Source organism: Triticum urartu, chromosome 1A (assembly GCF_056163025.1).
Source record: "Triticum urartu cultivar PI428250 chromosome 1A, HENAU_Tu73, whole genome shotgun sequence".
Classification (NCBI taxonomy): domain Eukaryota; kingdom Viridiplantae; phylum Streptophyta; class Magnoliopsida; order Poales; family Poaceae; genus Triticum; species Triticum urartu.
Window position 1 is genome coordinate 220364156 of NC_141873.1, and position 72089 is coordinate 220436244.

Here is a 72089-nt window from a genome sequence, read left to right on the forward strand (position 1 = left end):
CCATGACATGTTTGCTATGATTCCTTCTAGTACGTTGCATCTTCGCACTACTAGCTTGCTTGCCTTGATTCATATGATTGCTTCCTTTGTCGCATCACCCATGTTCCATTTTTACTTGCTTTCTTGGGTTGATGACGTATATATTCATGCCTCTCACATGATATATTTTGTTCATTTTCGCTTGCCTCCAATTGTTGCATCTATGATTATTGATCTTGGAGACTTGGAGACTTTACTTGTGATACATGCTTGCTTGATTGCGCCTATTCTATTTGGTTGTTCTCGCATCATATGCCTCCATACTATGAAATGCTCCCTTGTCCTTTCTTATGATGAGCATGATGCATCCACTTGTTGGGTATTTTACCACACGAATGATAGGTTTTGCATCTCCGATGACCTCATTTGTTTTTCCGAGTGTTTGTCATGTTCTTTCATTTTGAAGGATTCACAAGGCGGTACCGTCATGAGACAATTTGGTCATGTGAAGGCATACACGATGTGCAACACCAACATTTGCGAGAATCTCCTAAAGGTGAACTCCTTCCCTTTGAGCCATCCTCAATTACGCATATTGGATGGGTCACTCTTTCATTGTTGTCTTCTTCTTGTTGTCTACATGATACATCTCATGAACGGAGGAGCGACATGGGAGATTGGCTCTATGGACCTTCAAGTTGAGGAGTGCTCGGACTTAGTGGATTCACCATCGGACCACCACTTGTACCACAACATTGAGCTATGGTACAACACCACCCATAACAAATTTGCATCCTATGCATGGATTGACTCACATTATGATTGCCTTGCTGCATATATTTCCATGCCATCCATGATATATGAGCTTGTGAATTTCCTGAGCAAATTTGTTGTGATCTTTCTTGATGGCATATTCATACATCATGATCATATTGCCCACCATCAATTGCATGATCACATAGTCACATTGAGCACCAATTACCATGTTCATGCTTTTGATACACCATCTCTCTATGACATCATTTTGCACCGTGGTTGCATTTATCATTTTCACAACACAATTGTGTGCATAATGAATGTTTTTGCTCCCATGAATGCTTTGCATACCATTCCATCTCTTTTGGATAAGCTTCATGCACCTTGTTATGCTTAATCTTGTTGCACGGACTCATTCTTACATGATGGACACTTTGTGTGCTCTAACCATTGTATTTCTGAGTGTCGTTTGTGTTTGCTCTTTTTGCATGTATACCACTCCGGCGACAAATGGAGTACTTGGATTGCGCATCGTCTTCCACTCCATCCAACTACAAGTCCGTTCACAACAACCGTTTCCATGGTGATGAGGTTTTCGATCCGAGGTCGGATCTTTCCCAAGGGAGGGGAGATGATGCGGAGCATCCTACGATCATCCCCATGTACACTTCGACTACACCCCAAGCCCCAAGAGGACATACGATGAGACCTCGACCATACGCCATTGGACACAAGGTGAACTCACTCCCCTTGGAACCGTCACTTTCCACATATGAGACATGGCTACTACCTCATGCATGGACCTTGCATATACTCAGGTACAACCGAGACGACCATGGAGGATCCAAGGACCAAGGCCAAGCATGGAAGAGGAGAAGGAAGAAGAAGCAAGGACAAGCTTCTGGAAAGCCCGGAACTTCCGGCCTCCGCCCGGAACTTCTAGCCCCTGGACCTTCCGACCTTCCCGGAACCGCCGGCCCCGGAGTCCAGACCAGCCCCGAGCGCGCCAACTCTCTGGATAGCCTGGAACCCGGCCGGAACCTGCCCAGAACTTCCAGAGCCCGGAACTTCCGGCCCCACCCGGAACTTTCGGCCTGCCTGCGTGCAAAGACTCGGGCCAAGGGCCCATGTATCCCCCCTCTCACTTACCCCTTCGTGGGCTAGCACTATATATACTCCCCCACCTCCTCCTAGTTAGGGTTAGCGTTGTGATAGGTCATTTGAGAGATAGAGCTACGCTCATCCATATCGGATCTACTCCTTGAGAGAGACCGCGGCCCCTCTTCGGAGAAGATCCACCTTGGATTCAAGCCCCCTTTCTAAGGGAAGATCCCCCCATGGATTCAAGACCTCCTCACGGAGAAGAACCGGTTACCTCTTGTATCGTCCGTTGTTGACTTTGGATCTTGTATCTCCCTTTGTGTTCATCGGTCTAGCGCATGTGTGATCATTCTTGTTGGTTTGAGTATCCTCTTGTGTTCCCCTCATGATTTTACCCTCGTTTCCCTCCTCATGTTCTTCGTGTTCATCGCGGGATTCGCTCCTTTCATGAAAGATCGGGCTATAGGGTTCCTACCCTACATCACAATGGCTAGTCTCGATGGGTAAGCAATGCAAAGGAGTAAGGCTATGATGGCTATCAATGTAATGGCAAGAGTGATATGTCCAATACCAAGATGAGGTTATCGGTCTTGCTTCCGGTTAGGTGTCAAAATGGTGGCACAAATACCAAGTCGTAGTCGAGGTGGTCGTTGTTGATGACGCGTCCGTGGCGAAAATGAGCGGCGGTGATGTCGATGTCGAACCGTAACTAGATAGCCGAAACACAAAAGGATACGGTACCGCAACTCAAATTCTCAAAACCAAGTGCGACCAAAAGCGTCGGAGTAGGTAGCGGGTAAGTGGCAGTGTGGGTTGGAATATTGGAAATGTTTGCGGAGGTCGGTGGTGGTGTAGCGGATGATGTGGTGGAAGCCTAAACAAAAATTTGAGCGAAATCAGTTTTTAGAGTAGCGGTCGTCCGGAAATGGATGGATGTCCGGTCACCGGACGTCCGGTGGGGTCAGAAATCCGCTAATTTCAGCTCGGTTTAGAGGTTTCGGTCGTCCGGTAATGTCGGACGTCCGGTGGTTCCTGCGGCTCCGGACATCCGGTGGGTCGGGGTCAAAATTGATATGATTAAATGGATTTTGGATGGATGTCGAGGTGGAGATGGTGGGGGAAAGGCTTGATCCACTTGCAACACAACAAATTCACGGATCAAAACCAACAAAACATCATCAAAACTCACAAAACAAAAGAAAAATTTTGGGGGCTATTTTTGTGGGGATTTTCGGATTAGGACGAGAAACAACAAAATCAAGCTAGAAAACAAAGAGGGGGCTCCGAAATTGTGATCAACCTTGCTATGATACCAAGATGATGTAGGTAAGAGACCCTAATCGCCCGATCTTTCACAAAAGGAGCGGATCCCGGGGAAAATACGAAGAACACGGGGAAGAACAGAGGGAAAACACAAGAGGAAATCACTAAACCGACACGAATAAGTCACACATGGGCTAGATCCTCGAGTACATAGGTAGAGATACACGAATCCACAAACAACCAAGGACGATACACGGTAACCGGTTCTTCTCCGTGAGGAGGTCTTGAATCCACAAGGGGAACTTCCCGTAAAGGGGCCTTGAATCCGCTTGGGGGATCTTCTCCAGTGGAGGCTCGAATCTCCGAGGAGAAGGTAACCAAGTGGATGAGCAAAGCTCTCTCACAACTATGAGCTAAACATTTGCTAACCCTAGAAAGGAGGTGGGAGAGGTGTATTTATAGTCTAAGTGCAAATGGGGGCGAACGTAGGGGTACATAGGCCTCGGGCCCGAATCTGGACGCAGCCAGGTGCCGGACGTCTGCTAGTGGCCGGTCGTCCGGTGTCTCAGGAGCGGCCGGTCGTCTGGTGTCCTCCGGACGTCCGCTGGTTCTGCTCTGTGATGGGGGTGCCGGATGTCCGGAAACGTCGGACTTCCGCTGATGTTGGTTCAGATGCAGGTGCGCCGGTCGTCCGGTCCGGACCGGACCTCCTCTCATTTGCTTCAGGAGCCGGGGCACCGGTCGTCCGGTCTGGACCGGACGTCCGCTCGCTGGGGCTCGGCTGACGCTTCAGGCACCGGATGTCCGGTCCCGGCCGGTCATCCGGTGGCTGGGACTTTTCCTTCGGCCTTCCTTCCTCTCCGTCTTCTCGTCCATCTTCCTCTTCTTCTTGTCCCTGCTCCTTAGCTTCTCTATGGTACCTGAGTATGCACAAAGTGTCCATATGAGGTAGTAGCCATGCTTCATGTGCATCAAAGTGGAATTGTGAGAGGAGAGATGTCACCTCGGTTTCAAGAGCTCTTTCATGTGATCGAGTCATGGGTCCACTAGGCACTTGATGAGACGATGGTAGGTCCACGGGGATGACCTTGGGATGCTCCGCATCAGACAGATAATATATATTCAAAAAATGGACAGAGGAAGGAGACAAACATAGAGTCCGGCGCTAGGCGTAGAATCTTCGGAGCCTGGCTGTGTTCCATGGGTTCGGCTCAAGTCGATTATTCGATGCATCCCGCAGACGGTACACTCCACCGGTCAGAACTTGGTCAATAATGAAGGGACCTTCCCATTTGGGCTCGAGCTTGGACTTTTTCTTCTCCGGCAGGCATAGAACTAATTCGCCAATGTTATAAGTTTTGGCCCGTACTTCTCTGCTTTGGTATCTGCAGCCTGTTGTTGATAAAATGCGGAACGGGCTTTTGCCACGTCGCGCTCCTCCTCCAGGGTGTCCAGACTATCCTTCCGATCGAGCTCGGCTTCTCTTTCTTCGTACATGCGCACTCAAGGTGAGTCATGAATTATGTCGCAGGGCAGGACTGCCTCTGCGCCGTACACCATAAAGAAGGGTGTATATCCGGTACTACGATTCGGCGTGGTCCGCAGCCCCCAGAGTACAGAGTCGAGCTCCTCTACCCAGTGCATGTTAGACTCCGTTAAGGACCGCACTAATATGGGTTTAATACCGCTCATGATAAGACCATTTGCTCGCTCAACTTGGCCGTTGGTTTGTGGGTGATAGACGGAAGCATAATCGAGCTTGATGCCCATGTTGCTGCACCAGAGTTTTACCTCGTCGGCCGTGAAATTCGTGCCGTTGTCAGTGATGATGCTGTGAGGGACGCCATAATGGTGTACGACCCTGGATATGAAGTCTATCACTGGTCCGGATTCGGCTGTCTTAATAGGTTTGGCTTCTATCCATTTGGTGAATTTATCCACCATGAGCAGTAAGTATTATTTTATGGGTTCCCCCTTTAAGGGTTCCAACCATGTCAAGCGCCCAGACCGCGAAAGGCCAGGTAAAGGGGATTGTTTGGAGGGCGGTGGGTGGCATATGGCTTTGATTTGCAAAAATCTGGCAACTGGCGCAGCATTGGACCAAGTCCTGTGCGTCTGCCCGGGCCGTCGGCCAATAAAAACCTGTACGGAAGGCCTTGCTTACAAGGGCCCGGGCTGCGGCGTGGTGGCCGCCAAGTCCGGCGTGAATTTCTGCCAAAATCTTCCGCCCTTCCTTTTTGGAGATGCACCTTTGAAGGACTCCGGTAGTGCTTTTCTTATATAGCTCTCCCTCGTGGAACCTGTAGGCTTTAGATCGCCGCACTATGCAGCGTGCCTCATTTTGGTCCTCGGGAAGTTCCTGCCTAGTTAGATAGGCTAGGAATGGTTCTATCCACGGGGCGATAACGGCCATTATTACGTGGGTTGAAGGTGCTATTTCAGTGGCAGAGCCTCCAATTATTTCAGAGTGTTCGGTATCAGGTGTTTTGGCCGGGTCCAGACTATTGTTACCGGTGTCCCCTTCTCATACCACCGATGGCTTAAACAACCTCTCCAAAAAGATGTTGGGGGGAACCGCGTCGCTTTTTGCGCTGATGCGGGCGAGGATATCCGCCGCCTGATTGTTTTCCCGAGCCACATGGTGAAATTTGAGCCCCTCGAACCAAGCTGACATCTTTAGGACAACGTTTCGATAGGCCGCCATTTTCGGATCCTTGGCATCAAACTCTCCATTTATTTGGGATATTGCGAGGTTTGAATCCCCACGCACCTCCAAGCGTTGAATGCCCATGGAGACTGCCATCCGAAGACCATGCAACAGAGCTTCGTATTCGGCTGCGTTGCTGGAGTCTTTATACAATATTTGCAGTACGTACTGAACGGTATCTCTGGTTGGGGACGTCAGGACAACGCCAGCCCCAAGACCAGCCAGCATTTTAGAACCGTCGAAGTGCATGATCCAATTGGAGTATGCGTCGTACTCTTTAGGGAGTTCCGCTTCTGTCCATTCGGCGACAAAGTCGGCCAATACTTGCGATTTAATGGCTCGCCGAGGTTTGTATGTTATGTCGAACGGGAGGAGCTCAATGGCCCATTTCGTAATCCGGCCCGTAGCGTCGCGGTTGTTTATAATATCGTTAAGTGGCACTTCCGAGGCTACTGTAATCGAACACTCTTGAAAGTAGTGTCGCAGCTTCCGGGATGCCATGAATACCGCATAGGCTATCTTTTGATAATGTGGGTACCGTGATTTGCATGGAGTGAGGACAGTGGATACATAGTATACCGGCTTTTGAAGAGGGAATTTATGTCCGTCACCTTCTCGTTCGGCGACGAGCACTGCGCTTACAACTTGATGAGTTGCCGCAATGTACAACAGCATTGGTTCGCCGATGTTTGGCGCGGCCAGGATTGGGTTGGTTGCCAGTATGGCTTTTATTTCTTCCAATCCGGCTGTGGCAGCGTCCGTCCACTCGAAGTGTTCGGTGCGCCGAAGGAGGCGATAAAGGGGTAATGCCTTTTCTCCTAAACGGGAGATAAAGCGGCTTAGAGCCGCCACACATCCAGTAAGGTTTCTGGATTTGTTTGAGGTCCGTTGGGATAGCCAACTATGACAGAGCTCGGATTTTGGCCGGATTAGCTTCAATCCCTCTACTGGAGACAATGAAGCCCAGGAGCTTTCCTGCTGGTACGCCGAAAACGCATTTTCCGGATTGAGCTTGATGTCGTATGTTCGGAGGTTGTCGAATGTGAGCCTCAAGTCATCTATCAGAGAGTCGACATGTTTGGTTTTAACGACCACATCATCTACGTATGCCTCTACTGTTTTGCCGATGTGTTTCTCCAGACATGTCAGGATCATGCGCTGATATGTTGTGATAGAGGCAAAGGTGTCCCGTTGTTTCGATGATATGGTGGCTATCGTTTCTGTGGGAGTCGACCTTGACGATCCGACTACGAACGTGCGAGACATCGCTCCTTAGCAATCGCTAAGCCAACTTCCGAGGAGTTATTGACCATGCCGGAGCACGATCAACCTGACCACGAGGGTCTGTTTCCTGCAAGCAAACGAAGAAGAAGCAAGAAACTGAGATTGCAATCTGGATATTGCGAATATAAGATGAAAGCTTTATTGATCAAGGTGGGGTTCTGTGACGTCTTGGTCTGGTCGTTGGACACAAACGAAGTACGAGAAGTTGCAGCTATGGCGAACTTTTAATCTAAACAAAACCCAAAGTCTAAATGATGCCCTAAGGGCTGTATATATGGAGGAGAGAGGAGGAATTTCGTAGCCCTTGGTGGAGGGGTCCGAAACCAACCCTAACTCTTGTTTCCCCACACATACGAACTCTAAAAACAGCCTATACTTAAGTACTTCAAAAATACATGGGCCTGGCCCAATAATAAGGTGACGCAGCACCTAGAATAGCCTCTGGACGAAATTTATGAAGTGGCATCTTGTATATTTCGTCCCATGCTTCATGCACTCATTATGGTGGCTTCAGAGTCCTGGAATCATCACTTGTAACTCCGTTCTTGTTCCACTTGCGCATGCCATCATCTCCATGCTTGAACTTGCTCCAAGGTTCATCTTTCTTGTGCAAGCTAGGCCCTTCATTTGTAAGCAACACAAATGTATCCAATTTAGGCAGCATCATATTCTCATGAACATTAGAATCGTTACCAAGAAACGAAAGTACCTGATAATTCAATTGGCGTGCGCGAGCTCTAGTAATTGGTCCAGTATGTATAGCAGCAGGGGCTGTGGGTGTAACAATGGTATTGATGTCATCATCATCTTCCCCTTCTTGAAATGAACTCGTCCTCGACGAAAGTTCATCGTCCTCACCCAAATAAGGCCTCAAATCTGCAATGTTAAAAGTGGGACTAACCCCAAAATCTGCAGGCAGCTCAAGTTTATATGCATTATCATTTATTTTCTCTAACACCTTAAAAGGACCATCAACACGTGGCATTAGCTTTGATTTGCGCAAATTAGGAAATCTATCCTTACGCAAATGTAACCAAACAAGATCTCCAGGTGCAAACACAACATGTTTTCTACCCTTATGATAGAGGCTAAGGTGTCCCAATGTTTCGATGAGATGGTGGCTATCGTTTTCTGTGGGAGTCGACCTTGACGATCCGACTACGAACGTGCGAGACGTCGCGCCTTAGCAATCGCTAAACCAACTTCCGAGGGTTATTGACCACGCCGGAGCATGATCAACCTGACCACGAGGGTCTGTTTCCTACGAGCAAACGAAGAACAAGCAAGAAACTGAGATTGCAATCGGGATATTGCGAATATAAGATGAACGCTTTATTGATCAAGGTGGGGTTCTGTGACGTCTTGGTCTGGTCGTTGGACACAAACGAAGTACGCGAAGTTGCAGCTATGGCGAACTTTTAATCTAAACAAAACCCAAAGTCTAAACGACGCCCTAAGGGCTGTATATATGGAGGAAGAGGGGGGGAATTTCGTGGCCCTTGAGGGTGGGGTCCGAAACCAACCCTAACTCTTGTTTCCCCACACATACGGACTCTAAAAATAGCCTATACTTAAGTATTTCGAAATTACATGCGCCTGGCCCATTAGTAAGGTGACGCAGCACCTAGAATAGCCTATGGACGAATATTATGAAGTGGCACCTTGTATATTTCGTCCAAGGCTTCATGCACTCCTTATGGCGGCTTCAAAGTCCTGAAATCATCACTTGTAACTCCGTTCTTGATCCCCTTGCACATGCCATCAACTCCATGCGTGTTCTTGCTCCAATGTTCATCCTTCTCCAAGCTAGGCCCTTCATTTGTAAGCAAAACAAATGTATCCAATTTAGGCAGCATCATAATCTCATGAACATTAGAATCATTACCAAGAAACGAAAGTACCTGGTAATTTAATTGGCGTGCGCGAGCTCTAGTAATTGGTCCAGTATATGTAACAGTAGGGGCTGTGGCTATAACAATGGTATTGATGTCCTCATCATCCTCCCCTTCTTGAAATGAAGTCGTCCTCGACGGAAGCGCATCTTCCTCACCCAAATAAGGCTTCAAATCTGCAATGTTAAAAGTGGGACTAACCCCAAAATCTACAGGTAGCTCAAGTTTATATGCATTATCATTTATTTTCTCTAACACCTTAAAAGGACCATCAGCACATGGCATTAGCTTTGATTTGCGCAGATTAGGAAAACTATCTTTACGCAAATGTAACCAAACAAGATCTCCAGGCGCAAACACAACATGTTTTCTACCCTTATCTCCAGCAAGTTTATATTTAGCATTCATACGCTCAATGTTTTCCTTAGTTAACTCATGCATTTTTAAAATCAATTCAGAACGTTCTTTAGCATCAAAATTAACCTTCTCTGAAGATGGAAGAGGCAACAAATCAATAGGTGCACGAGGTAGGAAACCATACACAATTTCAAAAGGGCACATCTTAGTAGTAGAATGCAATGAGCGATTATAAGCAAATTCAATATGAGGCAAGCATTCTTCCCACATTTTCTTGTTATTCTTCAAAACAGCCCTAAGCATAGTAGACAATGTTCTATTGACTACTTCAGTTTGTCCATCAGTTTGGGGGTGACAAGTAATACTAAAAAGCAGCTTAGTCCCCAACTTAGCCCATAAACATCTCCAAAAGTGGCTAAGCAATTTAGTATCACGATCTGAAACAATAGTATTTGGCACACCATGTAAGTGAATAATTTCACGAAAGAACAAATCAGCAACATTAACAGCATCATCGCTTTAATGACATGGTATAAAGTGTGCCATTTTCGAGAACCTATCCACGACAATAAATATGCTATCCCTCCCCTTCTTTGTTCGAGGTAAACCTAAAACAAAGTCCATAGATATATCCTCCCAAGGAACACTAGGTACTGGCAAAGGCATATATAAACCATGAGGATTGAGTCGTGACTTAGCTCTTTGACATGTAGTGCAGCGAGCAACAAAACGCTCAACATCCCGTCTCATCTTTGGCCAAAAGAAATGTGTAGCAAGTATATCCTCCGTCTTCTTGACGCCAAAGTGTCCCATTAATCCTCCTCCATGCGCCTCCTGCAACAACAAAAGACGAACGGAGCTAGCTGGAATGCATAGCTTGTTAGCACGAAACACAAATCCATCGTTAAGAACGAACTTGTTCCAAGTTCTCCCTTCCTTACAATTCTGGAATACATCTTTAAATTCAGCATCTTGAACATATTGATCTTTGATGGTCTCCAAACCAAATATTTTAAAGTCAAGTTGTGAAAGCATAGTATAACGACGAGACAAGGCATCAGCAATAACATTTTCTTTACCCTTCTTGTGTTTAATGACTTAAGGGAAAGTCTCAATGAATTCAACCCATTTAGCATGTCTACGGTTCAGTTTTGCTTGACTTTTAATGTGTTTCAAAGATTCATGATCAGAATGTATAACAAATTCCTTGGACATTAGAATCATTACCAAGAAACGAAAGTACCTGGTAATTTAATTGGCGTGCGCGAGCTCTAGTAATTGGTCCAGTATATGTAACAGTAGGGGCTGTGGATGTAACAATGGTATTGATGTCCTCATCAAGTTTCTTGCTTGTTCTACGTTTGCTTGCAGGAAACAGACCCTCGTGGTCAGGTTGATCGTGCTCCGGCGTGGTCAATAACCCTCGGAAGTTGGTTTAGCGATTGCTAAGGCGCGACGTCTCACACGTTCGTAGTCGGATCGTCAAGGTCGACTCCCACAGAAAACGATAGCCACCATCTCATCGAAACATCGGGACACCTTAGCCTCTATCAAGTGGTATCAGATTTCCAGGTTGCTCGGTGAAATTTTTACAGTTTTTCGTAGATTAGATCGAGTCTGTTCTTCATACCTACAGTCCACGAAAAAAAGCCACACAAAAAAAAATAGGGTTAGTTCATCATATCCGAACCAATCTGAGCCTTTGCATAATCTTTTTAGGGTTTTTGCTTTGTTGAATTTGCGGTTGCATCGTCGTGTCAAGTTGCTGGTCTTAGAGTCTAGTCTTTTAGAGTTTCGAGTTCTGGTCATAAGTTGTCACGCCGCCGCTGCACCATCATCATCGCCCATCTACCACTTTTACCATATACCACCACTGCTGCCATATACCACAACCATATATCCACCACCAATCCGAGTTCTTCTCATATTAGGTTTGTTCTTGAGATCAATCTAATTTCCGATTCGTGTTTCCTTGCCTGCGTAGGTCTCGGAAAAAAAAGAGTCTAGAGACCCCGGGCAGTTTTTAGGCCAAAATTTTCACGTGCAAATTTTTTTCCCTATCCTATTTTTAGGCTTTTCTGAGTCTTTTGAGCCACGTGCCATCATAGTGATTTTTTGTCGCACTTTTTCGTCGTCGCTGCCCTGATTTCCGAAAAAAAAAGTGAAAAAAATTTTTCGTGCCCATCCTATCAGTTTGACGAGGGAGGAGTTTGAGACACTCGCCATTATATTGATTTTTCGCAAAAAAAATGAGCGCAAAAAAAAGAGCGAAAAAAAAGTTCCAGAGTGTGCTTTTCCCTTATTTACGTGCAGCGCCGTGATTTTGTTAGTGTTCTAGGCTCGCGTCTCTAGCACGGTCTAGCCTAGGACCAGCACAGTACCGTCGTTGAGCGTTTATTCAAATTTGCATCTCTGAATTGATTATTGCTGACCCTTTTTGCTACCATACTATAAGCCTTCCCGGCTCCACATACATCTACGTCGTGCGTTTGACTCTCCCTGGCAATCGCTCTATCCAAGCTTTTGAGAGTTTTGACTACAACGGTTGCCGATCACCGCCTGCTGCTAGGTAAGAACTGGTAAGAATTTGAGATTTGCTTGACGGATTTGTGACACCCGCCACCACCACCACTTGTTAGTAGTCTGTAGGATCATATTCTTGTGTGTTTCTATTGCTGCTAACCATGCCAGGATCACAAGCCGACGAGACTGACTGGGAGAACTTGACGAACAAGGAGCTTCATGATACGTTTCAGCAAATGATGAATGGACAGGTGCAAGATGTGATAAACAGATTTGAAGAGGCCATGGATGATAGAGGCAAAGGTGTCCCGATGTTTCGATGAGATGGTGGCTATCGTTTTCTGTGGGAGTCGACCTTGACGATCCGACTACGAACGTGCGAGACGTCGCGCCTTAGCAATCGCTAAACCAACTTCCGAGGGGTTATTGACCACGTCGGAGCACGATCAACCTGACCACGAGGGCCTGTTTTCCTGCGAGCAAACGAAGAACAAGCAAGAAGCTGAGATTGCAATCTGGATATTGCGAATATAAGATGAAAGCTTTATTGATCAAGGTGGGGTTCTGTGACGTCTTGGTCTGGTCGTTGGACACAAACGAAGTACGCGAAGTTGCAGCTATGGCGAACTTTTAATCTAAACAAAACCCAAGTCTAAACGACGCCCTAAGGGCTGTATATATGGAGGAAGAGAGGGGAATTTCGTGGCCCTTGAGGGTGGGGTCCGAAACCAACCCTAACTCTTGTTTCCCCACACATACGGACTCTAAAAATAGCCTATACTTAAGTATTTCGAAATTACATGGGCCTGGCCCATTAATAAGGTGACGCAGCACCTAGAATAGCCTATGGACGAATATTATGAAGTGGCATCTTGTATATTTCGTCCAAGGCTTCATGCACTCCTTATGGCGGCTTCAAAGTCCTGAAATCATCACTTGTAACTCCGCTCTTGATCCCCTTGCGCATGCCATCAACTCCATTCGTGTTCTTGCTCCAATGTTCATCCTTCTCCAAGCTAGGACCTTCATTTGTAAGCAAAACAAATGTATCCAATTTAGGCAGCATCATAATCTCATGAACATTAGAATCACTACCAAGAAACGAAAGTACCTGGTAATTTAATTGGCGTGCGCGAGCTCTAGTAATTGGTCCAGTATATGTAACAGTAGGGGCTGTGGGTGTAACAATGGTATTGATGTCCTCATCATCCTCCCCTTCTTGAAATGAAGTCGTCCTCGACGGAAGCTCATCTTCCTCACCCAAATAAGGCTTCAAATCTGCAATGTTAAAAGTGGGACTAACCCCAAAATCTGCAGGTAGCTCAAGTTTATATGCATTATCATTTATTTTCTCTAAAACCTTAAAAGGACCATCAGCACGTGGCATTAGCTTTGATTTGCGCAGATTAGGAAATCTATCTTTACGCAAATGTAACCAAACAAGATCTCCAGGTGCAAACACAACATGTTTTCTACCCTTATCTCCAGCAAGTTTATATTTAGCATTCATACGCTCAATGTTTTCCTTAGTTAACTCATGCATTTTTAAAATCAATTCAGAACGTTCTTTAGCATCAAAATTAACCTTCTCCGAAGATGGAAGAGGCAACAAATCAATAGGTGCACGAGGTAGGAAACCATACACAATTTCAAAAGGGCACATCTTAGTAGTAGAATGCAATGAACGATTATAAGCAAATTCAATATGAGGCAAGCATTCTTCCCACATTTTCTTGTTATTCTTCAAAACAGCCCTAAGCATAGTAGACAATGTTCTATTGACTACTTCAGTTTGTCCATCAGTTTGGGGGTGACAAGTAGTACTAAAAAGCAGCTTAGTCCCCAACTTAGCCCATAAACATCTCCAAAAGTGGCTAAGAAATTTAGTATCACGATCTGAAACAATAGTATTTGGCACACCATGTAAGCGAATAATTTCACGAAAGAACAAATCAGCAACATTAACAGCATCATCGCTTTTATGACATGGTATAAAGTGTGCCATTTTCGAAAACCTATCCACGACAACAAATATGCTATCCCTCCCCTTCTTTGTTCGAGGTAAACCTAAAACAAAGTCCATAGATATATCCTCCCAAGGAACACTAGGTACAGGCAAAGGCATATATAAACCATGAGGATTGAGTCGTGACTTAGCTCTTTGACAGGTAGTGCAGCGAGCAACAAAACGCTCAACATCCCGTCTCATCTTTGGCCAAAAGAAATGTGTAGCAAGTATATCCTCCGTCTTCTTGACGCCAAAATGTCCCATTAATCCTCCTCCATGTGCCTCCTGCAATAACAAAAGACGAACGGAGCTAGCTGGAATGCATAGCTTGTTAGCACGAAACACAAATCCATCGTTAAGAACGAACTTGTTCCAAGTTTTCCCTTCCTTACAATTCTGCAATACATCTTTAAATTCAGCATCATTAACATATTGATCCTTGATGGTCTCCAAACCAAATATTTTAAAGTCAAGTTGTGAAAGCATAGTATAACGACGAGACAAGGCATCAGCAATAACATTTTCTTTACCCTTCTTGTGTTTAATGACATAAGGGAAAGTCTCAATGAATTCAACCCATTTAGCATGTCTACGGTTCAGTTTTGCTTGACTTTTAATGTGTTTCAAAGATTCATGATCAGAATGTATAACAAATTCCTTGGGCCATAAATAATGTTGCCATGTTTCTAAGGTCCGAACAAGAGCATATAATTCTTTATCATAAGTAGAATAGTTCAGACTAGGCCCACTCAATTTTTCAGAAAAGTATGCAACAGGTTTTCCATCTTGTAATAACACACCTCCTAATCCAATTCCACTAGCATCACATTCAAGCTCAAAAGTCTTATTGAAATTAGGAAGTTGGAGTAAAGGAGCATGTGTTAACTTATCTTTCAATACCGTGAAGGCTTCTTCCTGTGCGGTACCCCAAACAAAAGGTACATCCTTCTTTGTAAGCTCGTTGAGAGGTGCAGCAATGGTGCTGAAATCTCTCACAAAACGCCTATAGAAACCAGCGAGGCCAAGGAAACTCCTCACTTGTGTGACCGTTTTGGGCTGCGGCCAACTCTCAATAGCTTCAATCTTGGCTTTATCAACTTCAATTCCCTGTGGAGTAACAACATAGCCAAGAAAAGATACTCGGTCGGTGCAAAAGGTGCACTTTCCAAGGTTACCAAACAAACGTGCATCACGTAGAGCAATAAAAACAGCACGTAAATGTTCCAAATGGTCCTCCAAAGATTTGCTATAAATCAATATGTCATCAAAGTAAACTACCACAAAACGTCCAATGAAGGCACGTAAAACTTCGTTCATTAACCTCATGAAAGTACTAGGTGCATTAGTTAACCCAAAAGGCATGACTAACCACTCATATAATCCAAACTTAGTTTTAAATGCTGTTTTCCATTCATCTCCCAATTTCATACGAATTTGATGGTAACCACTACGCAAATCAACTTTGGAGAATATTGTAGAGCCACTCAATTCATCAAGCATATCATCTAGCCTAGGAATAGGATGACGATAACGAATAGTAATATTATTAATGCCTCTACAATCAACGCACATACGCGACGTACCATCCTTTTTCGGCACTAAAATGATAGGAACAGCACAAGGACTAAGGGATTCGCGTATATAACCTTTGTCGAGCAGTTCTTGTACTTGACGCATAATCTCCTTCGTCTCCTCTGGATTGGTACGGTATGGTGCACGGTTGGGTAATGATGCACTGGGAATTAAGTCAATTTGATGCTCAATCCCGCGAATAGGTGGTAATCCCGGTGGCACGTCTTGTGGAAAGACGTCGGCGAACTCCTGCAAAATGTTAGTGACAGCAGGAGGCAAAGAGGAAGGCGCGTCCTCGAATGAAAATAATGCCTCTTTGCACACAAAAGCATAGCAAACAGATTTGCTAAAATCTAGATCATCAATATCAGATTTGGTGGCAAGTAAACATGCACTTTTCAATTTAATTTCAGAAGCAACACTAGATTGTTTATTATTATTAGGCTGCATTTGTTGCTCAAATTCTTTTGCCACAATCTGATTTTCACTCTTAGTTTTCTCCTGTTTTGCTTTATTAGCTCTATTAATATCATCTTTCAAAATGGAATCAGGAGTCATAGGAAGCAAAGTAATATTTTTATCCTTATGAACAAGAGTATACTGATTGTTTCTACCATGGTGAATAGAATTTTTATCAAATTGCCAGGGTCTACCAAGTAATAAGGAACATGCTTGCATAGGTACCACATCACAATCAACATAATCAGCATATGTAGAGATACTAAAATGCACACGAACAGTACGTGTTACCTTAACCTTGCCGCTGTTGTTGAACCATTGGATGTAGTAAGGATGTGGATGTGGTCTTGTGGTGAGAGATAGCTTCTCCACCATCTCGATGCTAGCCAAGTTGTTGCAACTCCCTCCATCTATGATCACGCGAACAGAACGTTCCTTCACAACTCCCTTTGTATGGAACAAATTATGCCTCTGATTTTGCTCAGCTTGTGTAACCTGCACACTCAAAACACGTTGAGCAACTAAACATTCATACCTGTCAGCATCTTCAGGAGCCATGTATTGCGTCTCATGATCAGAATCGTCTCCACCGTGTTCGTCACGTGTAATAAGAGCCAAAGTCTCCTCATCATAGTCACTAGCGGACTCATACCCACCATCCTCAGTAACAATCATCACACGCTTAGATGGGCATTCTCTCGCATAATGACCTCCACCCTTGCAACGTCGACAAATAATATCATGTGTCTGCCCTGTTGATGCCATGGATGAAGAAGAGCTCTTTGCAGGCCCAGAAGGTGTGCTCTTGGCAGATAGTGGTGATTGTGCCTGCTTTATTGTATCACGGTTGGAGGTGGCAGCCGACGGAGGCGCCGGTGAAGCAGAACGTGTGGAAGTAGATGATGCACGTGGTGTCCATGAAGAAGGTCGACCTGCAGAAAAGTTAGTCCGCGCCAATGCCTGTCGATCCTGCACTTCACGTTCAGCTTTACAAGCAAGATGGAATAAACGAGTGATATTAGTATACTCCTTATACTCTAGAATCGTCTGAATCTCTCTATTTAATCCACCCATAAAACGTGCAAGCATAGCTTCATTCTCCTCAACAATACCACATCTAATCATGCCAGTTTGTAATTCCTGATAATATCCTTCTACAGAATTTTTTCCCTGTCTTAAGCGCTGCAATTTTTGAAGTAATTCACGTTGATAATATGGTGGAACCCAACGAGTACGCATAGCAGTTTTCAAAGCAGCCCAAGTAGCAGGAATGGGATATAATCTACAATGCTCAGACCACCAAACACATGCAAAACTAGTGAAGGCACAAACAGCAGCAGGAACACGTCTCTCCTCGGGATATTGTAAACATGTAAATCGTTGTTCAGTTTCTAACTCCCAAGTAAGATATATATCAGGAACATATCTACCCTCAAATGGTGGAATATTCAATTTTAGTTTAGGGAGATGGTCATGATCTCGTACCTGAGGGTGAGCCCTACCATTGCCATTATTTGCATGTGGACGACCTGAAGGTTGCTGTGCTGGTGGTGGCACGTAGTTCTGATTTTGATCAACCTCATCCTCGTAATCGCCAGCAAAATCACCCTCCTCCGCATCAGCAGCAGGAGCCACAGAAGTAGCAACAGCAGCACCAACAGTTTGGCCAGGTGCAAGAGGGAGACGGCTCGCTCGGCGGAGGGCTGTTTCACGATGTGTAGGTAGTCGTCGTTGTTGTTGTTGTAGAGGTGCGTTAGGTGCAGCCGGTGGTGGTGGTGGAAGACGCGCGAGCAATTCATTAAACCTGTCATCGAGCTTTGTTTCGAACGTCTTCTCCATGTCATCTATCTTCTCCATGGCCTCTTCAAATCTGTTTAGCACATCCTGCACCTGTCCATTCATCATTTGCTGAAATTTATCATGCAACTCCTGATTCGTCATGTTCTCCCAGTCAGTCTCGTCGGCTTGTGATCCTGCCATGGTTAGCAACAATAGAAAACACACAAGAATATGATCCTACAGAATACTAACAAGAGGTGGTGGTGGCGGGTGTCACAAATCCGTCAAGCAAATCTCAAATTCTTACCAGTTCTTACCCAGCAGCAGGCGGTGATCGGCAACCGTTGTAGTCAAAACTCTCAAAGGCTTGGATAGAGCGATTGCCAGGGAGAGTCAAACGCACGACGTAGAGGTATGTGGAGCTGGGAAGGCTTATAGTATGGTAGCAAAAAGGGTCAGCAATAATCAATTCAGAGATGCAAAGTTGAATAAACGCTCAACGACGGTACTGTGCTGGTCCTAGGCTAGACCGTGCTAGAGACGCGAGCCTAGAACACTAACAAAATCACGGCGCTGCACGTAAATAAGGGAAAAGCACACTCTGGAACTTTTTTTTTCGCTTTTTTTTTTTTTTGCGCTCCTTTTTTTTTTGCGCTCCTCTTTTTTTTTTTTTTTGCGAAAAATTACTATAACGGCGAGTGTCTCAAAACTCTTCCCTCGTCAAACTGATAGTATGGGCACGAAAAAAAAATTTCCACTTTTTTTTTCGGAAATCAGGGCAGCGACGACGAAAAAGTGCGACAAAAAATCACTATGATGGCACGTGGCTCAAAAGACTCAGAAAAGCCTAAAAATAGGATAGGGAAAAAAAAATTTTGCCCGAGAAAATTTTGGCCTAAAAACTGCCCGGGGGTCTCCAGACTTTTTTTTTTTTCCGAGACCTACGCAGGCAAGGAAACACGAATCGGAATTGAGATTGACCTCAAGAACAAACCTAATATGAGAAGAACTCGGATTGGTGGTGGATATATGGTTGTGGTATATGGCAGCGGTGGTGGTATATGGTAGCGGTGGTGGTATATGAATACAGATTGGTGGTGGTATATGGATACGGATTGGTGGTGGTATATGGATATGGATTCAAAGCGGTGGCGGATAAGCAAAAGTGGTAGATGGGCGATGATGATGGCGGCGTGACAACTTATGACCAGAACTCGAAACTCTAAAAGACTAGACTCTAAGACCAGCAACTTGACACGACGATGCAACCGCAAATTCAACAAAGCAAAAACCCTAAAAAGATTATGCAAAGGCTCAGATTGGTTCGGATATGATGAACTAACCCTAATTTTTTTTTGTGGCTTTTTCGTGGACTGTAGGTATGAAGAACAGACTCAATCTAATCTACGAAAAACTGTAAAATCTCACCGAGCAACCTGGAAATCTGATACCACTTGATAGAGGCAAAGGTGTCCCGATGTTTCGATGAGATGGTGGCTATCGTTTTCTGTGGGAGTCGACCTTGACGATCCGACTACGAACGTGCGAGACGTCGCGCCTTAGCAATCGCTAAACCAACTTCCGAGGGGTTATTGACCACGCCGGAGCACGATCAACCTGACCACGAGGGCCTGTTTTCCTGCGAGCAAACGAAGAACAAGCAAGAAGCTGAGATTGCAATCTGGATATTGCGAATATAAGATGAAAGCTTTATTGATCAAGGTGGGGTTCTGTGACGTCTTGGTCTGGTCGTTGGACACAAACGAAGTACGCGAAGTTGCAGCTATGGCGAACTTTTAATCTAAACAAAACCCAAGTCTAAACGACGCCCTAAGGGCTGTATATATGGAGGAAGAGAGGGGAATTTCGTGGCCCTTGAGGGTGGGGTCCGAAACCAACCCTAACTCTTGTTTCCCCACACATACGAACTCTAAAAATAGCCTATACTTAAGTATTTCGAAATTACATGGGCCTGGCCCATTAATAAGGTGACGCAGCACCTAGAATAGCCTATGGACGAATATTATGAAGTGGCATCTTGTATATTTCGTCCAAGGCTTCATGCACTCCTTATGGCGGCTTCAAAGTCCTGAAATCATCACTTGTAACTCCGCTCTTGATCCCCTTGCGCATGCCATCAACTCCATTCGTGTTCTTGCTCCAATGTTCATCCTTCTCCAAGCTAGGACCTTCATTTGTAAGCAAAACAAATGTATCCAATTTAGGCAGCATCATAATCTCATGAACATTAGAATCACTACCAAGAAACGAAAGTACCTGGTAATTTAATTGGCGTGCGCGAGCTCTATTGGTCCAGTATATGTAACAGTAGGGGCTGTGGGTGTAACAATGGTATTGATGTCCTCATCAATGGAGAAGATAGATGGCATGGAGAAGACGTTTGAAACAAAGCTCGATAACAAGTTTGCTGAATTGCTTTCGCGTTTTCCACCACCACCACCGGCTGCTCCTGCCGCACCTCTGCAACAACAGCAACAACACCGACTACCTCCACGTCGGGAAACAGCCCTCCGCCGAGCGAGCCGTCTCCCTCTTGCACCTGGCCAAACTGTTGGTGCTGCTGTTGCTACTTCTGTGGCTCCTGCTGCTGATGTGGAGGAGGATGCTTATGTGGGAGATTATGAGGATGAGGTTGATCAAAATCAGAACTACGTGCCACCAACAGCACAGCAACCACCAGGTCGTCCACATGCAAATAATGGCAATGGTAGGGCTCACCCTCAGGTACGAGATCATGACCATCTCCCTAAACTAAAATTGAATATTCCACCATTTGAGGGTAGATATGTTCCTGATATATATCTTACTTGGGAGTTAGAAACTGAACAACGATTTACATGTTTACAATATCCCGAGGAGAGACGTGTTCCTGCTGCTGTTTGTGCTTTCACTAGTTTTGCATGTGTTTGGTGGTCTGAGCATTGTAGATTATATCCTATTCCGGCTACTTGGGCTGCTTTGAAAACTGCTATGCGTACTCGTTGGGTTCCACCATATTATCAACGTGAATTACTTCAAAAATTGCAGCGCTTAAGACAGGGAAAAAATTCTGTAGAAGAATATTATCAGGAATTACAAACTGGCATGATTAGATGTGGTATTGTTGAGGAGAATGAAGCTATGCTTGCACGTTTTATGGGTGGATTAAATAGAGAGATTCAGACGATTCTAGAGTATAAGGAGTATACTAATATCACTCGTTTATTCCATCTTGCTTGTAAAGCTGAACGTGAAGTGCAGGATCGACAGGCATTGGCGCGGACTAACTTTTCTGCAGGTCGACCTTCATCATGGACACCACGTGCATCATCTACTTCCACATGTTCTGCTACACCGGCGCCTCCGTCGGCTACCACCTCCAACCGTGATACAATAAAGCAGGCACAATCACCACTATCTGCCAAGAGCACACCTTCTGGGCCTGCAAAGAGCTCTTCTTCATCCATGGCATCAACAGGGCAAACACATGATATTATTTGTCGACGTTGCAAGGGTGGAGGTCATTATGCGAGAGAATGCCCATCTAAGCGTGTGATGATTGTTACTGAGGATGGTGGGTATGAGTCCGCTAGTGACTATGATGAGGAGACTTTGGCTCTTATTACACGTGACGAACACGGTGGAGACAATTCTTATCATGAGACGCAATACATGGCTCCTGAAGATGCTGACAGGTATGACTGTTTAGTTGCTCAACGTGTTTTGAGTGTGCAGGTTACACAAGCTGAGCAAAATCAGAGGCATAATTTGTTCCATACAAAGGGAGTTGTGAAGGAACGTTCTGTTCGCATGATCATAGATGGAGGGAGCTGCAATAACTTGGCTAGCATGGAGATGGTGGAGAAGCTATCTCTCACCACAAGACCACATCCACATCCTTACTACATCCAATGGTTCAACAACAGCGGCAAGGTTAAGGTAACACGTACTGTTCGTGTGCATTTTAGTATCTCTACATATGCTGATTATGTTGATTGTGATGTGGTACCTATGCAAGCATGTTCCTTATTACTTGGTAGACCATGGCAATTTGATAAAAATTCTGTACACCATGGTAGAAACAATCAGTATACTCTTGTTCATAACGATAAAAATATTACTTTGCTTCCTATGACTCCTGATTCCATTTTGAAAGATGATATTAATAGAGCTAATAAAGCAAAACAGGAGACAAATTAGAGTGAAAATCAGATTGTGGCAAAAGAATTTGAGGACCAAATGAAGCCTAATAATAAACCATCTACTGTTGTTTCTGAAATTAAATTGAAAAGTGCATGTTTACTTGCCACCAAATTTGATATTGATGAGCTAGATTTCAGCAAATCTGTTTGCTATGCTTTTGTGTGCAAAGAGGCATTATTTTCATTCGAGGACGTGCCTTCCTCTTTGCCCCCTGTTGTCACTAACATTTTGCAGGAGTTCGCTGACGTCTTTCCACAACACGTGCCACCGGGATTACCACCTATTCGAGGGATTGAGCATCAAATTGACTTAATTCCCGGTGCTTCGCTGCCCAACCGTGCACCATACCGTACCAATCTAGAGGAGACGAAGGAGATTATGCGTCAAGTACAACAACTGCTCGACAAAGGTTATATACGCGAATCCCTTAGTCCTTGTGCTGTTCCTATCATTTTAGTGCCGAAAAAGGATGGTACGTCGCGTATGTGCGTTGATTGTAGAGGCATTAATAATATTACTATTCGTTATCGTCATCCTATTCCTAGGCTAGATGATATGCTGGATGAATTGAGTGGCTCTACAATATTCTCCAAAGTTGATTTGCGTAGTGGATACCATCAAATTCGTATGAAATTGGGTGATGAATGGAAAACAGCATTTAAAACTAAGTTTGGATTATATGAGTGGTTAGTCATGCCTTTTGGGTTAACTAATGCACCTAGTACTTTCATGAGGTTAATGAACGAAATTTTACGTGCTTTCATTGGACGATTTGTGGTAGTTTACTTTGATGACATATTGATTTATAGCAAATCTTTGGAGGAACATTTGGAACATTTACGTGCTATTTTTATCGCTCTACGTGATGCACGTTTGTTTGGAAACCTTGGAAAGTGCACCTTTTGCACCGACCGAGTATCTTTTCTTGGCTATGTTGTTACTCCACAGGGAATTGAAGTTGATAAAGCCAAGATTGAAGCTATTGAGAGTTGGCCGCAGCCCAAAACGGTCACACAAGTGAGGAGTTTCCTTGGCCTCGCTGGTTTCTATAGGCGTTTTGTGAGAGATTTCAGCACCATTGCTGCACCTCTCAACGAGCTTACAAAGAAGGATGTGCCTTTTGTTTGGGGTACCGCACAGGAAGAAGCCTTCACGGTATTGAAAGATAAGTTGACACATGCTCCTTTACTCCAACTTCCTAATTTCAATAAGACTTTTGAGCTTGAATGTGATGCTAGTCGAATTGGATTAGGAGGTGTGTTATTACAAGATGGAAAACCTGTTGCATACTTTTCTGAAAAATTGAGTGGGCCTAGTCTGAACTATTCTACTTATGATAAAGAATTATATGCTCTTGTTCGGACCTTAGAAACATGGCAACATTATTTATGGCCCAAGGAATTTGTTATACATTCTGATCATGAATCTTTGAAACACATTAAAAGTCAAGCAAAACTGAACTGTAGACATGCTAAATGGGTTGAATTCATTGAGACTTTCCCTTATGTCATTAAACACAAGAAGGGTAAAGAAAATGTTATTGCTGATGCCTTGTCTCGTCGTTATACTATGCTTTCACAACTTGACTTTAAAATATTTGGTTTGGAGACCATCAAAGATCAATATGTTCATGATGCTGAATTTAAAGATGTATTGCAGAATTGTAAGGAAGGGAGAACTTGGAACAAGTTCGTTCTTAACGATGGATTTGTGTTTCGTGCTAACAAGCTATGCATTCCAGCTAGCTCCGTTCGTCTTTTGTTGTTGCAGGAGGCGCATGGAGGAGGATTAATGGGACACTTTGGCGTCAAGAAGACGGAGGATATACTTGCTTCTTTTCTTCCTATCCCTGTTTTTTTATTTTTAGTTTTCTCTAGGCTAAGAAGAGAGCCCGGCTGGGCCTCCCAACTCGCGCCGGCCCATCTATTTCCCGGCCCATCCGACCCCTTCCTAACCCTAGCGCATCTCTCCTCTCTCCCACGTCTTCCCTCGCGCCGCCAGAAGCCCCCACGCCCGACCCCCATCTCATCGATCTCCCCCGTCTCTCCTGCCCTTCCCACGATCCTCTCCCTCTCCTTCTCCCAGCGTTGCCGCACACGCACACATCGACGCCAGGGAGTGCTCCCGATCCGCCACCCTCGTTCTTCCCCGCGCCTTTGCCCCGTCCCTGACCGCCACTTCCCCTGCTCCTCCACGTGGTGCCGACCGGCGACCAAGACGAATGGGAACCGCACCGGAGCTCCTTCTCTACGCCCTCTCCTGGAGCCGCTCGCTGCTGCTGCTCTTCATCGAGGCGCAAGTCCCGCCGCGGTTGCTGCTCTGCTCCTGCCTCGCCGGTCGCCTCTGCCTCGACCCCGCGTCCTCGACTCCGGCGAGCATCGCCGCTCTGTGCACCCCGGCCATCTTCCTGCGCCCCTCGCGCCTCTGCCTCGCCTTTACGCCTCCGCATCGACCCGCCTCCTCCTCGTCGCCCCATAGCCCGACGCCTTGGATGCTCGCGTCCGCGACCTTGCAGCAGGCCACCGCCGCGACTTCGTTCCTCCTTCCCCAATGATGTGCACCCGGAGCTCCAGGTCCGCGGCCCTGTTGCCTTCGGTTGCGGCTGGGTTCTTTCGGCCATTTGGACATCGCCTCTGTTTTGCTGCCAAGTACTCCGTACCTGTTTGACCACTACCAGGAACGCCTCTACACCCCGGCTTCTCCGTGGGCTTTTGTTCGTCGTCACTTGTCACCCGAGGCCCCTTGTGTTGCTTAGTTTTGGACCCCCAAAATCGGCAAGATCGACTACATGGACGCCAAGTACCCTGGACCGCCAAATTCGTCTACTGCCGTCAAGTGAACAACTACCGCCGCCGAAGACCCGGGCTGCAAAAACGCCGAGTACCTCTTCGTAACGACCTTGTACTACTACCATCTCTGAAGAACCGTGTAATGGAACCGTCCCCGAAGAACTCGGATTCGTCAAGTTCCTCTTCGACACTGTGTATGATAGAGGCAAAGGTGTCCCGATGTTTCGATGAGATGGTGGCTATCGTTTCCTGTGGGAGTCGACCTTGACGATCCGACTACGAACGTGCGAGACGTCGCGCCTTAGCAATCGCTAAACCAACTTCCGAGGGGTTATTGACCACGCCGGAGCACGATCAACCTGACCACGAGGGCCTGTTTCCTGCGAGCAAACGAAGAACAAGCAAGAAACTGAGATTGCAATCTGGATATTGCGAATATAAGATGAAAGCTTTATTGATCAAGGTGGGGTTCTGTGACGTCTTGGTCTGGTCGTTGGACACAAACGAAGTACGAGAAGTTGCAGCTATGGCGAACTTTTAATCTAAACAAAACCCAAAGTCTAAACGACGCCCTAAGGGCTGTATATATGGAGGAAGAGAGGGGAATTTCGTGGCCCTTGAGGGTGGGGTCCGAAACCAACCCTAACTCTTGTTTCCCCACACATACGGACTCTAAAAATAGCCTATACTTAAGTATTTCGAAATTACATGGGCCTGGCCCATTAATAAGGTGACGCAGCACCTAGAATAGCCTATGGACGAATATTATGAAGTGGCATCTTGTATATTTCGTCCATGGCTTCATGCACTCCTTATGGCGGCTTCAAAGTCCTGAAATCATCACTTGTAACTCCGTTCTTGATCCCCTTGCGCATGCCATCAACTCCATGCGTGTTCTTGCTCCAATGTTCATCCTTCTCCAAGCTAGGCCCTTCATTTGAAAGCAAAACAAATGTATCTAATTTAGGCAGCATCATAATCTCATGAACATTAGAATCATTACCAAGAAACGAAAGTACCTGGTAATTTAATTGGCGTGCGCGAGCTCTAGTAATTGGTCCAGTATATGTAAGAGTAGGGGATGTGGGTGTAACAATGGTATTGATGTCCTCATCATCCTCCCCTTCTTGAAATGAAGTCGTCCTCGACGGAAGCTCATCTTCCTCACCCAAATAAGGCTTCAAATCTGCAATGTTAAAAGTGGGACTAACTCCAAAATTTGCAGGTAGCTCAAGTTTATATGCATTATCATTTATTTTCTCTAAAACCTTAAAAGGACCATCAGCACGTGGCATTAGCTTTGATTTGCGCAGATTAGGAAATCTATCTTTACGCAAATGTAACCAAACAAGATCTCCAGGTGCAAACACAACATGTTTTCTACCCTTATCTCCAGCAAGTTTATATTTAGCATTCATACGCTCAATGTTTTCCTTAGTTAACTCATGCATTTTTAAAATCAATTCAGAACGTTCTTTAGCATCAAAATTAACCTTCTCCGAAGATGGAAGAGGCAACAAATCAATAGGTGCACGAGGTAGGAAACCATACACAATTTCAAAAGGGCACATCTTAGTAGTAGAATGCAATGAACGATTATAAGCAAATTCAATATGAGGCAAGCATTCTTCCCACATTTTCTTGTTATTCTTCAAAACAGCCCTAAGCATAGTAGACAATGTTCTATTGACTACTTCAGTTTGTCCATCAGTTTGGGGGTGACAAGTAGTACTAAAAAGCAGCTTAGTCCCCAACTTAGCCCATAAACATCTCCAAAAGTGGCTAAGAAATTTAGTATCACGATCTGAAACAATAGTATTTGGCACACCATGTAAGCGAATAATTTCACGAAAGAACAAATCAGCAACATTAACAGCATCATCGCTTTTATGACATGGTATAAAGTGTGCCATTTTCGAGAACCTATCCACGACAACAAATGTGCTATCCCTCCCCTTCTTTGTTCTAGGTAAACCTAAAACAAAGTCCATAGATATATCCTCCCAAGGAACACTAGGTACAGGCAAAGGCATATATAAACCATGAGGATTGAGTCGTGACTTAGCTCTTTGACATGTAGTGCAGCGAGCAACAAAACGCTCAACATCCCATCTCATATTTGGCCAAAAGAAATGTGTAGCAAGTATATCCTCCGTCTTCTTGACGCCAAAGTGTCCCATTAATCCTCCTCCATGCGCCTCCTGCAACAACAAAAGACGAACGGAGCTAGCTGGAATGCATAGCTTGTTAGCACGAAACACAAATCCATCGTTAAGAACGAACTTGTTCCAAGTTCTCCCTTCCTTACAATTCTGCAATACATCTTTAAATTCAGCATCATTAACATATTGATCCTTGATGGTCTCCAAACCAAATATTTTAAAGTCAAGTTGTGAAAGCATAGTATAACGACGAGACAAGGCATCAGCAATAACATTTTCTTTACCCTTCTTGTGTTTAATCACATAAGGGAAAGTCTCAATGAATTCAACCCATTTAGCATGTCGACGGTTCAGTTTTGCTTGACTTTTAATGTGTTTCAAAGATTCATGATCAGAATGTATAACAAATTCCTTGGGCCATAAATAATGTTGCCATGTTTCTAAGGTCCGAACAAGAGCATATAATTCTTTATCATAAGTAGAATAGTTCAGACTAGGCCCACTCAATTTTTCAGAAAAGTATGCAACAGGTTTTCCATCTTGTAATAACACACCTCCTAATCCAATTCCACTAGCATCACATTCAAGCTCAAAAGTCTTATTGAAATTAGAAAGTTGGAGTAAAGGAGCATGTGTCAACTTATCTTTCAATACCGTGAAGGCTTCTTCCTGTGCGGTACCCCAAACAAAAGGTACATCCTTCTTTGTAAGCTCGTTGAGAGGTGCAGCAATGGTGCTGAAATCTCTCACAAAACGCCTATAGAAACCAGCGAGGCCAAGGAAACTCCTCACTTGTGTGACCGTTTTGGGCTGCGGCCAACTCTCAATAGCTTCAATCTTGGCTTTATCAACTTCAATTCCCTGTGGAGTAACAACATAGCCAAGAAAAGATACTCGGTCGGTGCAAAAGGTGCACTTTCCAAGGTTACCAAACAAACGTGCATCACGTAGAGCAATAAAAACAGCACGTAAATGTTCCAAATGTTCCTCCAAAGATTTGCTATAAATCAATATGTCATCAAAGTAAACTACCACAAATCGTCCAATGAAAGCACGTAAAACTTCGTTCATTAACCTCATGAAAGTACTAGGTGCATTAGTTAACCCAAAAGGCATGACTAACCACTCATATAATCCAAACTTAGTTTTAAATGCTGTTTTCCATTCATCTCCCAATTTCATACGAATTTGATGGTAACCACTACGCAAATCAACTTTGGAGAATATTGTAGAGCCACTCAATTCATCAAGCATATCATCTAGCCTAGGAATAGGATGACGATAACGAATAGTAATATTATTAATGCCTCTACAATCAACGCACATACGCGACGTACCATCCTTTTTCGGCACTAAAATGATAGGAACAGCACAAGGACTAAGGGATTCGCGTATATAACCTTTGTCGAGCAGTTCTTGTACTTGACGCATAATCTCCTTCGTCTCCTCTGGATTTGTACGGTATGGTGCACGGTTGGGTAATGATGCACCATGAATTAAGTCAATTTGATGCTCAATCCCACGAATAGGTGGTAATCCCGGTGGCACGTCTTGTGGAAAGACGTCGGCGAACTCCTGCAAAATGTTAGTGACAGCAGGAGGCAAAGAGGAAGGCACGTCCTTGAATGAAAATAATGCCTCTTTGCACACAAAAGCATAGCAAACAGATTTGCTAAAATCTAGATCATCAATATCAGATTTGGTGGCAAGTAAACATGCACTTTTCAATTTAATTTCAGAAGCAACACTAGATTGTTTATTATTATTAGGCTGCATTTGTTGCTCAAATTCTTTTGCCACAATCTGATTTTCACTCTTAGTTTTCTCCTGTTTTGCTTTATTAGCTCTATTAATATCATCTTTCAAAATGGAATCAGGAGTCATAGGAAGCAAAGTAATATTTTTATCCTTATGAACAAGAGTATACTGATTGTTTCTACCATGGTGAATAGAATTTTTATCAAATTGCCATGGTCTACCAAGTAATAAGGAACATGCTTGCTTAGGTACCACATCACAATCAACATAATCAGCATATGTAGAGATACTAAAATGCACACGAACAGTACGTGTTACCTTAACCTTGCCGCTGTTGTTGAACCATTGGATGTAGTAAGGATGTGGATGTGGTCTTGTGGTGAGAGATAGCTTCTCCACCATCTCGATGCTAGCCAAGTTGTTGCAACTCCCTCCATCTATGATCACGCGAACAGAACGTTCCTTCACAACTCCCTTTGTATGGAACAAATTATGCCTCTGATTTTGCTCAGCTTGTGTAACCTGCACACTCAAAACACGTTGAGCAACTAAACATTCATACCTGTCAGCATCTTCAGGAGCCATGTATTGCGTCTCATGATCAGAATCGTCTCCACCGTGTTCGTCACGTGTAATAAGAGCCAAAGTCTCCTCATCATAGTCACTAGCGGACTCATACCCACCATCCTCAGTAACAATCATCACACGCTTAGATGGGCATTCTCTCACATAGTGACCTCCACCCTTGCAACGTCGACAAATAATATCATGTGTTTGCCCTGTTGATGCCATGGATGAAGAAGAGCTCTTTGCAGGCCCAGAAGGTGTGCTCTTGGCAGATAGTGGTGATTGTGCCTGCTTTATTGTATCACGGTTGGAGGTGGCAGCCGACGGAGGCGCCGGTGTAGCAGAACGTGTGGAAGTAGATGATGCACGTGGTGTCCATGAAGAAGGTCGACCTACAGAAAAGTTAGTCCGCGCCAATGCCTGTCGATCCTGCACTTCACGTTCAGCTTTACAAGCCAGATGGAATAAACGAGTGATATTAGTATACTCCTTATACTCTAGAATCGTCTGAATCTCTCTATTTAATCCACCCATAAAACGTGCAAGCATAGCTTCATTCTCCTCAACAATACCACATCTAATCATGCAAGTTTGTAATTCCTGATAATATTCTTCTACAGAATTTTTTCCCTGTCTTAAGCGCTGCAATTTTTGAAGTAATTCACGTTGATAATATGGTGGAACCCAACGAGTACGCATAGCAGTTTTCAAAGCAGCCCAAGTAGCAGGAATGGGATATAATCTACAATGCTCAGACCACCAAACACATGCAAAACTAGTGAATGCACAAACAGCAGCAGGAACACGTCTCTCCTCGGGATATTGTAAACATGTAAATCGTTGTTCAGTTTCTAACTCCCAAGTAAGATATATATCAGGAACATATCTACCCTCAAATGGTGGAATATTCAATTTTAGTTTAGGGAGATGGTCATGATCTCGTACCTGAGGGTGAGCCCTACCATTGCCATTATTTGCATGTGGACGACCTGATGGTTGCTGTGCTGGTGGTGGCACGTAGTTCTGATTTTGATCAACCTCATCCTCGTAATCGCCAGCAAAATCATCCTCCTCCGCATCAGCAGCAGGAGCCACAGAAGTAGCAACAGCAGCACCAACAGTTTGGCCAGGTGCAAGAGGGAGACGGCTCGCTCGGCGGAGGGCTGTTTCACGATGTGTAGGTAGTCGTCGTTGTTGTTGCTGTAGAGGTGCGTTAGGTGCAGCCGGTGGTGGTGGTGGAAGACGCGCGAGCAATTCATTAAACCTGTTATCGAGCTTTGTTTCGAACGTCTTCTCCATGTCATCTATCTTCTCCATGGCCTCTTCAAATCTGTTTAGCACATCCTGCACCTGTCCATTCATCATTTGCTGAAATTTATCATGCAACTCCTGATTCGTCATGTTCTCCCAGTCAGTCTCGTCGGCTTGTGATCCTGCCATGGTTAGCAACAATAGAAAACACACAAGAATATGATCCTACAGAATACTAACAAGAGGTGGTGGTGGCGGGTGTCACAAATCCGTCAAGCAAATCTCAAATTCTTACCAGTTCTTACCCAGCAGCAGGCGGTGATTGGCAACCGTTGTAGTCAAAACTCTCAAAGGCTTGGATAGAGCGATTGCCAGGGAGAGTCAAATGCACGACGTAGAGGTATGTGGAGCTGGGAAGGCTTATAGTATGGTAGCAAAAAGGGTCAGCAATAATCAATTCAGAGATGCAAAGTTGAATAAACGCTCAACGACGGTACTGTGCTGGTCCTAGGCTAGACCGTGCTAGAGACGCGAGCCTAGAACACTAACAAAATCACGGCGCTGCACGTAAATAAGGGAAAAGCACACTCTGGAACTTTTTTTTTTCGCTTCTTTTTTGCGCTCCTCTTTTTTTTTGCGCTCCTCTTTTTTTTTTGCGAAAAATTACTATAATGGCGAGTGTCTCAAAACTCTTCCCTCGTCAAACTGATAGGATGGGCACGAAATTTTTTTTTCACTTTTTTTTCGGAAATCAGGGCAGCGACGACGAAAAAGTGCGACAAAAAATCACTATGATGGCACGTGGCTCAAAAGACTCAGAAAAACCTAAAAATAGGATAGGGAAAAAATATTTTTGCCCGTGAAAATTTTGGCCTAAAAACTGCCCGGGGGTCTCCAGACTCTTTTTTTTTCCGAGACCTACGCAGGCAAGGAAACACGAATCGGAATTGAGATTGATCTCAAGAACAAACCTAATATGAGAAGAACTCGGATTGGTGGTGGATATATGGTTACAGATTGGTGGTGGTATATGGATACAGATTGGTGGTGGTATATGGATACGGATTGGTGGTGGTATATGGATACGGATTCAGAACGGTGGCGGATAAGCAATGGTGGTAGATGGGCGATGATGATGGTGCGGCGGCGGCGTGACAACTTATGACCAGAACTCGAAACTCTAAAAGACTAGACTCTAAGACCAGCAACTTGACACGACGATGCAACCGCAAATTCAACAAAGCAAAAACCCTAAAAAGATTATGCAAAGGCTCAGATTGGTTCGGATATGATGAACTAACCCTAATTTTTTTTTGTGGCTTTTTCGTGGACTGTAGGTATGAAGAACAGACTCGATCTAATCTACGAAAACTGTAAAAATCTCACCGAGCAACCTGGAAATCTGATACCACTTGATAGAGGCAAAGGTGTCCCGATGTTTCGATGAGATGGTGGCTATCGTTTCCTGTGGGAGTCGACCTTGACGATCCGACTACGAACGTGCGAGACGTCGCGCCTTAGCAATCGCTAAACCAACTTCCGAGGGGTTATTGACCATGCCGGAGCACGATCAACCTAACCACGAGGGCCTGTTTCCTGCGAGCAAACGAAGAACAAGCAAGAAACTGAGATTGCAATCTGGATATTGCGAATATAAGATGAAAGCTTTATTGATCAAGGTGGGGTTCTGTGACGTCTTGGTCTGGTCGTTGGACACAAACGAAGTACGAGAAGTTGCAGCTATGGCGAACTTTTAATCTAAACAAAACCCAAAGTCTAAACGACGCCCTAAGGGCTGTATATATGGAGGAAGAGAGGGGAATTTCGTGGCCCTTGAGGGTGGGGTCCGAAACCAACCCTAACTCTTGTTTCCCCACACATACGGACTCTAAAAATAGCCTATACTTAAGTATTTCGAAATTACATGGGCCTGGCCCATTAATAAGGTGACGCAGCACCTAGAATAGCCTATGGACGAATATTATGAAGTGGCATCTTGTATATTTCGTCCATGGCTTCATGCACTCCTTATGGCGGCTTCAAAGTCCTGAAATCATCACTTGTAACTCCGTTCTTGATCCCCTTGCGCATGCCATCAACTCCATGCGTGTTCTTGCTCCAATGTTCAACCTTCTCCAAGCTAGGCCCTTCATTTGAAAGCAAAACAAATGTATCTAATTTAGGCAGCATCATAATCTCATGAACATTAGAATCATTACCAAGAAACGAAAGTACCTGATAATTTAATTGGCGTGCGCGAGCTCTAGTAATTGGTCCAGTATATGTAAGAGTAGGGGATGTGGGTGTAACAATGGTATTGATGTCCTCATCAGTGTACCACTACTGCTGCCCGGACTTCTACAGAACGTGTACCACAACCATCGCCGAAGACCCGTGAACGACTACCGATGACCCTCCAAGTTCATCCACGGTTGCTATGTACCACTACCATCGACGTGAACCACTACTTCCCTTGACGACCCGTGAACGACTACTTCCTCTATGAACCGATTCGCTTCGAAACGCACGCTTCGAAGGTATAACCGCCGAGAACGACCATCCAAGAACGAGTGCATGTGTTGTATGAGTTGCACCCTGTGTTTGCACCGTGTCCGAGTCGTCACTTGCTCGGTCCTCCTCGTTTGCCGATAACCTGTGGGAACCCGGTAACCGGGAGCACCCCACCGTTCATCGCATGACCCGCTCCCATCACTCTCTTTTGCACCGGCATCTCAATCGAGTTACCGGTACCCGGAATGTTGCCATGGTATCATTTTCATTTTCGCCGCCATGACACCCCTTTCATTCCGTCTTGGCGACCAAATGCTTCATATCATGTTCATGTCAACTTTTAACAAAAAAATGCATAAATTTGAACATGTCATCTGCATCATGTTAACAACATCAAGAATGTTTAAATTGTTGTTGCAATAAATTACTAATGCATATGGGGATTTACCGGATTCGTTGTTTGTTATATCCGGCCCCATTTAAATTGTTTAGATGGTGTAGTTTGGTTATGCTTCACCTCTTGCCATGTTAACCAACATTTAATATTGTTGAGTACCTAACCGGGAGTGAACTAAATAATTGATGTGGTGTTTCGTCAATATGCAACTCATTGCATATTGGGCTCCACTTAACTTGTAGTTTTGCTTGTGCACTTTGCCATTCCATGTATCATTAAACCAGTCATGCATCATACTTGGTTGTGCATCATGCCATGTTTTTGTGATGGTTGTTTACTTTGTTGTTTGCTTCTTTCCGGTGTTGCTTCTTCGGATTAGTTCCGATAACGTCGTGTTGTGAGGATTCGTTCAACTACGTCCGTTTATCTTCTTCATGGACTCATTCTTCTTCCTTGCGGGATCTCAGGCAAGATGACCATACCCTCAAAATCACTTCTATCTTTGCTTGCTAGTTGCTCGCTCTTTTGCTATGCCTATGCTACGATACCAACTACTTGCTTATCATGCCTCCCATATTGTTAAACCAAGCCTCTAACCCACCTTGTCCTAGCAAACCGTTGTTTGGCTATGTTACCGCTTTGCTCAGCCCCTCTTATAGCGTTGTTAGTTGTAGGTGAAGATTGGAGTTTGTTCCTTGTTGGAACATGGATATTTTGTTGGGATATCACAATATCTCTTATTTAATTAATGCATCTATATACTTGGTAAAGGGTGGAAGGCTCGGCCTTATGCCTGGTGTTTTGTTCCACTCTTGCCGCCCTAGTTTTCGTCATATCGGTGTTATGTTCCCAGATTTTGCGTTCCTTACACCGTTGGGTTATAATGGGAACCCCTTGACAGTTCGCCTTGAATAAAACTCCTCCAGCAAGGCCCAACATTGGTTTTACCATTCGCCACCTAGCCTCTTTTTCCCTTGGGTTAGGCCAGCCCAAGGGTCATCTTTATTTTAACCCCCCGGGCCAGTGCTTGTCTAAGTGTTGGTCCGAACTAGAGTCCTTTGCAGCGCCACCTCGGGGAAACTTGAGGGCTGGTTTTAGTTGTACGGAGCGCTCATCCGGTGTTGCCCGGAGAACGAGATATGTGCAGCTCCTATCAGGATGTCGGTGCATCGGACGGTCTTGCTGGACTTGTTTTACCATTGTCGAGGATGTCTTGTAACCAGGATGCCGAGTCTGATCGGATTGTCTTGGGAGAAGGAATATCCTTCGTTGACCGTGAGAGCTTGTGATGGGCTAAGTTGGGACACCCCTGCAGGGTTTTGAACTTTCGAAAGCCGTGCCCACGGTTATGGGAAGATGGGAATTTGTTAATGTCCGGTTGTAGAAAACCTGAAACTTAACCTTAATCACAATGCATCAACCGCGTGTGTAACCGCGATGGTCTCTTTCCGGTGGAGTCCGGGAAGTGAACACGGTGTTGGAGTTATGCTTGACGTAGGTTGTTCTAGGATCACTTCTTGATCATAGTTGTTCGATCGTGCCTTTGCCTTCTCTTCTCGCTCTCTTTTGCGTATGTTAGCCACCATATATGCTAGTCGCTTGCTGCAGCTCCACCTCATACCTTTTACCCTTCCTATAAGCTTAAATAGTCTTGATCGCGAGGGTGTGAGATTGCTGAGTCCCCGTGACTCACAGATACTTCCAAAACCAGTTTGCAGGTGTCGATGAAATCGTGCAGGTGACGCAACCGAGCTCAAGGAGGAGCTCGATGAAGATCGTGTTCGTTATGTTGTTCCGTTTCCAGTTGATCAGTAGTGGAGCCTAGTTGGGACGATCGGGGATCTGTGTAGCATTTGGGGTAGTCTTCTTTTATTTTGGGTTCCGTAGTCAGACCTTGAATGTATCTGGATGATGTAATGCTTTATTCATGTATTGTGTGAAGTGGTGATTGTAAGCCAACTATGTATCTCTTTCCCTTATGTGTTACATGGGTTGTGTGAAGATTACCTCACTTGCGACATTGCTTTCAATGTGGTTATGCCTCTAAGTCGTGCTTCAACACGTGGGAGATATAGCCGCATCGAAGGCGTTACAGTTTGCAAGAATATAAAGAGCACGTAAATAAAAACTAGGGGCTGTTTTAGGTAAAGAAGCAATAAAGCTAGTATAGCGAGTGTGGAAAAGTGGTGGTAGGAGTTGCGAAATTGTCCCTAAGCAATTGCCTACTTTACTAGACCGATAGCAAGTTTTATGTGGGAGGGGCCACTGCTAGCATGTTATCCCTGACTTGGAATTCTATGCACTTATGATTGGAACTATTAGCAAGCATCCGCAACTACTAACGTTCATTAAGATAAAACCCAACTGTAGCATTAATATATATTGGTCCCCCTTCAATCTCGTATGCATCAATTTCTATGCCTGGTTGAAGCTTCTATCACTTTTGCCCTCCAATACATTGTCCTATCAACATACAACTAACCCTATGGTGTGATCCACGCGCGCCCTCATATGATGGGCACCAAAGGACAACAACATAACCATAAGCAAATTAAACCAATCATAGAAATTCACCAATTATCGATAGGAGAATGGAAATCTATTCAGACATCATAGGATGGCAACACATCATTGGCTAATAATATGAAGCATAAAGCACCATGTTCAAGTAGAGGGTACAACGGTTTGCCGGAGAGTGGACCGTTGTAGATAGATGGGGGAAGGTGATGAAGATGTTGGTGAAGATGACAGAGGTGTTGGTGTATATCACCGTCACACGATGATGGCCCCCGCGGCGTTCCGGCGCCACTGGGAGAGAGGGGAGCGAGCCCTGATACGTCAATTGTGCATCATGGTTTTATATCAATATTTATTGCATTATGGGCTGTTATTACACATTATATCACAATACTTATGCCTATTCTCTCTTATTTTACAAGGTTTAGATGAAGAGGGGGAATGCCGGCAGCTGGAATTCTGGGCTAGAAAAGGAGCAAATATTAGTGACCTATTCTGCACATCTCCAAAAGTCCTGAAACTTCACGGGAGCACGTTTCAGAATATATAAAAAATATTGGGCAAAAGAAGTACCAGAGGGGGGCAAACTACCGTCCACGAGGGTGGGGGGCGCGCCCTACCGCCCTGGGCGTGCCCCCGTGCCTTGTGGGCCCCTGGCAGCCCTATGATGCCCATCTTTGGCTATATGGAGTCTTTCGTGGAGGAAAAAAATCATACGCAAGCTTACGGGATGAAACTCCGCCGCCACGAGGCGGAACCTTGGCGGAACCAATCTAGGGCTCCGACGGAGCTGTTCTGCCGGGGAAACTTCCCTCCGGGAGGGGGAAATCATCACCATCGTCATCACCAGTGATCCTCTCATCAGGAAGGGGTCAATCTCCATCAACATCTTCACCAATACCATCTCATCTCAAACTCTAGTTCATCTCTTGTATCCAATCTTTGTCCCAAAGCCTTAGATTGGTACCTGTGGGTTGCTAGTAGTGTTGATTACTCCTTGTAGTTGATGCTAGTTGGTTTACTTGGTGAAAGATCATATGTTCAGATCCATTATGCATATTAATACTGTTGGGGAACGTTCCAGAAAACAAAAATTTTCCTACGGTTTCACCAAGATCCATCTATGAGTTCATCTAGCAACGAGTGATCGGATGCATCTACATACCTTGTAGATTGCGAGCGGAAGCGTTCAAAGAACGGGGATGAGGGAGTCGTACTCGACGTGATCCAAATCACCGGAGATCCTAGCGCCGAACGGACGGCACCTCCGCGTTCAACACACGTACGGTCAGCGTGACGTCTCCTCCTTGTTGATCCAGCAAGGGAAAGGAGAGGTTGAGGAAGATGGCTCCAGCAGCAGCACGACAGCGTGGTGGTGGTGGAGAAGCAGTACTTCGACAGGGCTTCGCCGAGCTCTACGGAGGAGGAGGAGGTGTTGGAGGGGAGAGGGAGGCGCCAAGGGCATGGGTGCGGCTGCCCTCCCTCCCCCCTCTATATATAGGGGCCCTAGGGGGGGGGCACCGGCCCTAGGAGATCCAATCTCCTAGGAGTGCGGCGGCCAAGGGGGGTGGAGTGCCCCCCAAGGCAAGTGGGATGCCCCCTCCCCACCCTAGGGTTTCAACCCTAGGCGCAAGGGGTGGGCCTTGGAGGGCGCACCAACCCACTAAGGGCTGGTTCCCCTCCCCACTTCAGCCCATGGGGCCCTCCGGGATGGGTGGCCCCACCCGGTGGACCCCCGGGAACCTTCCGGTGGTCCCGGTACAATACCGGTGACCCCCGAAACTCCCCCGATGGCCGAAACTGCACTTCCTATATATAATTCTTCACCTCCGGACCATTCCGGAACTCCTCGTGACGTCCGGGATCTCATCCGGGACTCCGAACAACTTTCGGGTTACTGCATATTCATATCCCTACAACCCTAGCGTCACCGAACCTTAAGTGTGTAGACCCTACGGGTTCGGGAGACATGTAGACATGACCAAGATGGCTCTCCGGTCAATAACCAACAGCGGGATTTGGATACCCATGTTGGCTCCCACATGCTCCTCGATGATCTCAGCGGATGAACCATGATGTCGAGGATTCAAGCAACCCCGTATACAATTCCCTTTGTCAATCGGTACGTTACTTGCCCGAGATTCGATCGTCGGTATCCCAATACCTCGTTCAATCTCGTTACCAGCAAGTCACTTTACTCGTACCGTAATGCATGATCCCGTGACCAGACACTTGGTCACTTTGAGCTCATTGTGATGATGCATTACCGAGTGGGCCCAGAGATACCTCTCCGTCATACGGAGTGACAAATCCCAGTCTTGATCCGTGTCAACCCAACAGACACTTTCGGAGATACCCGTAGTATACCTTTATAGTCACCCAGTTACGTTGTGACGTTTGGTACACCCAAAGCACTCCTACGGTATCCGGGAGTTACACGATCTCATGGTCTAAGGAAAGGATACTTGACATTGGAAAAACTCTAGCAAACAAACTATACGATCTTGTGCTATGTTTAGGATTGGGTCTCGTCCATCACATCATTCTCCTAATGATATGATCTCGTTATCAACGACATCCAATGTCCATAGTCAGGAAACCATGACTATCTGTTGATCAACGAGCCAGGCAACTAGAGGCTTACTAGGGACATGTTGGTGTCTGTTATTCACACATGTATTACGATTTCCGGATAACACAATTATAGCATGAATAAAAGACAATTATCATGAACAAGGAAATATAATAATAAACCTTTTATTATTGCCTCTAGGGCATATTTCCAACAGTCTCCCACTTGCACTAGAGTCAATAATCTAGTTACATTGTGATGAATCGAACACCCATGGAATTCTGGTGTTGATCATGTTTTGCTCTAGGGAGAGGTTTAGTCAACGGATCTGCTACATTCAGGTCCGTATGTACTTTACAAATATCTATGTCTCCATCTTGAACATTTTCACGAATGGAGCTGAAGCGGCGCTTGATGTGCCTGGTCTTCTTGTGAAACCTGGGCTCCTTGGCAAGTGCAATAGCTCCAGTGTTGTCACAGAAGAGCTTGATTGGCCCCGACGCATTGTGTATGACTCCTAGGTCGGTGATGAACTCCTTCACCCAAATTGCTTCATGCGCTGCCTCCGAGGCTGCCATGTACTCCGCTTCACATGTAGATCCCGCCACGACGCTCTTCTTGCAACTGCACCAGCTTACCGCCCCACCATTCAAAATATACACGTATCTGGTTTGTGACTTAGAGTCATCCAGATCTGTGTCGAAGCTAGCGTCGACGTAACCCTTTATGACGAGCTCTTCGTCGCCTCCATAAACGAGAAACATTTCCTTAGTCCTTTTCAGGTACTTCAGGATATTCTTGACCGCTGTCCAGTGTTCCTTGCCGGGATTACTTTGGTACCTTCCTACCAAACTTACGGCAAGGTTTACATCAGGTCTGGTACACAGCATGGCATACATAATAGAACCTATGGCTGAGGCATAGGGGATGACACTCATCTCTTCTATATCTTCTGCCGTGGTCGGACATTGAGCTGAGCTCAATTTCACACGTTGCAACACAGGCAAGAACCCCTTCTTAGACTGATCCATATTGAATTTCTTCAATATCTTATCAAGGTATGTGCTTTGTGAAAGACCTATGAGGCGTCTTGATATATCTCTATAGATCTTGATGCCTAATATATATGCAGCTTCTCTAAGGTCCTTCATTGAAAAACTCTTATTCAAGTAGGCCTTAATGTTGTCCAAGAGTTCTATATCATTTCCCATCAAAAGTATGTCATCTACATATAATATGAGAAATGCTACAGAGCTCCCACTCACTTTCTTGTAAATGCAGGCTTCTCCATAAGTCTGCGCAAACCCAAACGCTTTGATCATCTCATCAAAGCGAATGTTCCAACTCCGAGATGCTTGCACCAGCCCATAAATCGAGCGTTGGAGCTTGCACACCTTGTCAGCATTCTTAGGATCGACAAAACCTTCCGGCTGCATCATATACAATTCTTACTTAAGGAAACCATTAAGGAATGCCGTTTTGACGTCCATTTGCCATATCTCATAATCATAGAATGCGACAATTGCTAACATGATTCGGACGGACTTTAGCTTCGCTACCGGTGAGAAAGTCTCATCGTAGTCAACCCCTTGAACTTGTCGATAGCCCTTAGCGACAAGCCGAGCTTTATAGATGGTCACATTACCATCCGCGTCTGTCTTCTTCTTAAAGATCCATTTATTTTCTATGGCTCGCCGCTCAACGGGCAAGTCAGTCAAAGTCCATACTTCGTTTTCATACATGGATCCTATCTCGGATTTAATGGCTTCCAGCCATTTGTCGGAATCCGGGCCCGCCATCGCTTCTTCATAGTTCGAAGGTTCACCGTTGTCTAACAACATGATTTCCAAGACAGGGTTGCCGTACCACTCTGGTGCGGAACGTGTCCTTGTGGACCTACGAATTTCAGTAGGAGCTTGATCAGAAGTATCTTGATCATCATCATTAACTTCCTCTCTAGTCGGTGCAGGCACCTCAGGAACATTTTCTTGAGTTGCGCCTTTTTCCGGTTCAAGAGGTAATACTTCATCAAGTTCTACTTTCCACCCACTTACTTCTTTCGAGAGAAACTCTTTCCCTAGAAAGGATCCATTCTTGGCAACAAAGATCTTGCCTTCGGATCTGAGGTAGAAGGTATACCCAATAGTTTCTTTAGGGTATCCTATGAAGACGCATTTTTCCGACTTGGGTTCGAGCATTTCAGGTTGAAGTTTCTTGACATAAGCATCGCATCCCCAAACTTTTAGAAACGACAGCTTAGGTTTCTTCCCAAACCATAATTCATACGGTGTCGTCTCAACGGATTTCGACGGAGCCCTATTTAAAGTGAATGCGGCAGTCTCTAAAGCATAGCCCCAAAAAGATAGCGGTAAATCGGTAAGAGACATCATAGATCGCACCATATCTAATAGAGTGCGATTACGACGTTCGGACACACCATTACGCTGAGGTGTTCCAGGCGGCGTGAGTTGTGAAACTATTTCATATTTTCTTAAGTGTGTGCCAAATTCGTGACTCAAGTATTCTCCTCCACGATCTGATCGTTGGAACTTGATTTTCCTGTCACGTTGATTTTCAACCTCACTCTGAAATTCCTTGAACTTTTCAAAGGTCTCAGACTTGTGTTTCATTAAATAGATATACCCATATCTACTCAAGTCATTAGTGAGGGTGAGAACATAACGATAGCCACCGCGAGCCTCAACACTCATTGGACTGCACACATCAGTATGTATGATTTCCAATAAGTTGGTTGCTCGCTCCATTGTTCCTGAGAACGGAGTCTTGGTCATTTTACCCATGAGGCATGGTTCGCACGTGTCAAATGATTCGTAATCAAGAGACTCTAAAAGTCCATCTGCATGGAGCTTCTTCATGCGTTTGACACCTATGTGACCAAGGCGGCAGTGCCACAAGTATGTGGGACTATCATTATCAACCTTACATCTTTTGGTACTGACACTATGAATATGTGTAGCATTACGCTCGAGATTCATTAAGAATAAACCATTCACCATCGGAGCATGACCATAAAACATATCTCTCATATAAATAGAACAACCATTATTCTCGGATTTAAATGAGTAGCCATCTCGTATTAAACGAGATCCCGATACAATGTTCATGCTCAAAGCTGGCACTAAATAACAATTATTGAGGTTTAAAACTAATCCCGTAGGTAAATGTAGAGGTAGCGTGCCGACGGCGATCACATCGACCTTGGAACCATTCCCGACGCGCATCGTCACCTCGTCCTTCGCCGGTCTCCGCTTATTCCGAAGCTCCTGCTTTGAGTTACAAATGTGAGCAACTGCACCGGTATCAAATACCCAAGAGCTACTACGAGTACTGGTAAGGTACACATCTATTACATGTATATCACATATACCTTTTGTGATGCCGGCCTTCTTGTTCGCTAAGTATTTGGGGCAGTTCCGCTTCCAGTGACCACTTGCCTTGCAATAAAAACACTCAGTTTCGGGCTTGGGTCCATTCTTTGGCTTCTTCCCGGCAGCTTGCTTGCCGGGCGCGGCAACTCCCTTGCCGTCCTTCTTGAAGTTCTTTTTACCCTTGCCCCTTTTGAACTTAGTGGTTTTATTCACCATCAACACTTAATGTTCCTTTTTGACTTCTACCTCTGCTGATTTCAGCATAGCAAATACCTCAGGAATGGTCTTTTCCATCCCCTGCATATTGAAGTTCATCACAAAGCTCTTGTAGCTCGGTGGAAGCGACTGAAGGATTCTGTCAATGACCGCGTCATCCGGGAGATTAACTCCCAGCTGAGTCAAGCGGTTATGCAACCCAGACATAGTGAGTATGTGCTCACTGACAGAACTGTTTTCGTCCATCTTACAGCTGAAGAACTTGTCGGAGACTTGATATCTCTCGACCCGGGCATGAGCTTGGAAAACTATTTTCAGCTCTTCGAACATCTCATATGCTCCGTGTCTCTCAAAACGTTTTTGGAGCCCCGGCTCTAAGCTGTAAAGCATGCCGCACTGAACGAGGGAGTAGTCATCGGTACGTGCCTGCCAAGCGTTCATAACGTCTTGTTCTGTAGGGAGAACAGGTGCATCACCCAGCGGTGCTTGTAGGACATAATCTTTCTTGGCAGCTATGAGGATGATCCTCAGGTTCCGGACCCAGTCCGTGTAGTTGTTGCCATCGTGTTTCAGCTTGGTTTTCTCTAGGAATGCGTTGAAGTTGAGGACTACGTTGGCCATTTGATCTACAAGACATATTGTAAATATTTTAGACTAAGTTCATGATAATTAAGTTCATCTAATCAAATTATTCAATGAACTCCCACTTAGATAGACATCCCTCCTGTCATCTAAGTATAACATGATCCGAGTTAACTAGGCCGTGTCCGATCATCACGTGAGACGGACTAGTCAACATCGGTGAACATCTTCATGTTGATCGTATCTTCTATACGACTCATGCTCGACCTTTCGGTCTTCTGTGTTCCGAGGCCATGTCTGTACATGCTAGGCTCATCAAGTCAACCTAAGTGTTTGCATGTGTAAATCTGTCTTACACCCGTTGTATGTGAACGTTAGAATCTATCACACCCGATCATCACGTGGTGCTTCGAAACAACGAACTATCGCAACGGTGCACAGTTAGGGGGAACACTTTCTTGAAATTATTATGAGGGATCATCTTATTTACTACCGTCGTTCTAAGTAAACAAGATGCAAAAACATGATAAACATCACATGCAATCAAATAATAATAGTGACATGATATGGCCAATATCACATAGCTCCTTTGATCTCCATCTTGGGGCTCCATGATCATCCTGTCACCGGCATGACACCATGATCTCCATCATCATGATCTCCATCATCGTGTCTCCATGAAGTTCCTCGCCAACTATTACTTCTACTACTATGGCTAATGCGTTTAGCAATAAAGTAAAGTAATTTACATGGCGTTTCTCAATGACACGCAGGTCATACAAAAAATAAAGACAACTCCTATGGCTCCTGCCGGTTGTCATACTCATCGACATGCAAGTCGTGATTCCTATTACAATAGCATGAACATCTCATACATCACATATATATCATTCATCATTCATCACAACTTTGGCCATATCACATCACAAAACACTTGCTGCAAAAACAATTTTGACGTCCTCTAATTGTTGTTGCAAGTTTTACGTGGCTGCAAAAGGGTTCTAGCAAGAACGTTTTCTTACCTACGTGAAAGCCACAATGTGATTTGTCAACTTCTATTTACCCTTCATAAGGACCCTTTTCATCGAATCCGCTCCAACTAAAGTGGGAGAGACAGACACCCGCCAGCCACCTTATGCAACTAGTGCATGTTAGTCGGTGGAACCGGTCTCACGTAAGCGTACGTGTAAGGTTGGTCCGGGCCGCTTCATCCCAAAATACCGTTGAAGCAAGATAAGACTAGTAGCAGCAAGAAAGTTGACAACATCAATGCCCACAACAAATTGTGCTCTACTTGTGCATAGAGAACTACGCATAGACCTAGCTCATGATGCCACTGTTGGGGAATGTTGCAGAAAACAAAAATTTTCCTACGGTTTCACCAAGATCCATCTATGAGTTCATCTAGCAACGAGTGATATGATTGCATCTACATACCTTTGTAGATCACGCGCGGAAGCGTTCAAAGAATGGGGATGAGGAAGTCGTGCTCGACGTGATACAAATCACCGGAGATCCTAGCGCCGGATGGACGGCACCTCCGCGTTCAACACACGTACGGTCAGCGTAACATCTCCTCCTTCTTGATCCAGCAAGGGGAATTAGAGGTTGAGGAAGATGGCTCCAGCAGCAGCACGACGGCGTGGTGGTGGTGGAGCTGCAGTACTCCGTCAGGGCTTCGCCAAGCTCTATGGAGGAGGAGGGGGTGTTGGAGAGGGAGAGGGAGGCACCAAAGGCGTGGGGTTTGAGGCCCTCCCTCCCCCCCACTATATATAGGGGGCCTAGGGGGCGCCGGCCTTAGGAGATCCAATCTCCTAGGGGGGCGGCGGCCAAGGGGGGTGGAGTGCCCCCCAAGGCAAGTGGGGAGCCCCCCCCCCACCCTAGGGTTTCAACCCTAGGCGCAAGGGGTGGGCCTTAAGGGGCGCACCAGCCCACTAAGGGCTGGTTCCCCTCCCCACTTCAGCCCATGGGGCCCTCCGGGATAGGTGGCCCCACCCGGTGGACCCCCGGAACCCTTCCGGTGGTCCCGGTACAATACCGGTGACCCCGAAACTTGTCCCGATAGCCGAAATAGCACTTCCTATATATAATTCTTTACCTCCGGACCATTCCGGAACTCCTCGTGACGTCCGAGATCTCATCCGGGACTCCGAACAACATTCGGGTTACTGCATATACATATCCCTACAACCCTAGCGTCACCGAACCTTAAGTGTGTAGACCCTACGGGTTCGGGAGACATGTAGACATGACCGAGATCGCTCTCCGGTCAATAACCAACAGCGGGATCTGGATACCCATGTTGGCTCCCACATGCTCCTCGATGATCTCATCGGATGAACCACGATGTCGAGGATTCAAGCAACCCCGTATACAATTCCCTTTGTCAATCGGTATGTTACTTGCCCGAGATTCGATCGTCGGTATCCCAATACCTCGTTCAATCTCGTTACCGGCAAGTCACTTTACTCGTACCGTAATGCATGATCTCGTGACCAGACGCTTGGTCACTTTGAGCTCATAATGATGATGCATCATCGGGTGGGCCCAGTGATACCTCTCCGTCATACGGAGTGACAAATCCCAGTCTTGATCCGTGTCAACCCAACAGACACTTTCGGAGATACCCGTAGTATACCTTTATGGTCACCCAGTTACGTTGTGACGTTTGGTACACCCAAAGCACTCCTACAGTATCCGGGAGTTACACGATCTCATGGTCTAAGGAAAAGATACTTGACATTGGAAAACTCTAGCAAACGAACTATACGATCTTGTGCTATGTTTAGGATTGGGTCTTGTCCATCACATCATTCTCCTAATGATATGATCTCGTTATCAACGACATCCAATGTCCATAGTCAGGAAACCATGACTATCTGTTGATCAACGAGCCAGTCAACTAGAGGCTTACTAGGGACATGTTGGTGTCTGTTATTCACACATGTATTACGATTTCCGGATAACACAATTATAGCATGAATAAAAGACAATTATCATGAAGAAGGAAATATAATAATAAACCTTTTATTATTGCCTCTAGGGCATATTTCCAACAGTGATCTCGTTATCAATGACATCCAATGTCCATAGTCAGGAAACCATGACTATCTGTTGATCAACGAGCTAGTCAACTAGAGGCTTACTAGGGACATGTTGGTGTCTATTTATTCACACATGTATTACGATTTCCGGATAACACAATTATAGCATGAATAAAAGACAATTATCATGAACAAGGAAATATAATAATAATGCTTTTATTATTGCCTCTAGGGCATATTTCCAACAAATACCCCTCTAATTATGAACATGAATATGATTTGTGAGTAGTTACGTTTGCTCCTGAGGACATGGGAGAAGTCTTGCTATAAGTAGTCATGTGAATTTGGTCTTCGTTCGATATTTTGATGAGATGTATGTTGTCTTTCCTCTAGTGGTGTCATGTGAACGTCGACTACATGACACTTCACCATTGTTTGGGCCTAGAGGAAGGCATTGGGGAGTAATAAGTAGATGATGGGTTGCTAGAGTGACAGAAGCTTAAACCCTAGTTTATGCGTTGCTTCGTAAGGGGCTGATTTGGATCCATATGCTTGATGCTATGGTTAGGTTTACCTTAATACTTCTTTTGTAGTTGCGGATGCTTGCAATAGGGGTTAATCATAAGTGGGATACTTGTCCAAGGAAGGGCAGTACCCAAGCACCGGTCCACCCACATATCAAATTATCAAAGTACCGAACATGAATCATATGAGCGTGATGAAAACTAGCTTGACGATAATTCCCATGTGTCCTCGGGAGCGCTTTCCTTTATATAAGAGTTTGTCCAGGCTTGTCCTTTGCTACAAAAGGGATTGGGCCATATTGCTGCACCTTATTTACTTTTATTACTTGTTACTCATTACAAATTACCTTATCACAAAACTATCTGTTACCGATAGTTTCAGTGCTTGCGGAGAATACCTTGCTGAAAACCGCTTATCATTTCCTTCTGCTCCTCGTTGGGTTCGACACTCTTACTTATCGAAAAGTCTACGATAGATCCGCTACACTTGTGGGTCATCAAGACTCTTTTCTGGCGCCGTTGCCGGGGAGTGAAGCGCCTTTGGTAGGTGGAATTTGGTAAGGAAAAATTTATATAGTGTGCTGAAATTTACTGTCACTTGTTACTATGGAACATAATCCTTTGAGGGGCTTGTTTGGGGTATCTTCACCCCGACCAGTAGAGCAAAGAGTTGCTCCTCAACCTAATGAACCCACTGAAATTTTTTACTTTGAAATTCCTTCGAGTATTATAGAGAAACTCCTAGCTAATCCTTTCACAGGCGATGGAACATTACATCCCGATTTGGACCTAATCTATGTGGATGAAGTTTGTGGATTATTTAAGCTTGCAGCACTACAAAAAAAATACACTTCTGTGATGATACGTGTTTGTCACAGTAGGTCATGTTTTCTGTCATGCATGTACATCCATGATGATTTTATGATAGAATCAAGATAGTCATACTTGTGGTGTCGTAGAAGTGTTCCATGACATTACCAAAATTATCATCACGGAAGTGTCCACTTCCATGACGAAAAATCATGCGTCACAGAAGTGCTTTCGTCAAGGGTGACCGACACGTGGCATCCACCGTAATGGAACACCGTTAAGCTATCGGGTCTGGTTTTGGATCCGATAACCCGTTAACAGCCCGGAACAATGGCGATTTTCCACGTGTAAAATCATCATTGGTTGGAGGAAACACATGTCAGCTCCCCGTTGGCACAGGTGTCACTCATCCAATGGGCGAGATGCGCTTATGAAATGTTGACACGTGGACTAGCCCAAAAGTGGCCCATAAAGTTTAAATGGGCCGGCCCAACTAAAGGCCCACAAGATTTTGCGGTCAAAAATGGGCCGGCCCAGCAAAAGGCCCACGAGATTTTGTGGACCATAATGGGCCGGCCCAGCTAAAGGCCCACTAGATTTTGCGGGCCATAATGGGCCGGCCCAGCTAAAGGCCCGCGAGATTTTGCGGACCATAATGGGCCGGCCTAGCTAAAGGCCCACAAGATTTTGTGAACCATAATGGGCCGGCCCAGCTAAAGGCCCACGATATTTCGCCGACCATAATGGGACGGCCCAGCTGAAGGCCCAAAAGATTTTGATGACACTAGTAGGCTGACCCATTAACAGGCTGCCATGTTTTGGGCGAAATGCCGGCCCATATTTGATCCGGTCCATTAACAGTCTGCCACGTTCCAGGCCTAATAAAGGCCCATGTGAGATCCGGCCTGTTAAAAGGCTACCACGTTCTAGGCCAAATTACGCCCCAGATCAGGTCCGGCCCTTTGAGAGTCTTTGGGCTAAATTATGGCCCATATCAGATTCGACCCGTCAACCGGACGCTATGCTTTTGGGCCCACTTGATAAAGGCTCATTTAGTAATTCGGCCTGATATTAGTTTAGGCTTGTTAAAGGCTTGTTTAACATTTCAGCCCTATATATATTTAGGCCTGTTAAAAGCCCGTCATATAGTTGGGCCTAACTACGGCCCCGTTTGCATCCGGCCTGCTCACAGACGATAATCTGATTGGGCCAAACAAGGACCGAGACAATTTTGGCCTGTTATAAGCCCATGATTTGATTGGCACAATCATGGGCCGGGGTCTATTTCGGCCTGCTGCCGGCCCATGAGCTGTTCGGCACTTTCCAGGCCCAGCCTACTTTTCAGCCTCCTAAAAGCCCATTGAGTTTTCTTGGGAAAATAGGGTTGGCGGTTTACTCGACCTATTAAAGGCCCGAATCTACTAGTGGTCCAGTTTACATTTAGGCCTCCAAAAGGACCAAGATGACGGGGCCCATGATGCGGATCATACATAGTGATTTGCATGACGACCCGGTTATGTACCGTAATTTTACGGTTTGGCCGGTTTACTGCGAAGACAGGATATATATACAGAAAAACAACTGCATCATCGTGAATAAGAAAAAAACCTAGACTATACAATAAAGAAATTACGGCATATTACATCCACTGGGCATCAAAGTTCGCCACTATGATAATAAAGCACAAGCAGACAGCAAATTACATACACTAGGCATCAAAGATCGCCACCAGTGCAATTAAACACGCCAACAAAATAATATACAAAACCAACAGCACTTCAATAGAGTTCAAGAAAGGTTAGCCCTGCTCGGGAGCTGCAGCGCAAGAAGCCGAGCAAGCTGATGAGACTGCACTTGTTTGACACTTATATCCTCCTCACTCTGAAAGATAAACAAGCAAACAGATGACGGGTTTTGCACATATAAGTATCAGTGCTGACAATTCATCACATTTCTTACTAACGAATAAAGTGACACAGTTTAAAATAGCATTAACACAATATCGTATTGTTCAGGTCAAGACATGGCAGGAAATGACATTGTGAATGAGTTGGCAGCTTCACGACACCACTAGATTACAGATCAAGAACTCATAAGTATCAATGGTTAGTGTGCTGTCAATTTATCCCATTTCAGATTGGCAAAATAAGATCACTTGCTCTGTATAGTTTAATTTACATGGTATGAAGAAGGAACTTGGTTGTACAACTGAAAACTTAAATTGAGAATGACAAACTTTTGTTTATGAAGTACATAATAAACTTTAAACATGCAATTTGATGCAAACACCAAAAATAAACAGCTGTTGCAGTCATGCCTAACCAAATATACACAAGAAAGTTTGAAGGCTTGAGAAGGACAAACTTACATTATTGGTGAAGGCAGGCTCTATAAAGCCCTTGTCCATACTAATGGGGGGGGGGGAATTCAAGAAGTTTACCACAGAATCTTCTTCATAAGCATTGCCTTTATTCTATATTTTGTTAAGAGCAAATATAGATGTGACAATATAAGAAAAAATGGAGAATATTTAAGATAATATGAAGAGTGATGCTACATAACCAAGTAGCTATAAATGTAAGTACAACGATACATGCAAAAGGTACAGCCAAGAGCAATGCAGAACTAAACTTGTTCAGTACCATCGGTGTTATCCAACCTTATGGTAAGAGTAAATATAGATCTTATGTGTAGAAAATGGAGGGCAAAGGAAAATAAGCTGCAGAGTGATGGTACATGAACAACTACCAGCCAATATAAGTACACTGATAAAGGACAACATGTACTTACAAGAACAATGCAGAGCTAAAATTTTTCATTGACATTGGATATATTCTACACTAATGTAACCATTCATACAGATCAAATAATTTGGAGCGAACAATTGATAAGCAAGCTATCATGCATACTGCTGTCACATAATGAAACAGGTGTGTATGCAAGTACAGTGATATAGGACAACAGGTACTAATAAGAGCAAAGCAGCGGGCAGCATATTGCGATATCCTGTCGTTCTTTTCAAACCGGAATTCCTTTTCGAGCAGATTTCCTGCAAAAAAGATCTGTAAGGCACATGCGGAAAAGTGGAAGTTCAAATTGTCATGCGATATCATAGACAGTACCTCATCCTCGGAACGAGACCAGTGCATAACAAGGTTTTTCTATTCAATGTCTTCTAAATTTAGCACAGGAGACTTCACCAGAAATTTGTTTATAGACTTGCCATCAAAGTGTGATTTCCTCAGGTAACACCGATACTGCTGCAATGCTTCCTTGAAAAGCGCAAGCAAGCTTTGCTCGTCATGACTATCAAGATTGATCATCGCCTACTTACAACAATGTAATGTAAATCATTGATGTGTTCAATCAGCAGAAAACAGGAAAATAATCACCATGAATAATAGCACTTAGATGTAAGTGGGACAGGAAGATGTGAAAATGGTGTTTGTCTTCACTATAATCTTCCCATGATGGGAATATATGCACGTAGTCCCTAACAACATTGAAAGCATTGTCTTTTAAACTGGGAATAACAGGAATGGGGTTCCAATCTGCAGGATTTGGCCGTCTCTGCAGTTGGGATATGTCTTCGACTGGTGGACTTGCGGTACTTTTTGCTGGAGTGGGATTTTTCTGTGGTGCGGCTGGTGCTATGGCAACTGAAATCGGCATACCTTTTGCTGAAGTGCAGGTCCTGTGTGGTGGGGCTAGTGGTGTGGCTAGTGAAGTATGGGTACAGTCTACTGGAATCGGTCCTACGCTTTGTGTCACTGGTTGTACAACCAATATAAGTGGGGTGCTGTCTGATTTCTCCGGCACAACCACGTTTTTCAAGGACTTTGCTGGTGATCCTTCAGGTTCGGCAATCACCCTCTTCCTTTTTGATGTCTGATGCACAAGAACATCATTTGAGTGGAAAAACATGGTATGATGACAGATGGAATATGTATTGATAATGGATGGGCATGGCATCTCGACATATATGATGAGTAAACTGAGAAGATGGCGGTGCAACAAAGTAGAAGAAATGCAAGATAACATATGCAAGATACGCGCAATCAAAAAAACCTTGCCAAATTAGAACATGCACCTTGATGGGTGAATAGGACAGGCCATCTGCCTTTGACTCCTCGAGGTTAGAATAGTCATTAGGATCATATTCTGAACAAGAATCAATAGGTGGGGATCGTATGAGTTTCATTGCATCCAAAATAGCACTCAATGCCTTGGTGCCAATTTTGTAAGTCATTGCAGTGTTTAGCTTCAAGAGTGGACTGCTGCTAGTGCGACACAAAGCAGCTACACAGATCATAGTGTAGATATAACGGGAAAACCGTAAGCATCATAGTAAAATCAGCAAAGTGGAACTTGCTGGAATATATGTGCTAGTATTGCCGGTACGGCTAGAAAGGCTTCGGATACCAGCTCTCTTCAACTGAAGGTGCGGTACTGTTAATATCAGTGTAACTCTCAAAGGCGACACAACTCCCTGCATTTCCTTGCTATTCTTATAGGATTCAAGTGGGCAGGCTACTACAAATCCTATTCCCATGTTCACAAAATCCTACGAATCAAAGAGGCCTGAAGAGTTCAAAGTGTCCATCACAACCGACCGTATAGACCTCTACACTGCAAATGTCCCTACTCATCTTCACTACAAGGAATATACTGTACTACTATAATACTCCCTCCGTTCCAAAATATAAGTCTTGGTAGAGATTTCCACTATGGATCACATATAGATGTATCCAGATGCATTTTAGAGTGTAGATTCACTCATTTTGCTCCATATGTAGTCCATGGTGGAATCTATACAAAGACTTGTATTTAGGAATGGAGAGAGTACTTATTAAAGAAGAACGGAAGAGGAACATGCTAAAGAAGAGCAAGCAGATTTTGGATAATAAAATGTTCGTTGCGCAGTGCCCACACATGATGAACCAGAGCGCATTAAGAAAGCAACTCCCTGCTGTCTCTCTATATGTGGTGCACGTGCTTTTCCAAAGTAAAGTAGGAACATTAGCTGACCAATTAAATGTTATCTATTTTAGTAATATCAGCATCAGATCAGATTCGTACTTGAGCAACAAGTTTGGAATTATGAGTGGCACGTTGTTTAGCTTGATGGATTCAGGAGTAGTGCTAAGCAGGTACGATGATGGTACTGAATATAAAGGCATGTCTGCATGCAAGTCGCGTGACTTTTGTCATTTGGGTTAGTTGACCATTTCAGGCGGTTGGATGAAGATCCTACGTCTCCTAACCCTTCTTCTTCCTCGTCTCTAATTCTTCCCATACGGAACACTGCACGGGCCGCCGGCCGGACCACCGGCCCCCACCGCCTGTGTTCCTCCGCCACCCCCACCCGCCCCCACCCGCGTCGAGTTTTCTTCGTTCGACGAGGCCCCACCACCTCCCGCCACAACCACGATCCCCACCCGAGCCCCTTCGTTCGCACCGGCGAACTCTGGCGAGCTCTAGAAAATCGACCGACCCAATTTTGAAATTTAGTCTACTACGATTTAACTAGTGTGGAATATAAAAGGGGAAAACCATAAGCATTGGGAGTATAGTGTTGAGCGTGCCATGGAGGATCTGAAGGTGCAAACCGGACAAAGGCAACTTCGCAACCAATGTTTGCTTTCAACTAGCAAGTAAGTGATGGACAAGAAATTAGAGTAAAGCAGTGGCGATCTATTTTCTTGCTGTGATAAATAAGTTGAGCAGATACGAAAGAGTACCGCCTCTGGTGCGGCGCCGTGTATGCATCTGCTGAGAATTTGACGGTGCTGCGGTAGTGATGGCTGTCGGCGGCGTGGAAGCAGATCTATGAGGGTAGACGGTGGCGACGGGGCGCGGTGGACGAGATGGTCATAGGAGCGGCACCGGCAAGGTGGACGACGGCGGGGATGAAGCGAGAGGACGGGATGCAAGGATCCCGGTCCGAAGCCGTGGATGAGAGAGGTCGATCTCTTGTAATGGACGGCGGCGTCGGGGTATCAGCTCCGACATGGTGGAGGAGGATGGTGGTGGATGGGGTGGCGGACGGAGGAGGCTGGGGTGGAGAGGGTGTTTTGGCGCCCACAGAGTACGAATGGGGAAATGAAGGTAGAGAGGAAGGGGGGAACCATGTCTTGAGGGCGCGCTCGTCTCAAATGCAAGGAAATTTACAAACATAGCCCCCGTTTCAAATTTCCTACATCACAGCAATATTGGTCGGTTGGGGATAGGACGGTAATCTCGCATACATAGAATATTTGCCGACGAGAGTTTGTTTTTGCACCCACCGTGTATGAATCGGGGAGGTAGTCGATTTCGGCCGAGGACACACTGTGTTTTGGCGCCCACCATGTATGAATCCGGGTGAGAGGCGGTTATGTCATGTTTGAGTGAAATTACAAACCTACCCCTATCGAAACCTATAGAAATCGAGCAGATAGGCTTTGCGTGGCAGGGATAGGCGGTAGTAATTTCCATCTCGCAGATTTTGGTTTCGGGCGGTTTCTGCAACTTTCCCCGCTTCGTTCAAATTTTGTAGAGTGCACGTTTATCGTGCCAAGTCAATTCGAATCCCGTTTGTATTCTGTTTTTTTCGGGCGTGATCCATTTTCGATTGGAATAAAATTCTGTATACATCATTTTTTATATACTTTCAAAAGCTCAATACCCTTTATACATAAATGTGGTTTAAAAATGGCATGATCTCAGATTCATAAGGTTGTATCCATCAATTTGGATTTTCAAATATTTGAAACCACTTTATGTTGAAATCCAATGTGTGCATTCCTCGCTAACTGTCTCCAATTAATGTGTGTTTCATGCGGTTTTTTACTTCTCAAACATGTATAATGTGTTTCACACACGCAACATATAGCGTAATCCCGTTTAGACATTAATTGCATATAAACCATGCATTGTTTCTAATTAAGGAATCTATGGATCACCAATATTGATAAACTATATAACATTACACGTGTCCCCAAATTCAAATGAATATGCATGTTTGATACACCAATTTGCGTTATGATATTATCGATGTCGTGATCTCCAGTTTAAATATTTGAATCCCATTTAATCTAGATATTCGTCTCATATAACTATCACTCATGCTGATATAGGACTATCTCTCTAGACCTATATGTGTTCATCGTCTCGTATCTCTCGTGCTACCCGTATGTCGACAATGATCTTTTATCTTCGTAACACACTGACGGTACTCTCTCCCTCGACCTTCATCACTCTATCTCTCTCTAAGTATATCTCGCTCCCTGCTATCTGTTTCTAACTATGATTCTCCATGTGGAATCTCTTTCTCTCACACAAACACAAAACTTTGTCTCCCGGGGTCTCATTTCTCTCTACTATTCCCCTGTGTGCCACTCGCACACCCCTCATACAGAGACGTCTTTAGCTCCTGAGGTATGAGAACCTACGACTCTTCCTCTTAAATATCTCTTTCTCACACACAAACACAAACTCTGTCTCCCAGGGTTTCATATTTCTCCACCGTTCTCTTGTATGTCGTTCATACACACTCTCTCTCCCTAGAGATATCTTGCTTTCCCTCATATGTCTCTCTAGCTATCACTCTTGTTGTGAAATATCTTTCTCTCTCGCAGACACAAAACTCCATCTCTCGGGATCTCATTTCTCTCCGATATTTGTTTGTATGTGAGTCACATGCACCCTGTCTTCATCTCTCTCACACCCACACACATAACTCAGCCTTCTGATCCACTTGACTCCTATCTCTAACGCACGCTAGCTAGCATCTTTATCTTTCTATTTATCTGTTTCTCCATCAACCTTCTTTCATTTATAGGTTGATCTCTTTTGCACAATCGTTGTGCCTTACTCCCTCTGCTCGCCATAGATACATGCTCCAGCCCACGCCACTATCTCTTAAAGACAAAAACACATGCTCAATTGTCGGGCCTTCTTCCCTGCATTCTCACATGCATGCATATTGTCATACCGATCCGTCTCTCCCATGTCGTTGATCTTATGACTTATGTCTTCTTTCTTTTATTTTGATCATGCGCGCGCACACACACACACACACATCCCACGTATACATGTATACCTCTCACACATGCACGTTCAAGGTCTCTATGTCTCCATACGTAGTTAATTACCCTCAACCCTAACGCCACATCGAATCATTCTCTTTTTGTGTGCACATAACTTCTGCCTGGATGGGTAAAACACACACTCATACTTAACAATCTCCTTCTAGCTACCCCCTCTCACTCTTCCCCTATATCCCCAAAACCAATAAGACCATCCCTTTGTTTAATTCCCGCCTACATGCACCATTGATGAGGACATCAATACCATTGTTACACCCACAGCCCCTACTGTTACATATACTGGACCAATTACTAGAGCTCGCGCACGCCAATTAAATTACCAGGTACTTTCGTTTCTTAGTAATGATTCTAATGTTCATGAGATTATGATGCTGCCTAAATTGGATACATTTGTTTTGCTTTCAAATGAAGGGCCTAGCTTGGAGAAGGATGAACATTGGAGCAAGAACACGCATGAAGTTGATGGCATGCGCAAGGGGATCAAGAACGGAGTTACAAGTGATGATTTCAGGACTTTGAAGCCACCATAAGGAGTGCATGAAGCCATGGACGAAATATACAAGATGCCACTTCATAATATTCGTCCATAGGCTATTCTAGGTGCTGCGTCACCTTATTAATGGGCCAGGCCCATGTAATTTCGAAATACTTAAGTATAGGCTATTTTTAGAGTCCGTATGTGTGGGGAAACAAGAGTTAGGGTTGGTTTCGGACCCCACCCTCAAGGGCCATGAAATTCCCCTCTCTTCCTCCATATATACAGCCCTTAGGGCGTCGTTTAGACTTTGGGTTTTGTTTAGATTAAAAGTTCGCCATAGCTGCAACTTCGCGTACTTCGTTTGTGTCCAACGACCAGACCAAGACGTCACAGAACCCCACCTTGATCAATAAAGCTTTCATCTTATATTCGCAATATCCAGATTGCAATCTCAGTTTCTTGCTTGTTCTTCGTTTGCTCGCAGGAAACAGGCCCTCGTGGTCAGGTTGATCGTGCTCCGGCGTGGTCAATAACCCCTCGGAAGTTGGTTTAGCGATTGCTAAGGCACGACGTCTCGCACGTTCGTAGTCGGATCGTCAAGGTTGACTCCCACAGAAAACGATAGCCACCATCTCATCGAAACATCGGGACACCTTTGCCTCTATCAAGTGGTATCAGATTTCCAGGTTGCTCGGTGAGATTTTACAGTTTTTCGTAGATTAGATCGAGTCTGTTCTTCATACCTACAGTCCACGAAAAAGCCACAAAAAAAAATTAGGGTTAGTTCATCATATCCGAACCAATCTGAGCCTTTGCATAATCTTTTTAGGGTTTTTGCTTTGTTGAATTTGCGGTTGCATCGTCGTGTCAAGTTGCTGGTCTTAGAGTCTAGTCTTTTAGAGTTTCGAGTTCTGGTCATAAGTTGTCACGCCGCCGTCGCACCATCATCATCGCCCATCTATCACTTTTGCTTATCCGCCACCGCTCTGAATCCTTATCCATATACCACTACCAATCCGTATCCATATACCACCATCAATCTCTATCCATATACCACCACCGCTACCATATACCACCACCGCTGCCATATACCACCACCGCTGCCATATACCACAACCATATATCCACCACCAATCCGAGTTCTTCTCATATTAGGTTTGTTCTTGAGATCAATCTCAATTCCGATTCGTGTTTCCTTGCCTGCGTCGGTCTCGGAAAAAAAAAAGAGTCTGGAGACCCCCGGGCAGTTTTTAGGCCAAAATTTTCACGGGCAAAAATATTTTTTCCCTATCCTATCTTTAGGCTTTTCTGAGTCTTTTGAGCCACGTGCCATCATAGTGATTTTTTGTCGCACTTTTTCGTCGTCGCTGCCCTGATTTCCGAAAAAAAAGTGAAAAAAAAAATTTCGTGCCCATCCTATCAGTTTGACGAGGGAAGAGTTTTGAGACACTCGCCATTATAGTAATTTTTCGCAAAAAAAAGAGGAGCGCAAAAAAAATGCGAAAAAAAAAAGATCCAGAGTGTGCTTTTCCCTTATTTCCGTGCAGCGCCGTGATTTTGTTAGTGTTCTAGGCTCGCGTCTAGCACGGTCTAGCCTAGGACCAGCACAGTACCGTCGTTGAGCGTTTATTCAACTTTGCATCTCTGAATTGATTATTGCTGACCCTTTTTGCTACCATACTATAAGCCTTCCCAGCTCCACATACCTCTACGTCGTGCGTTTGACTCTCCCTGGCAATCGCTCTATCCAAGCTTTTGAGAGTTTTGACTACAACGGTTGCCGATCACCGCCTGCTGCTGGGTAAGAACTGGTAAGAATTTGAGATTTGCTTGACGGATTTGTGACACCCACCACCACCACCTCTTGTTAGTATTCTGTAGGATCATATTCTTATGTGTTTTCTATTGTTGCTAACCATGGCAGGATCACAAGCCGACGAGACTGACTGGGAGAACATGACGAATCAGGAGTTGCATGATAAATTTCAGCAAATGATGAATGGACAGGTGCAGGATGTGCTAAACAGATTTGAAGAGGCCATGGAGAAGATAGATGACATGGAGAAGACGTTCGAAACAAAGCTCGATGACAGGTTTAATGAATTGCTCGCGCGTCTTCCACCACCACCACCGGCTGCACCTAACGCACCTCTACAACAACAACAACGACGACTACCTACACATCGTGAAACAGCCCTCCGCCGAGCGAGCCGTCTCCCTCTTGCACCTGGCCAAACTGTTGGTGCTGCTGTTGCTACTTCTGTGGCTCCTGCTGCTGATGCGGAGGAGGATGATTTTGCTGGCGATTACGAGGATGAGGTTGATCAAAATCAGAACTACGTGCCACCACCAGCACAGCAACCATCAGGTCGTCCACATGCAAATAATGGCAATGGTAGGGCTCACCCTCAGGTACGAGATCATGACCATCTCCCTAAACTAAAATTGAATATTCCACCATTTGAGGGTAGATATGTTCCTGATATATATCTTACTTGGGAGTTAGAAACTGAACAACGATTTACATGTTTACAATATCCCGAGGAGAGACGTGTTCCTGCTGCTGTTTGTGCATTCACTAGTTTTGCATGTGTTTGGTGGTCTAAGCATTGTAGATTATATCCCATTCCTGCTACTTGGGCTGCTTTGAAAACTGCTATGCGTACTCGTTGGGTTCCACCATATTATCAACGTGAATTACTTCAAAAATTGCAGCGCTTAAGACAGGGAAAAAATTCTGTAGAAGAATATTATCAGGAATTACAAACTGGCATGATTAGATGTGGTATTGTTGAGGAGAATGAAGCTATGCTTGCACGTTTTATGGGTGGATTAAATAGAGAGATTCAGACGATTCTAGAGTATAAGGAGTATACTAATATCACTCGTTTATTCCATCTTGCTTGTAAAGCTGAACGTGAAGTGCAGGATCGACAGGCATTGGCGCGGACTAACTTTTCTGCAGGTCGACCTTCTTCATGGACACCACGTGCATCATCTATTTCCACACGTTCTGCTTCACCGGCGCCTCCGTCGGCTGCCACCTCCAACCGTGATACAATAAAGCAGGCACAATCACCACTATCTGCCAAGAGCACACCTTCTGGGCCTGCAAAGAGCTCTTCTTCATCCATGGCATCAACAGGGCAAACACATGATATTATTTGTCGATGTTGCAAGGGTGGAGGTCATTATGCGAGAGAATGCCCATCTAAGCGTGTGATGATTGTTACTGAGGATGGTGGGTATGAGTCCGCTAGTGACTATGATGAGGAGACTTTGGCTCTTATTACACGTGACGAACACGGTGGAGACGATTCTGATCATGAGACGCAATACATGGCTCCTGAAGATGCTGACAGGTATGAATGTTTAGTTGCTCAACGTGTTTTGAGTGTGCAGGTTACACGAGCTGAGCAAAATCAGAGGCATAATTTGTTCCATACAAAGGGAGTTGTGAAGGAACGTTCTGTTCGCGTGATCATAGATGGAGGGAGTTGCAACAACTTGGCTAGCATCGAGATGGTGGAGAAGCTATCTCTCACCACAAGACCACATCCACATCCTTACTACATCCAATGGTTCAACAACAGCGGCAAGGTTAAGGTAACACGTACTGTTCGTGTGCATTTTAGTATCTCTACATATGCTGATTATGTTGATTGTGATGTGGTACCGATGCAAGCATGTTCCTTATTACTTGGTAGACCATGGCAATTTGATAAAAATTCTATTCACCACGGTAGAAACAATCAGTATACTCTTGTTCATAAGGATAAAAATATTACTTTGCTTCCTATGACTCCTGATTCCATTTTGAAAGATGATATTAATAGAGCTAATAAAGCAAAATAGGAGAAAACTAAGAGTGAAAATCAGATTGTGGCAAAAGAATTTGAGCAACAAATGCAGCCTAATAATAATAAACAATCTAGTGTTGCTTCTGAAATTAAATTGAAAAGTGCATGTTTACTTGCCACCAAATCTGATATTGATGATCTAGATTTCAGCAAATCTGTTTGCTATGCTTTTGTGTGCAAAGAGGCATTATTTTCATTCGAGGACGTGCCTTCCTCTTTGCCTCCTGCTGTCACTAACATTTTGCAGGAGTTCGCCGACGTCTTTCCACAAGACGTGCCACCGGGATTACCACCTATTCGCGGGATTGAGCATCAAATTGACTTAATTCCCGGTGCATCATTACCCAACCGGGCACCATACCGTACCAATCCAGAGGAGACGAAGGAGATTATGCGTCAAGTACAAGAACTGCTCGACAAAGGTTATATACGCGAATCCCTTAGTCCTTGTGCTGTTCCTATCATTTTAGTGCCGAAAAAGGATGGTACGTCGCGTATGTGCGTTGATTGTAGAGGCATTAATAATATTACTATTCGTTAACGTCATCCTATTCCTAGGCTAGATGATATGCTTGATGAATTGAGTGGCTCTACAATATTCTCCAAAGTTGATTTGTGTAGTGGTTACCATCAAATTCGTATGAAATTGGGAGATGAATGGAAAACAGCATTTAAAACTAAGTTTGGATTATATGAGTGGTTAGTCATGCCTTTTGGGTTAACTAATGCACCTAGTACTTTCATGAGGTTAATGAACGAAGTTTTACGTGCTTTCATTGGACGATTTGTGGTAGTTTACTTTTGATGACATATTGATTTATAGCAAATCTTTGGAGGAACATTTGGAACATTTACGTGCTGTTTTTATTGCTCTACGTGATGCACGTTTGTTTGGTAACCTTGGAAAGTGCACCTTTTGCACCGACCGAGTATCTTTTCTTGGCTATGTTGTTACTCCACAGGGAATTGAAGTTGATAAAGCCAAGATTGAAGCTATTGAGAGTTGGCCGCAGCCCAAAACGGTCACCCAAGTGAGGAGTTTCCTTGGCCTCGCTGGTTTCTATAGGCGTTTTGTGAGAGATTTCAGCACCATTGCTGCACCTCTCAACGAGCTTACAAAGAAGGATGTACCTTTTGTTTGGGGTACCGCACAGGAAGAAGCCTTCACGGTATTGAAAGATAAGTTGACACATGCTCCTTTACTCCAACTTCCTAATTTCAATAAGACTTTTGAGCTTGAATGTAATGCTAGTGGAATTGGATTAGGAGGTGTGTTATTACAAGATGGAAAACCTGTTGCATACTTTTCTGAAAAATTGAGTGGGCCTAGTCTGAACTATTCTACTTATGATAAAGAATTATATGCTCTTGTTCGGACCTTAGAAACATGGCAACATTATTTATGGCCCAAGGAATTTGTTATACATTCTGATCATGAATCTTTGAAACACATTAAAAGTCAAGCAAAACTGAACCGTCGACATGCTAAATGGGTTGAATTCATTGAGACTTTCCCTTATGTGATTAAACACAAGAAGGGTAAAGAAAATGTTATTGCTGATGCCTTGTCTCGTCGTTATACTATGCTTTCACAACTTGACTTTAAAATATTTGGTTTGGAGACCATCAAGGATCAATATGTTAATGATGCTGAATTTAAAGATGTATTGCAGAATTGTAAGGAAGGGAGAACTTGGAACAAGTTCGTTCTTAACGATGGATTTGTGTTTCGTGCTAACAAGCTATGCATTCCAGCTAGCTCCGTTCGTCTTTTATTGTTGCAGGAGGCGCATGGAGGAGGATTAATGGGACACTTTGGCGTCAAGAAGACGGAGGATATACTTGCTACACATTTCTTTTGGCCAAAGATGAGACGGGATGTTGAGCGTTTTGTTGCTCGCTGCACTACATGTCAAAGAGCTAAGTCACGACTCAATCCTCATGGTTTATATATGCCTTTGCCTGTACCTAGTGTTCCTTGGGAGGATATATCTATGGACTTTGTTTTAGGTTTACCTAGAACAAAGAAGGGGAGGGATAGCACATTTGTTGTCGTGGATAGGTTCTCGAAAATGGCACACTTTATACCATGTCATAAAAGCGATGATGCTGTTAATGTTGCTGATTTGTTCTTTCGTGAAATTATTCGCTTACATGGTGTGCCAAATACTATTGTTTCAGATCGTGATACTAAATTTCTTAGCCACTTTTGGAGATGTTTATGGGCTAAGTTGGGGACTAAGCTGCTTTTTAGTACTACTTGTCACCCCCAAACTGATGGACAAACTGAAGTAGTCAATAGAACATTGTCTACTATGCTTAGGGCTGTTTTGAAGAATAACAAGAAAATGTGGGAAGAATGCTTGCCTCATATTGAATTTGCTTATAATCGTTCATTGCATTCTACTACTAAGATGTGCCCTTTTGAAATTGTGTATGGTTTCCTACCTCGTGCACCTATTGATTTGTTGCCTCTTCCATCTTCGGAGAAGGTTAATTTTGATGCTAAAGAACGTTCTGAATTGATTTTAAAAATGCATGAGTTAACTAACGAAACCATTGAGCGTATGAATGCTAAATATAAACTTGCTGGAGATAAGGGTAGAAAACATGTTGTGTTTGCACCTGGAGATCTTGTTTGGTTACATTTGCGTAAAGATAGATTTCCTAATCTGCGCAAATCAAAGCTAATGCCACGTGCTGATGGTCCTTTTAAGGTTTTAGAGAAAATAAATGATAATGCATATAAACTTGAGCTACCTGCAGATTTTGGGGTTAGTCCCGCTTTTAATATTGCAGATTTGAAGCCTTATTTGGGTGAGGAAGATGAGCTTCCGTCGAGGACGACTTCATTTCAAGAAGGGGAGGATGATGAGGACATCAATACCATTGTTACACCCACAGCCCCTACTGTTACATATACTGGACCAATTACTAGAGCTCGCGCACGCCAATTAAATTACCAGGTACTTTCGTTTCTTGGTAATGATTCTAATGTTCATGAGATTATGATGCTGCCTAAATTGGATACATTTGTTTTGCTTTCAAATGAAGGGCCTAGCTTGGAGAAGGATGAACATTGGAGCAAGAACACGCATGAAGTTGATGGCATGCGCAAGGGGATCAAGAACGGAGTTACAAGTGATGATTTCAGGACTTTGAAGCCACCATAAGGAGTGCATGAAGCCATGGACGAAATATACAAGATGCCACTTCATAATATTCGTCCATAGGCTATTCTAGGTGCTGCGTCACCTTATTAATGGGCCAGGCCCATGTAATTTCGAAATACTTAAGTATAGGCTATTTTTAGAGTCCGTATGTGTGGGGAAACAAGAGTTAGGGTTGGTTTCGGACCCCACCCTCAAGGGCCACGAAATTCCCCTCTCTTCCTCCATATATACAGCCCTTAGGGCGTCGTTTAGACTTTGGGTTTTGTTTAGATTAAAAGTTCGCCATAGCTGCAACTTCGCGTACTTCGTTTGTGTCCAACGACCAGACCAAGACGTCACAGAACCCCACCTTGATCAATAAAGCTTTCATCTTATATTCGCAATATCCAGATTGCAATCTCAGTTTCTTGCTTGTTCTTCGTTTGCTCGCAGGAAACAGGCCCTCGTGGTCAGGTTGATCGTGCTCCGGCGTGGTCAATAACCCCTCGGAAGTTGGTTTAGCGATTGCTAAGGCGCGACGTCTCGCACGTTCGTAGTCGGATCGTCAAGGTTGACTCCCACAGAAAACGATAGCCACCAACTCATCGAAACATCGGGACACCTTTGCCTCTATCAACCATCGAATAGTAGTCTTCCTCAGTGTCTCTCGAACAAACACGTTCTCTCGATGTCGACTCCTCTCATGCGCACACACCTTCTCTTCCCTCTCTACGGGCATTTTCTCTCTCGCACCCCATCGTTAGTGGCCTCTGCCATACACATCACCTCTCTATGATGAAGCCATGCACACTTAAATTACATCCGCCACCGAGGACCCTGCGACACACACACACACACCCACCCCCCCACACAAACACACACACACGCACGCACGCATGCATGCACCCACCCACCCACACACAAACACACACCCCACACACACACTAAGACTCCATCACACACACATGCACACACACACACACACTAAGACTCCATCTCTCTCTCTCTCTCTCTCACACACACACACACCCACCCACCCACCCACACACACACACTAAGACTCCATCTCTCACACACATACTCTAGCGGAGCATTTGTTCCTACCACCCTTCATCCAACCTTACCCGTATGATAAACAATCACCTTAATTTACTTGTATAACATGGACAAATTCCACTTTACTTTAGTAGTTAGCAAACTTATCCTCTGTACCCTTATAAAAAACTGAGTTGGCGATGATGGTGTGCCTGCCATCTTGTAATATAGACCGTCTCATCTATATCTGACGAATAGAAATCAAACTATGATAATTTTACAAAAGATACCCGCACCTCTCTCCACATCCTTATCTCCCACAACCTCATTGCTGAGCAATTAAAAAAGAAAGTCTCTGGAACAATCTAGCATGGTGGCCGCTGCCGCCTGCCGGCGCCATCCATCCCCATGCCTCCGCCCATTCCGACCATCAGTCACCACCACGCTCCACTCCTCCTCACCTTATCTCTCATCTTTCATTTTTTTCGATGACATTCTCGAGGTACCAGTTTTCCGATAAAATTCTCAAAATATCATTAGTTTTTACACATGGGATTACTCCTGCATGGGTAAATCACAATATGTGTTTTGTAAAAAAGATGCATATTGATGTTCCGTGCAATGCACGAGCATCTTGCTTGTAATTATACAACACAAATCACGAGCAGGAAGTGACATTTTTTATACAACCACGTTAACATGGCCACGTAAATCACTAGCTAAAGTAAATACCATTATACTTATATCCTAATGAAAAAGGTTGAGTACATGTCCGAAGAGTAGAGTTGCACACATGCACTCTGTCTCTCAGAATCTCTCTCATACACACACCAAGTTACGTGACGCCCACTTAAGCAGACATATATGTTACAATTTGTGCACCCGCGGATACACGTGATGCTGCACATTTATTTAAGCCGGATGGCAAACCCAAACAGTAGCTGCATTCATTCCCCTCCCACCGCCTCTTCTATGGTCGCCGTCGCTCGGTAACCATGGCCCGGCCGAAGGTAACAACATACGCCATACTCCAGCCGGAGCGACGCTTTAATCTAGAAATTTTAGTGGTCATGCATGCATCTTTTTGTGCTAGCACTCCTATATAAGGGTTGACCGATCGCTTCCCGCGGACATGCGCGGGTGGTGGAAGAGGAAGGAGAAGGGAAGCGGGCTATGGAGTAATGTTTTTACCACAATTTCTTAGGAAACTGAGTGCAATAATTGAGTAGTTTTGGAAACTACCAGTACTACACCTGAAACGGTTCAAAACCTATACTCCCTTGCCAGCACGTGCTTCCCGCATGAAACGGTCAGCTCGCCCTGGAGCGTCAGTGCCACATTAATGCCCGGCCAGAGCGGAGGCGACCTCTCACTGGCGCTATATTTGAAGCTGCGTGACGGCCGAGAGAGCGCCGCTTTTCGGTGCACGCGACTACTCCGCGTCGAGGCTGGCCATAGGCCCTGTTTGGATCCATGTGTTAGAGTTAGTTTGAGCTAGTTGGGGCTCAAATAGCCCTAAACTATCCAAACACAAGGGTTTAAATTGGAGCAAGTTGCACCGAACCCACCAAAAAAAACTATCCCACCCAAGAGGTGCTAACTGGAGATAGTTCTCATTGGGACCACGGAAAAATCACTTTTCTCTCTCCATCAAGTGCATTTATTGTCAATCTAACCCTGTCACCCAAACACCTCTTTGGCTACAGTTAGTTCTGGGTTAGTCATGAGTTAGTCTAACCTCTAGCTAAATTAGAGTATCCAAACAGGAGCAGTATAGGACATGCAAGTTGCTCAAAGCATACAGTCAAATTCGTACGTGAAAGGATTTTTTTTCTTTTTGAAAACAGAACAGGAAAGGAATTTTTTTAGAATGCTCTTAGCACGTCGCTAACATGTGATGAGTTAACCGACCTCAATAGACGGCAAAAACGCCAGCCTGCCGCACTTTGAGAGAGACGAGGAGGGAGAAGCAATACGGGCTGCTAGATTACTAGAGATAGGTGTCGCACGGAAGCCAAGAAATATGGTGATAGCATGGGTTAGCCATGTACTAGTATGATGTAACTACACTAGGCTGCCGTGTTTCTATTCTTCAGTCCATTGTGGAGATGATTGGTTGATTTTATATCGCTGAATAATATAAAATATTATGAGTGCAGACGCTCCACCACGAGGTTCCTTGCTCCTTCTCGGTCGTCGGGAATCTATGTTCTTCCACTCTATTTTTTTACATGAGCTTTGTTCATCCTTTGCCAACACGCGAGACATCTAGCATCAAGGTGCACGTTTCATCCAAGGATCATACCATCTATATGAAGAACGCGTGGGACTGGAACTACGAGACGGACATGTACCCAGGAGTGGACGTGCGAACCTATGTAATGTAGCGCAGTAAGTGAAGTAGAAAGGCACAAATAGTATGAACATGCGTGGCATATAGGCATTTGTCTCTTACTACCACTAAATCTTGTATGTGCAATGCCCGGTGATGTTATGGAGTACGTGACTAAGTACTCTACTACTACTATATTAATTGGAGGCACATATTAGGTTTTATATTTGTTTACATGTATGCCCGAGACCTTCCAACTAGACGTGTCTTTCTCTCCGGGTCGCACTTTGTATCGTTCATACCACTAGTACAGTAGTACTACTACGTGTGGTCTCCGACCCAGAAGTGGAGACGCTCTACCACGCTGTTCATGTCCCACTCCTTTCGCTGACGTGTGGGACATCCAGCACGTGCCGTGTGTTTGACACTCCTTCGTCATAAGAGTTTAAACGCTAGCATTCATTAGAAATAAAAAATAAATATAAATCACCAGTGATACTATACCACGCGGTTTCCTTGCTCCTCGATATCGAAAAGAATACTTCCGCTCGCCGACGTGTGGGACGTCGACCATCCTGGTCCACTTGTCATGCCCGCAGAACTCCAAGGGAGAGTCACCCCGGTCGTCGCGCCACAGTAATTAATAATGAGCCGTCAAATCACAGGCCCAACCTTACCCACTGTGAAGTTGCTCGGACAAAGGAACCATCATGACTTTGTTGAATTCCGCTTCTTGAAGAAAACTACCATACCAACAGTACTGCTAGCTACAATAGTTACTCCAGCAGAGGCCTCCTTTGATTCATAGGATAGGAATTTTATAGGAATATGAAAATCATAGGAAGTGAGATGACATGCATCTCAATTCCTATAGAGAAAGAGATGCCATTTGATGCACAGGATAGGAATTTTTCCATTGAGTCTAGGCTAATGTACTGGTAATTTGCTCTAAAAACTACAGTAGTAACTAGTAGTACTGGTACATGCTCATAATTAATTAAACAAACATACGGGTGACACAAGCACACACACTAACTACTAGTACTACTACTTCTCACATGCTGGCCAGACGCCGTCGTAATCCTTCCTGGCTTTGTTGGCGACACCCCACCGTGCTTGGATCTCCGCCGACCTCTCCGCAGCGGCGTGTGCGTCCTCTTCTTTCTTGCGGCGGAGGGCCTCTCTTTTCTTGAGTGCTTTCTGACTTTTTCGCTCCCTCTGTGCGGCTTTGGCCGCCTCTTGCTCTACCGCCCATTCGGCCTTGGCAGCTTCAAATTCCGCCCACATTGGTGTGAGGTCGCGAGCGGCGATGAACTTGGCACGGCGGGATGCCACTGCTTCCCTACCATTCTGCGTGCGGTCGTGGGCGGCGAGGAACTCGGCGCGGCGGGATGCCATCGCTTCCTTACCGGTTAGTGTGCGGCACGGTGGCATGAACGACGCTTGGTGATAGCTCTGGTGGTCGTCGAAGGCTAGCTGGCGACAAGAGCGGTTGCATGGACGCCTGGTTGTCAATATGTGCCGCATACGCTTCAAAGGCTCGTCATCCATGAGTTGACATTTTACCACCACGCCAGCATCTGACCGCCCTGGCCTACCAAAATCCCTTCCATCGCTAGTGCGCGCTTCCTGCCTGAAACGATCACCGTCTCTCCATAACTTCAATGCCGCATTCACCGGCCTTAACTGAAGCTGCAGTTTGTGTGTCACTGATATGCGGGCCAGATGCCCGTTGGGCCCACATGTTAGTGATACAACGCACCTGCGGTTAAGTCACTGAAGCAGCGTCCGCATTCACGCCCGACGCGACCTCTCACTGGCGCCGGCATTGCAGCAGCGCGACAGCCGAGAGAGTGCCACCCGCGCGGCATCCCGGTGCAAGCGTCTGTTCCGCGTTAACGACACCACGACTATCCTTTCGTCTGCCGCCCACATTAATGACACGCGGCTACCGACAAACCTACTCCGGCGCCAGCCGTCCATCCGTCTGTCGCGGCTCATTGCCATTCGCCTGCTATATTAACTTGAGCCCCAGCTCCCAGCCATAGCCAAAGACCCACACTCATTCTCCTCCGGTCCCTTCCTTCTGTTGGCACCACTCCAACAATGGCCTCCTGGCGCTCCAAAGCTCTCTTGGACGTACTGTCACAGGAGCAGACGAAGGACATCGGTGGCCCCGCTCCGGGCGCGCTACAAAGCTCTCTTGGACGTACTATTGCAGAAGAAGATGAAGGAGATCGCCGGTTCCCCCCGGCCGCCCTCCTTCGCCACGACCACGAAGCTGGCACGTGTGTGCGGGCACAGCCGGCAGCGAGGAAGAGTAGTACACGGTAGGTCGCCGCCGCTCTGTTCCTAGGAAGGCCACGACTCCTCCACTTAGTCGACGCCAAGCTTGGTAGGATAAACATCGGCGTCCGGTTAGCCGCTTGCCGGTGACATGGAGGTGGAAATCTTCAGAACCTTGTGCTCCAGAGGAGGTGGTTATCGAGGCGGATGAGGAGGAGGCAAAGGCAATAGCCGGCTTTCTCAAGTTCATGGCCGGACATGGTGGCCATGCACCGGTGATCGTTTAGATTAGGTTTACAGTAGGTTTTAGTATGGTTTGTGCGAAATATGTAATGAATTTCGTCTAGTTTATAGGAAAAGTTTTCGAAATGTAATGAATTTCATCCGGTTAATTTGAAATTTGCTTTGTTTGCACAAATTTGAGGGCCAGCGCTGGAGATGCCCTAAGTATCATGCTATAATCGCTAATAGTGCTCCATTATTTCACAGGGAACAGTTTTCCATCGATCAAAATCAGATCCGTCGTGTTTCGCACTCCTCCCACGTAAGAGTGTAGACGCCTGCTTACATAAAAATGGAGCAAGTGGATGGCACTATAGCATGTCATATTACTCAAACTAGCTCGCCTAACACGCGGGAAAGCACCGCCCTCGTCATTTTGTTCTGGATTTCAATGATCGATCGCACGAAAATGTTATGCTTTGCAAGTTCAAAAGGAAAAGGCGGCACACTTACGACTCGTACGCGTCGCACCCCCGACAGTCCGGCTCGCACGCCGCTCAGCAGAGGGGACACGCGTTGTCTCGCATTTTCACGAACAATGATGTTACTCCTACTTCTACAGTATCAAATCCACTGCTACATGTCCGTCCACCTCGTGCGGGAGGGATAGCGTGTAGCGAAAGCTCCTACTAGTCCCGCCAGCCACCATGCTCATGCGTGAGGGAGGGACGCAACTTCATTCACTTACTGCTCCTGCCTTTGCGTCTATGACAGGTGGGCCCAATAGATGGTTGGCCTACCTGTCATGCAGCCAAAGGAGGTGCAGTTAAGGCACCGGAGCTCAGTCCGCGAGGGAGAGGGCGTTGTAGTAATCAAACTTCTCGGTCTTGTACGAGTTGACACGACACATCAAAGCACTGCACTCGATATAAGTCTTTTTACACATTTCAAATGGACTACAACATACGGATGTATGTATACATATTTTGCTTCGTATGTAGTCACTTGTTGCAATCTCTAAAAAGACTTATATTTGGAAACAGAGGGAGTACAATGCATGCATGCATGCCGTGACTTCCCTTTTGATACTTGCATGTGTTGATTTGATGCACCTTGCCAAATTTTGACTATAAATTTAACTAACCAAATTTTCATGCATGTCACAAAAAATTATGGGGCTGTTTGGATTGTGACTATGTTTGTCTTATGTTGCCACATTATTTTTCCCACACTTGCCACACTTGCCTAACTTGAGTTGCTCAAATTGTTAGACACACTTTGGCTTGCCTAAGGGAATCTTGCCACACTTTTTGTGTCTATGACATGTGGGGTTCACTCCTAATAAAAAAAATTCTTGTCTTAGGTGTGGCTAATAAAAAAGACTTATATTTAGGAACGGAGGGAGTAGAAAATATAAATAATAATGCATGTTGGGGCAACCCATGTTTCCGATAATTTTAGCCGTGGGCTTGTTCACAATTTTTACGAGGGGGTGGTTGTTCATTTAATGGAGGGACTTGTACCAGTCTTGAACGATACAAAGTGCGACCTGGCACACCATAACACCACTTGGAACAAGCGGGTAGCTATCTCAAAAAACAATCAACAACTAAAAATGGCGACCTGACACATAGTACACAATTTTAAACGATTGTTTTGATGGAGTGAAAAATGAAAACTACCCCACTACGTATATATAGGCCGGAGCCTCCGTGCTTGCTTGCTAGGGTTGCTCTATTCACACACTCTCATCCTCTCCAGATCTAAACAAGATAGGGGTGGTAACACTGTCTTTCTCCCTTCAAAAAACACCGTATTTCTATCCTCACCATTGGTTACAGATCCGGACGTATCCCCCTCCACTAGTGAAGGGGAGGAGGGGCAGCATTTAGGCTGTCGTCGACAGCGAGGCAGGAGACCCACTGCCGGCCGCGCCGTTATCTCTGGACGAGCGCCGGCGCGAGAGGTCCTCTGATCCCTTCGTCGTTTCCCTAGTGCGGGCGGATCCTGCCTCCCGCCGCCCACCTATCCACATCCCGACGACCTTTAGGTATATCTTCCTTCGAAACCGCCTTAGCTCTACTTCCCCAGCTTGCTACGTCGCTGCATGTGCATCATTTTCTACCTCTCAGCCCCTCTCGATCGGATGGTCCAACGTCACCTATTTTTTTTCTTCTATTGTTAGAGGTAAAGCTACTTCATGGAGTCGAATCTTGTACTTGGTTCAAACAAGAAGTAAAGTGGGAGTGGGGGAATTTAGTATGTACATCGGACTTGGTACAAACAGGAAGGAAAGGGGATGAAAGTAGTACAGACTGGTCATCCAACTGGTCTCTTGGTCGAAAAGGGAAATATCGGGGTAACGCTGTACACAGTGGTATGACCGGGAGTAGATTTGCTATCCACACATAGGAGTAGTTGGCTAGAGTGAACAAAAATGGGACCAACCCAGATATGTTTCTTGGATGTTTGTTTCTCGGGGCAACAAACTCTAAATCACCACTTTATGCCCCTATTTAGGTACATGGTGCTGGACTGCTGGTGCACCCACTGTCCCATGCCCTTATACCAAATATTTAGCTGTTCTTAATCTAATGCCCCTGGTAAAATGAAGCCATGCCACTGTTATAAGCCATGACAAGTTTAGCCAAATGTTTTTGCTTGTAATTGTTTGAGACTTTGATTGTTTCCATTGTAGCTTTTTGTGCAAACAAGGATATCCATTTCACCAGGTTGCTGTTGTGACCTTTTGGTGCACTGTACAAAACACTTTTTAAAAGAAGTGACTTTTGTGATGTTTAACTGGAATGTCAGAATGGAATAGTTGATTCATTTTGGTGGAACTGCACAAAGGGAGATATGTGTTCCAATCCTCATCATCCACATTAGCGCCATAACCATCCTTTAAGTAAGAATGATATTTAATGCATGTGTTCATCTCTGCGTTGCAACGAGCGAAAAAACCTGTAGAATCTACTCCGTGTGCCATTATGCAAAATTTCATACATGTAGTTTTGATAAACATCGGCAGTGGATTATGAAATAATTTTTCAATCTATTTTATTTTTGTTTCGAAAAACACGAATATTTCTTTATTTGATTTTTTTGAACAATCTTGAAAAAAAACAGAACTTAAAAATGTTTTGAAGACGGACATTTTTAACACATTTTTAGTGGGATACATAGAGGGTGGAACTGTTGTATATACTTTTTTCTTGAATACGCATGAGCATGCGTATCATATATTAAAGAAGAAGTGGCAACGGATACAACGCTTTTCGGCCATTACAATGCCAATCACAGGAATTAGCTTCCACATCCACCAAACACACCCACCACGCGTACTACACTACTTGCTTCACCTAGGCCAACCTCATGCCGATGGCGGTAGGGCAAGCCACAGAGCAACCAAGCCGCGTCACAACCATCACCGAAGACCTCTACAATAGGACCAAAACTCGAGGCCAACACAGACCAACATACCCCACCCATTGCGCCAAGAAGAAGTCGACAAGTGGACGGCAGGGCCTGGACGGACCTAGAGACGACATCATCAGGAGAGCGCCTGTGATGGTGTACATTGCGCCAAGGAGGCCCATGCCCATAGTAGAAGCCGACACCGAAGAGAGCCGTGCCACCGGAAGTCCTCTTGCAATAAGACG

The 72089-nt window shown here is 44.9% G+C and overlaps 1 pseudogene; it reads right to left on the minus strand.

Annotated features, from left to right (window-relative positions):
• Nucleotides 1-71867: 71867 nt before the first annotated feature.
• The window catches only part of LOC147990652 (uncharacterized), a 2429-nt pseudogene continuing 2207 nt past the window's right edge, over nucleotides 71868-72089 (minus strand).